Source organism: Neovison vison, chromosome 1 (assembly GCF_020171115.1).
Source record: "Neovison vison isolate M4711 chromosome 1, ASM_NN_V1, whole genome shotgun sequence".
Taxonomy (NCBI): domain Eukaryota; kingdom Metazoa; phylum Chordata; class Mammalia; order Carnivora; family Mustelidae; genus Neogale; species Neogale vison.
The window spans coordinates 274,443,311-274,508,309 of NC_058091.1; the positions used below are offsets into that span (position 1 = coordinate 274,443,311).

A 64,999-nucleotide genomic window follows, 5' to 3' on the forward strand; every position below is an offset into this window, starting at 1 on the left:
CTCTCCCAGTCCCCCGACTTGTGTTCCCCCTCTGTCTGTCAAATAAATAAAATCTTATAAAAAAGAAAAAAAAAGGAGCCTTCTGAAACTGAAATGTGCTGTTAAACCTTAAAGAAATGAGTCTGTTTATGGGATCCAAAAAACAGCAGTTCCTATCTTAGGTTAGGCACTGCTCAGTGACGGATCCTCCCTGGGTCCCAGGCACCACCTTTTTTGGGTGAGATGACAGTGCCTGTTCTGTTCACCTCAGTTGTAGAAAGATAATGCATGCAAACACGCTTCATGATTTATGAAATATATGTAAGCATTCTAAGTTTCAATGGTTTCTACCCTGTGCATGAGAGCGTGGATGGATCTCCTTGATATGGGGGGTAATTTGGAACTATCAGGAGCCTCAAAAAATATTGCTTACTCTTTTATCTAGAATTCAAGTTCTAGGAAACAATCTTGAAGCTGTGCTAAAAAATTCAGAGTCAACCTAAACGTCCAACAATGGATGATTAGATAAATAAATTATACTATTAACCCTAGGATGGAATTTGATATAGTTATTTTCAATGTTTTGGAGAACATTTAATCACATAAAATAGTGTACACAACAAGTTAAGGTGTATCAAAGATAAAGTAATATTTACAGTAAGTTCCGGGTTTTTGCAAATAAAAGTATACATACATGTGTGGCACATAAGCACTATAGCAGTGCTGTAATATAATCATTGCTGTTATTGTTATATAATAAAAGAATGATGTTAATAGTAGTGTTGCTGTAGGCTACCTTTGGATTATAGGATTATGGCTTTAAATTATTTTCATCCTTTGGGGTGCCTGGGTGGCTCAGTGGGTTAAGCCTCTGCCTTCCACTCAGGTCATGATCTCAGGGTTCTGGGATGGAGCCTTGCTCTCTTTTTCAGCAGAGAGCCTGCTTCTCCCACCCCCTGCTTGCCCCTATGCCTACTTGTGATCTCTGGATGTCAAATAAATAAATAAATCTTTAAAAAATTCTTTTCATCTTTTGATTACCATAGATAACCAATATTTTTACAATAAGAGAAACAAAAATCATTAGAAAAGTGGTTCTCTGATTTTTTAAGCCTATTTTTTGCTTGCATTCTGTCTCTCCATCTCTCCACCCTCCAAGTGACCTGCCTGCCCAAAACTAAGTGTCCTCACATCACTGAGATCCTATAGCTGAAAATTATCTGCTTCATGCCAAGCAGTTAGAAACTCCTTATATTCTTTCCCACAGAGAGGAGCAATCCCCAAGTCCTTTAGAGCAATGTCTCAGGCACTGAAACAGGACTTTCTTGTGGAAGAAGAGGGTCTTCCTGGTGGCCCTATGAACAGTCCCCCACCCCTTCTTTTTGTGAAAGTGAGAACAGGAATGCGCCATGCCAGGCCCGCTGTCCTGATGGAAGCCGGCAGAACTGGAATCTGCCAGCAGGTGGCAGTATCTGACCACTTGCAGCTTTCCCAGCAGGCAACCCACAGACCTCCAAAGTTTCTCCTATGAAATCAGAGAAACTGTGAGGAAAGAGTCTGGAATCCCAATCCATTGTTCTGCCCACATCTCCACACCACATTGCCTCTCTTACAAACACTTTAGAAGGGCCACTCTATGTAGGAAGGAGTTTGGAACAGCACCATAAAGATGAAGTCATCTTAGCGTGTTTCCGTCCCCCATTTGCCTCCTTCCAGGCTTTGTGTCCACCAGCCAGTGAGGTTATGTGACATATGCTTACTTGCTATTCCATGGCCCCTGGATGTTTGCGTTGTTTCCTTTCTGCAGTTAAAAATACATGCGGAACCTAAAAAGCTTTCTCTGTATTTCAAATTATTTTCTTAGGACTGATTCCCAGAAATGAGATGATCAGTCAAAGAAAATGAAAAGTCTATTAACCTCTTTTTCTGCAGCTCAGGGAATAAATAAGGCCCTGGGCTCAGCATTCAAGGGAACCAGGCTTGCAATCCTGTCTCAGTCACATGGGCTGACTGTGAGAGCAGACGCCATGTTTTCTCTGATCGTCTGTCATCTTACTGCAAAGAAGGATACTAACAGACCCTACACTCGTACATTAGGTCCCATTTTCTCTTCAAATATCGCTCCCCTCTCTCTTCCATTCCTTCACTCTACCTGGTCATTCCCATCAGCTCACAAATATGCTGTGATGTAACCAGTCCTAAGCAAATAAGCCAAAACCTTCCTCTTGATCCCCGCCCACAACCAGGGATGCCCCATTTTCTTTGCTGGCCTTTGCAGCAAAACTCTTAGAAATGAGTAGTTGGTACTTGTTATCCTAAGCCCATTCCTATAAGACCCTGTCCCCAACACTCCCCCCAAGCCTGCTCTTCACAGGAAACTTGAACTTCCTACAGCTAAACACAATGATGGATATGTGGGTCTTGTCTTACTGGACCTAAGAGCAGCATATGCACAACTAACCACTTCTTCCGCCTTCAAACACTTTTTCCCACTTGGTTTCCAAACCACCACATTCTCCTGGATTTCCTTGTACCTTACTGCAAACTCTTTCCCAGCCCCCTTTGCTGGGTTCTTCAACTCCTTCTGATTCTTTTTTCTTTTTTTAAGTTTTTTTTTTTTAATTTAAGTAATCTCTGCCCCCAACATGGGGTTCAAACTCATGACCCCAAGTTCAAGAGTTGCATGATCTTCCAACTGAATCAGCCAGGCACCCCTTTTCTCTCTGATTCTTTTTTCTTTCTTTCTTTTTTTCTTTTTTATGTACAATTCTTGCCCAGCACAGAACCCAATACAGGGCTTGAACTCATGACCCTGAGATCAAGACCTGAGCTGAGACCAAGAGTCAGATGCCTAACTAACTGAACCACACAGGTGCCTCCTTTCTGATTCTTAATGTAGGGGTGACCCTTGGTTCTCTTCTCCTTTGATGAGCTCATCGCTTTCTCTGGATTTGAACAGTAGTTCCATGTGTGTCACTTTCAAATCTATATCCCCAGCCCTAACCTCTTTCTTGAATGCCAGATTTGTTTATACAACTGCCTTTTTGACATCTCCTCTTGGATATCTAATAGAAATCTTAAGCAAACTGATCAAAAATGGAAGTCAATTTTTTTCCCACTTTCACTCCCCAAAATTCTCCTCCTACAATTTTGTTCCTCACAGTTCATAGTAACTCCATTCTTCTAGTGGGCCAGGCCAAGATCCTTGAAGTCAGTCTTGGTTCCCCTCTCTGTCTCTCACCTTATATCCAGTCCTTCTGGAAATCATGTTAATTTTACCTTGAAGTATATCCAGTCTCTAACCTCTTCTCACCGACTGCATTTATGCCACTCTGGCTGAGCCACCAGCATCTCTCCCCCAGATTATTCCAAAAGCCTCCTACTAGATCTCCAGCTCCTACTCTTGTGTCCTGTTAGTTATCATTATTCTTGACATAGAAACATATAAAGAGCAATATATAAAGAATATAAAAGCTCTTATAAAATATAAATATTTTACATAATGTACAATATATAAAGAGCTCTTACAACTCTTACAACAAAATATAATATACAATATATAAAGAGCTCTTACAACTCAACAACAAAAGGACGACTCAATTTAAAGATGGACAGAGGAAAAAATAAATAAAATAGGTAAAAGATTTGCATAACTTGAACAGGCAAAGGACATTTCTTCAGAGAAGATGTATGTATAAGTGGTCAATAAGCACATGAAAAGGTGTTCAACATCATTAGTCATTAAAGGAATGCAAATCAAAATGAGGAGATACCAAAAAAAAGAAAACACTCAGCTATACTACAGTCATAAAAACAGAACATAAAACCACAAGATACCATTTCACACTGACTAGGATGGCATTGAAAACAAAAACAAAACAAAACAAAAACAGAAAATAACAAGTGTTGGCAGGAACATGAAGAACCCTGTGGATTGCTGGTGGAAACAGCTCAGCAATTCCTCAAGCAGTTAAATACAGAATTACCAAATGGACTAGGAATTCCACTCTTAGTAAATACGGAAGAGAATTGGAAGACAAGTCCTCACACCAGCATTTGTACATAAATGTTGATAACAGCACCGTTCACAATGGCCAAAAAGAAGAAACAACCTAAGTGTCCATCAGCTGATGAGTGGATAAGCAAAAGGTGTTATATACACACAATAAAATATTATTCAACCGGGCACCTGGGTGGCTCAGTTGGTTAAGCAACTGCCTTCGGCTCAGGTCATGATCCTGGAGTCCCAGGATCAAGTCCCACATCAGGCCCTCTGCTCATCAGGGAGCCGGCTTCTCCCTCTGCCCCTTGCCCCTTTCATGCTCACACACTCTCTCTCTCTCTCTCTGTCAAATAAATAAAATCTTTTAAAAAAAATTATTCGACCATAAAAAGAATAAAGTACAGACACACTCAGCAACACGAAGGAACTTCAAGACCACTGTCATGATGGCTAATCTTGCATGTCGGGTTGCCTGGGCTAAGGGATGCCCAGAGAGCTGATAAAACATCCTTTCTGGGTGTGTCTGTGATGATTAGCATTTGATTCACTGAGAGATTAGGATTTGGCACAGTAGACTAAGGAGCTGCCCTCACCAGTATGGTCAGGCATCATGCAATCCATGGAGGGCCAAACGGAACAAATGTGAGAAAGGGTGAATTCAGCTTTCTCTCTTCTTGAGCCAGGATGTCTGTCTTTTCCTGCTCTCAGACCTACAGCCCCTTATTTGCAGGCCTGCAGATTCCAGCGGAATCACACCAGTGGCCCTCCTGGTTCTCCAGCTTGCAGACAGCAGATTAGAGGACTTCTCAGCCTCCATAAAACGCCTGAGCCAATTCCTATAACAAATCTCGTCCTACATCTATTTCTATATACCCTGTTGGTTCTGTTTCTCTGGAGAACCCTAATGTAATCACACTAAATGAAAGGAGCCAGACCTGAAAGGCCACACATTAGTATCATTTCATGTATATGGCCCATTCAGAATAGACAAACCCATAGAGGCAGAAAAGCAGATTGGTGGTTTCCAGGGGTTGGGTGCCAGGAGGATGCAGCGTACTTGTTTAATAGGTTCGAGGGGTTTTTTTAGGGAGATGAAACTGGTTTGGAACTATGCAGGGGGAGGTGGTTAGATAAGAATGTGAATGTACTAAATGTGGCTGAATCGTTCACTTTAAAATGGTTAATTTTATGTGATGTGAATTTTACCCCCAAAGAAAGAAAACAAATGGCGTGTCCCTCCTCTAACTCAGCACTCTGCAACAGCTTCCCAAATGCCTCAGAGTAAAAAACAAAGTTCTTACAAGGACCCACAAACCTCCTTCCCCACCCCCCATTTGATCTGGTCCCTCCTTATCTCTGTTTTCCGTGTACCCCCCTCCCTCTCACTCCACTCCAGCCACACTGGCCTCCTTGCAGCCCTGCTCCCCCCTCTGCCTTGCCTCCGAGCATTTGCTCCAGCTGTTTCCTCTGGTTGAGCCGCTCTTCCTACAGCTTGGCTGCCTTCCTTATTTCTTCCACATTGTTGTTCCAGTCTCCCCCTCTCTTAGAGCAAGGAGTCTTACCCTGCAGATGATCTCATCTTTCTTTGGAGGGCTCCAACGGCAGATTCTTTGGCACTGATTGAAAAATTCCTAATTGACCAGTTAAGACGACATTTCTGGGGGAGGCTGAAACAGATTAGGTATTAATCCCCAACCCACTGTTTATGAATTCAGTCTCAATGACACTATTTCGGGCCAGCGGTTTCTTTTTTTTTTTTTTTTTTTTCCAATTTATTTATTTTCAGAAAAACAGTATTCATTATTTTTTCACCACACCCAGTGCTCCATGCAAGCTGTGCCCTCTATAATACCCACCACCTGGTACCCCAACCTCCCACCCCCCCTGCCACTTCAAACCCCTCAGATTGTTTTTCAGAGTCCATAGTCTCTCATGGTTCATCTCCCCTTCCAATTTACCCAAAAGCACATACCCTCCCCAATGTCCATAACCCTACCCCCCTTCTCCCAACCCCCCCTCCCCCCAGCAACCCACAGTTTGTTTCGTGAGATTAAGAGTCACTTATGGTGGGTGCCTGGGTGGCTCAGTGGGTTAAGCCGCTGCCTTCGGCTCAGGTCATGATCTCAGGGTCCTGGGATCGAGTCCCGCATCGGGCTCTCTGCTCAGCGGGGAGCCTGCTTCCTCCTCTCTCTCTCTCTGCCTGCCTCTCTGCCTACTTGTGATCTCTCTCTGTCAAATAAATAAATAAAATCTTTAAAAAAAAAAAAAAAGAGTCACTTATGGCTTGTCTCCCTCCCTATCCCATCTTGTTTCATGGATTCTTCTCCTACCCACTTAAGCCCCCATGTTGCATCACCACTTCCTCATATCAGGGAGATCATATGATAGTTGTCTTTCTCCGCTTGACTTATTTCGCTAAGCATGATACGCTCTAGTTCCATCCATGTTGTCACAAATGGCAAGATTTCGTTTCTTTTCAGCGGTTTCTTTTTTAACAGATCTCATCATAAGGTAATTATGTTAACTTCTTCTTAGTCTCCTACTAGATTCCATTCATCTTTCTGGTTACAACTTAACATCACTCGCATTTGGATGGGCTGGGCTGGGTTCATCTGCTGTGAGCCAGCGTTGCACTTTATAGATTACGACTATCCAGACTGTATTGTAACAATGACCTAACCATCTGTCTTCTGTGAGAGTGAACATGAGACCCATTAACAGGAGAAAATCAAATTTAGTTTCATACTTAAGGGGATTCCATACAGACATGGAAATTCCGAAGACACTGAGGAACGTGACACTTCGGTGAGCTAGGGGGTAGGGTAGGGCTCTGAGGAAAACTATTAGCAAGAAGGTGAGAGATGTCTGGAAAATAAAATTTGCCATGTTATGAAGATAACTTTCTTTGCTAAATGGGAACATCTTGTTAAAAGTTCTCTTCTTGTTGGGATTGGGAGGGAGACAAACCATAAGAGACTCTTCATCTCATGAAACAAACTGAGGGTTGCTGGTGGGGGGCGGTAGGGAGAGGGTGGTTGGGTTATGGACGTTGGGGAGGTACGTGCTATGGTGAGTGCTGTGAAATGTGTAAGTTTGATGATTCACAGACCTGTACCTCTGGGGCAAATAATACATTATATGTTAATAAAAAAAAGTTATCTTCTTGGATGCCTGGGTGGTGGGTCCATTGAGCATCCAACTCTTTAAAACAAAAAATTTTATTCATTTATTTGACAGAGAGAGAGAGTACAAGCAGGGGAAGCGGCAAGGGAGAGGGAGAAGCAGGCTCCCCACTGAGCAGGCAGCCTGACCGACTGGGGACTCAATCCCAGGACCCTGGGATCATGACCTGAGCCGAAGGCAGAAGCTTAACTGACGGAGCCACTCAGGTGCCCCTGAGCATCCAACTCTTGATTTTGGCTTAGATCATCATCTTAGGGGTCCTGAGATTGGCCCCCTGTTGGTCTGCACATTCAGTGGAGAGTCTGCTTGAGGATTCTCTCCATCCCCCTCTGCTCTTCCCCCGACTTGTGCAAGCATGTGCTCTCGTGCCCTCTCTCAAATAAATAAATAAATCCTTAAAAAAAAAGAGAGAGAGAGAGTTCTCTTCTTGGTAGAGGCTCTTTCCACTGTACATTTAGGAGATAAAGAGCTTTTCCTGAATCTGGTTTTAATTCAAAATAATCTTCAGGCCAAAGTGGTCCATCTTGGAGCAGCCTGCCCTTAGCCCTTCCAAACAGATGAAAGGACATGCTTTCCAACCAGGTCTCCTTGCGGGAGGCTTAGAGGACTCTGAACTAGTGACAGACTGAGGACAGCCCTTGGACAAGGCTTTGATTGTCACCATCTCTTGGATGAGCAAATTTATAATCAAAGCAGTTAAGTGTCTTGCCCATGCGAACAGCACGTGAGTGGCAGTCCTGGGTTGCCATCAGTCTACCTTTTCACCAAAGCAGAGCTTCTACGGAGGTATAGGGGATGGGAGATACTACTGACCTTCGCTGCGGGGCCACCTCCCCCCAGGAAGTCTCAACAAATACTCTGGGGGACAACCATTCTGTTCCCTCTGGATTCCCAAATAGTTTACCATTTTCTGTGTTGTAGCATTTTCCACGCAGCCCTGACTTTAACCTCTGCCTTTCCTCTGAACTACGCACTTCCCAGAGCCACGCCGCAGTGAGCATCCCTGGAGAGTCACTAGGCCCAGGTTAGAATCCTAGCTCCCCAAATGACTAGTCGCGTCATATTGGTCAAATAACTGGACGTCTCTGGGCTCTCCCGCTCCCCAAAGTGGGTAAGTAATGTCACCAGCCTGGCGGGGCTATTGTGGAATGAAATCGATCAGGCAGATAAAGTGCTCGGCCTCAATTTTGTCGAGCGTCGATGTTTTGTTTCTCAAAGAAGCTTTGGCGACTGGTTGGAATTTGGGGGGGAAATGTCCAGATCAGGGAATTGGAAGCTCAGACTTCTGGCCCTGAGTGGCCGTGTGACCTTGGCCAAATCCCCCTACATTCTCTAGATCTCGGCCGGGGTCTGAGCACTACCCTAGGTTCTCCTGGCTAGGCCCTTCTTGGCCCATGACATTCTAAGTTCCAGGAGCGAATGAACTTGGGGGGTGGGGTTGGAGGAGGGAAGGCGGGGCGAGTCGGATTGGCCTCGGCGCGCCACGTGTCCCGCTGGGGAGCCGCCCGCTGTCCTCCCGGCCAGCCCCGCGCTGCGGCTGCTGCTACCGCTGGGCTAACGGGCTCTCACCCTGCGAGCTCCTCGTCGGCGCCCGCGTCTGCCGGTTTGCTACAGGAAGCCTCCGCCGCGCGGTGAGTGGGTTGAGGCGGGAGAGGGGACCGCATCAGGGGACCCTCCCCCCTCCTGGGGGCTGCAGGGAACGTGGGGACCAGCGATAAACGCCCAGTCATCGCCGACCTGTGCCTCCCGCGGGACTCCGGGGTGGGGCGCAGGCAGGTGGCCGGCGCGGGCAGGTGGGGGACAGCAGGGGCGGGAACCCGAGAAGGTCGCAGGCTGCACGTGTCTGGGGGAGCGCAGTGGAACCAGTCTAGGACCGCGGGAGCTGAAAGGAAGGCTGGGGGGATGGGAGGGGAACGGGGAAGGGGAGTGGAAAGGAGGGCAGGGGGGACGGGGCGGACTTTGGCGCGGGTGTGGTCCAGGGGCCGGGGGCATTCGGGCGGAGGCAGCGCTGGATGCTGGCCGCGCTTCGGCTGGGGTGGGAGGCTGGAGAGACTTCGAAGACCTGGGGTTGGGGGCAACCGGACTAGTGCGGGGGCGGGGGGAGTGGGGGCGGGTCTAAGGACCGCAGGGAAGGGTGTGGCTGAGGCCTAAGACTGAGGCATGCAGGAAGAGGCAGACCCTCCACAGCCGCTGGCGAAGTGGCTTGTGTGTGTTGGGAGGAGGGCTCTCGGAGTGCAGACACTTGGGGGACTGGCTTGTTCACACCCCAGGAGACCTCCTCTCCCCTTTGGACCACTGCGGGCCTGAAGGGGACTCGCAGCTGGGCGCTCAGGGCATATGCCCCACCCTTCTTCCCGCTCCCCGGAAGCCCAGTTTAGGCCTTCCCGAAGCTTAGGTCTTCAGATAACTCCCAAAATACCAGCAATGGACTGAAGTGCCCCGAATCCAATCCCAGCTCCTCCATCAACCTGCAGCTGTGACCTTGAATCAGTAGTTTTCCTTCTCCCTGTCTCAAGTCCGGAACTGATAAACCCAGCCCCTCTCCGTGGAAATGATGGCTGTCGTTAACACGGATTTACTTGTCAGCTGCAAGGAATGATAACAGATTTGGGATGTCTTCATTACAGACTTGCGAAGCCTGGGCTATGCTGGTAGGCCCTGTAAGGGGAGTGGAGGCGTCCTTTGGGAAGAGAATCCAGCCTCTGCTTCCATCCTAGCCCCTCCTTTTCTCTAAAGCCCCGCGGGTCTTCTCTGACTATTCCAAATTTGGACATATGGCTCCGGGGTTGGCCGAAGGACTCCTGTTTCCTCAGCCTGCAGTTTTTTTCACTCACTTCCCCCTCCTGCCGCACCCAAAGCACACCTGAAATTGCTGACCCCACTGACCCAGAAGGGATATCCTGCCCTGCTTTGCCCTTCCAGGTGAATGACCCTTTCAGCTACAGCTCCCACAGACTGTGCCCTTCTGGCTGGCAGGCCCTGTGCCATGCAAAAGGGCACTGGCCTGCGAGTCCTTGGAAAGCAGGGTTACCGTTCCCGGTGCTGGAGGGGTCCTGGGGCAAGGTTCTTCCCTGCCTGGGCCTTGGTTAACCATCTATATAGCAAAGGCTGCTGAACCGCCTGCCCCTTCCAGTGCTGGCACTCTAGGATTCAACTGTTCTAAGACTTAGGATTCTGGGAGTTGGGTGGGGCTGGGGAGGGAGGCCGAGGCCTGCATCCCCCTCTGCAGCTGTGACAGTCACTCATCCATCTTCCTCTGCCTTCCACCCTTTGTTCCCAAGGCACTGGCTGCTTGGATTCAGAAACTATTTGTGGTTTCTGGGTAAGGGCAATAGCTCTTGCTGGGGCAGAATGTGGATACCAGTGTGCAGAGGAGGGGGTTGTCCTGGGGAAGGGCAGGACCTCACCTGTGGGAGCAGACCCCAGGAAGGGGTGGGAGTGGCTCTGCAGAGTTGGGGAGCTGCCAGCGCCAGGAGCATCCGCACTGCAGCACCCAGCAGGAGCCTTGGGCCACCTGGCTCCAACCCCCCTGCCAGGCCCGGCGTGGGGGGGTGGGCACACTCACTCCCTCTAGGCCTTGGTTTCTTCCTCCCTAGAGGGGCAAGAGATGTGCCCAGGGCACAGCTGATAAAATGGGTTGGGGCTGCATGACTCCTCATGTTGCATTATTCTAGGACTTTCTGGGGAGGCCCAGGGGTATCGCTTAGCCTCACCCCACCCAGCTTCTCCAAGATACTTCCTGGGTGGGGACAAAGTGCAGGATGTGGTCTGTACCCTGATTTCTAAGCATGCAGGTCGGAGTCTTGTCTGCACTCCTGCCACCCCCACCATGGTGGAGAGGAAGTCGGGGGGGAGTCCTCTATGCTTGTAAACTTCTGGGCTTGGAATCCTGCCGCAGTGCATTTCCTTTCTGCCTGGGATTGAGAAGCTCCCACAGAGACTGGCTGGGGAGGAATGACTGTCTTTGGGTTCTTTGAGCCTCAGATAACCCGTCTGTAGAAAAGAGGATGAGGCTGGTCCCCACGTCCTGAGACTTTAAGACGACGGCAGATGTGAGAGTGCCTTGTGAACTGCAGAGTGCAGGGCCCCGAGAAGCAAGGGCTGCTCTTGTCCTCTCGGAAGGGTGTGGTGCTTGAGAAAGCAGGTGACCTGAGCCTCGGGTTCCTCATCTGTAAAATGGGTGTCCTGGGACCTCGTAAGTTATAATTAAATCGTAACGTCAGTTATTTACTGAACCTTGCAACTTGCCAGGCTGAACCCTTGATAGATTGGACGCTGCTGCCGTGTCTATTTTGCAGATGTGGAACGTCAGCCCTCTGAAGTTTAGGGGAGAAATACTACTAAATGCACGTGTGTTTCCCATGCGTCATGGCCAATTCCTCAGCTCTAGGTGTGTCTTTTCATCCTCACCTCTGAGACAGGCGCTATTTTTATCTTGTTTTACAAATGAGGCTCAGTACTTGCCCAAGGCCACACAGCTCCTGAAGAGCGGGTTGGGCTTCAGTCCCAGGAGGGGCGGTTCCAGCCCCTGTCCTGTTAGACACTATGCTTCTCTGTCTCTCACAAAAGTCACCGGAACAGGAACAGGGGATTCAAACCCCGGGCCCATCCACTTCCAAGCCTGGGGCAGCCTGATGATCTAACTGGGGCCTTGCCCAGCCCTGAGATCAATGGTTCTGGGTCAGGAGCAGGAAAGACATTGCTCTCTAAGAAACCCGAGTGTCTCGTGTCTCGAGCTGGAGGGGGTGTGCCCAGGCTCGGGGCCAGGAATGGCTTTTACCCTGGCTTCATCAGAGGCTAACTCCCCGGGGCCAGTGGGGCTGGTCCTGGTATCTTCCCGCAGGCTGGAGGAGGAGCCATCAGGAAAGGGGGAGGGAAGGATCCCCATCTTACAGGCCTGGGGCCTCTAAAGTCCAGTGCACATGTCCTGGGAGGGACTAAGATCATTTTCTGGGGTACAGGAAGAAATTATTAGGACGCTTTTTTTTTTTTTAAAGATTTTATTTATTTATTTGACACAGAGAGATCACAAGTAGACGGAGAGGCAGGCAGAGAGAGAGAGAGAGAGGGAAGCAGGCTCCCTGCCGAGCAGAGAGCCCGATGCGGGACTCGATCCCAGGACCCTGAGACCATGACCTGAGCAGAAGGCAGCGGCTTAACCCACTGAGCCACCCAGGCGCCCTTACTACATATGCTTTTAATCTCATGCTTATAAAATATATTTTTATCATGACGAATACTCACTATTTTTTCCTTGGTTACTGGTGGCACATAGGATCAAAAAGATGACAGATTACAGCAGCAGATTGCCAGCTTTGTGTGTGGGGGAGACTCAGCTGTCTCATTTTTTATTCTATCTCCATCTCCTACCAATGGACATGCTCAGTAAGGATTTTGTTGAAAATTGAGCTCCTGCTTAATCACTAATTTTCTTTACCACATTGGGTAAATTGTACTTAAACCTCAAGTCATTGCCTCTCCTGGCTATAGAATGAGGAATAAAGCACAGTTTGAAGACCCCTAGGCTGGATGTCCTTTTATTGTGTGATTTCCCCCCCCCCCGCAAGGGGTTCACTAATGGAGCATTAAAACAACTCAATGCATTTCACCCAACTATCCTTATGAGCCACACCCTGTAGTAAGGGGTGCAGCAAAGAAGCAGACACAGTAATCTTTAAGAAACAGTAAAGTTGGGGCACCTGGGTAGCTCAGTGGGTTAAAGCCTCTGCCTTCGGCTCAGGTCATGATCTCAGGGTCCTGGGATATCATCCGGCTCTCTGCTCAGCGGGGAGCCTGCTTACCCCTCTCTCTCTGCCTGCCTCTCTGCCTACTTGTGATCTCTGTCAAATAAATAAATAAAATCTTTTTTAAAAAAAAAAAGAAAGAAAGAAATAGTAAAGTCATGATTCAGAAGATAGAAAAGTGATCACATGCCAAAGATTTTATTCTAGTCACTGACTAATGACTGGACAGGCAGATGTTCTGACCAGCTTGAAAGAGGATCAGTGGACACTTTTATTAAAAGGAATGTACAAATGGAGGCAAACTTGTTTTTCTGGTGGAAGGGGAGGGAGATTAATTGGACCTTCACCAAATAGAACACTGAGCACGTCTGTAAGAATTATTTTGCATTACCATCATTTACCTACAAATTACTGAGCTGTAAAATTGCTCAGACTGAAATCATAACCTGGAGAGGTTGAAGTCGAGATTTTTTTCCTAGAATACTTTGGAGGCAGGCAGCCTCCATCTACTTAAGGGATGATTAAACCCACAATAGTTGAATCCAAGCCAGTCAAAAGTAGGTGGTTTCTGAGTGCTCTGGGGGTTCAAAGGAGAGAGAAATCCCTTTTGGCTTCCTGGAAGAGTTGAAAGAATCACCTAGGAAAATTTTTTAAAATTGCCAAAGTCGGGACGCCTGGGTGGCGCAGTTGGTTGGACGACTGCCTTCGGCTCAGGGTGTGATCCTGGAGTCCCGGGATCGAGTCCCGCATCAGGCTCCCAGCTCCATGGGGAGTCTGCTTCGCTCTCTGACCTTCTCCTCGCTCGTGCTCTCTCTCACTGTCTCTCTCTCTCTCAAATAAATAAATAAAATCTTTAAAAAAAAAAAATAAAATTGCCAAAGTCCAGGCCTCACCCCAGAACTGATGAATCAGAATCTCAGGGAGTTGACCTTATGCTTTGGTAAATTGGAAAAACTCCCCAGGTGGAATTCATGAAACCAGGATGGAAAGCTTGATGTTGGAAGGCTGCATAGGCAATGCTGGTAGAAGAGGTTCTTGGCTTGGTGGGGGAGGGAAGGGGTGAAAAGGAAAGAGGGGAAGGCAGATAAATCAGGAAGGATGTCGCAGGCCTTCAGTGCTGAGCAGCAAGGGCCTGCATTAAAGGGGGTCATGGGACACGTGGGCTAGCAGTGACGCAGCTCAAGTTAGAGTTCCCAGGGCTCCCCTGGGGTACAGAGGTCTGGGGGAGTTTTTGCGTGAACTTCCATGTATTTTTCTCAAGTTGCCTTCCTGCACAGTCTGGTTTCACCCCCTTATACCCAACCTCTCCTCCCACCCTAAAAGCATGCTCTTCCTCCAATGCATGCAAGATACCTTCGGAGGACAAAAATGCTTCTTCTTAGGCTGGTGTTTCTGTTCTGTCTGATATTCCCTCTCTCCTCCATCTTCTTCATTCTATGACATCCAGACTCTTGATTGTGCCCACCTATCGGCCTGAACCCCTAACATGTGTCATTAACTTGATACACGCATCACACATTCAATGGGAAAGGACAAGGTAAAAAAAAAAAAACATTTAGAAAGTTGTAATGTTTTTGTCCGGCACACCCATGTCTCATTGTGCCCAGAACCCCACTAATCACAAGTGACTGGGATGACAGAAGCCACCCCATATTAAACATTAAATGTGTTCCTGGACCAGCTGAGTATTTTACCTGCATTAGCCCATTGAATTTTCACAGAAAACCTTATGAGATTAGCATTTTCTAGATGAAGAAACTGAGTCGAGAGAAATGACAGAACTTGCCCTAGGTCACGAACTAGGAATTTTCTAATTCAGATTTGAACTCAGGCCAGGACTGTAAAGCCTGCATTCTTTATTATGATGCCATGCTGCCTCCCTTGTAAATGTTTGGGTTTATCATAATAAAAGCTACCATTTCCTGAGCCTTTACTTTATAATAGGCACTGGGCTTAGGGCTCTTCATCTGCTGTTTCATTTATTTCCGCAGTGTTTGGGGATAATATTTATGTGCATTTTGCAAGTGTAGGTACTGAGATTCAGTGAAGGTAATTTACCTAAATCACAAATGGGAGGGGGGTGATGCAGAGCTGTGACTCACAGTAAGGTTCAACCTCAAAGCCCATACCTCTGCCTGAATTAGCAAGATGCTTCCCCAGTCCAGTTCTCGGTTTCCCTAACTCTTCTTTTTCTTTTCTTTTCTTTTTTTTTTTAAAGACTAGGGAGTGGGGTTTTTTGTTTTTTTGTTTTTTTTTTAAAGATTTTATTTATTTATTTGACAGAGAGAGACAGTGAAAGGAGAAACAGAAGCAGGGGGAGTGAGAGGAGGAAGAAGCAGACCTCCCTCCAAGCAGGGAGCCCGATGTGGGACTCGATCCCAGGACCTTGGGATCACGGCCTAGGCTGAAGCACAGATACTGAACGACTGAGCTACCCAGGTGCCCGGTTTCCCCATATCTTGCACTTGGCCAGCGGAAAGCCACATGTCCTGCCAGCTCTGGTGTTTTCTCTCCCCCAGAGCTTTCCTCCTGGGATCAGTCTGGAGCTCCCAAAGGGGAAGGAAGGAAACATGATTGCTTGTGGGCTAAAGGGCTAAGGCAGGAGTAGGCCATGGTAGCATAAAGCTAGGAGACTCTACCCTATATTGGATTTCTGGAATGATCAGCCACGATGAGCCCTCCTGGATAGGCAGGTCAAAAGAGGTTTAGGGTTTCTTGGAGGAGAGAGGCACAGGTTTAGAGTGGCCATGCCTGCCAGTCTTGAGAAGCTATTTCAGCCAGGTTGATAAAACTTGCATATTGGATAGGGGGAAGGTTTGGGGAAGAACCTTCCTGGGACTGATATCCTGAGATTCTGCTGTGAAAATCCATGGTTGGAATCTATAAAAGCCTTTCTCATCCACTCTGGATTTGCCTGAAGAGATAGTGATATTATCCCCATTTTATAGATGAAGAAACTGAGGTCCAGAGAGAGAACCTGACTTGTCTGAGGTTACAGACAGATTGGGAACCACACCTAGGTCTTTTTCTTTGGCCTTTCCCTAATGTCCTTCCTGTTGCAGCCAATGTCCACAGTTGTGTGGGGGCTTTGGACCTGGGGCTTGGAGGCACAGATACTGGCCATGGTCTGGGCCTTGGCAAGTCACTTACCCTCCCTGAGATGTCTTTACCTCACCCAGAAAGTGAGGGGCCTGATGTAATAGTAGATGCTTAAGAAACCCTGGGATTCTGAAACATTGTACATTAAACTTTTATTCAGCCAATTTGAGAGGTAGGGTCTGGGTTGCTCTGGGAGAGAGCAGAGATCCTTGTTAAGCCAGGTAAACAGCACTGCTATGATTAGTTCCAGAGTTTTCCTGAGTCCACAGAGCCTACAGAGGTCCCCTTCCCTCCCCCCCCACACCCCTAAACTGCAGTCTCCACATCTAGTTCTGGAAGAAGCTTGCTTTCTGTGTATATACAAGACTGTACTTACATGAAGCACATATAAACCGCTCTCTGAGCTGAGAATATTTTCCCAAAGACTCAGAGGCCCTTCCTCCAAGCTCTCTCTCCTTGAAAAGGGGCTCTTGTCCAGACAGACCTGGGCTGCAGCCAGCAGCTGAAGTTTCCAGCAACAAGGCCAAAGGAAAACGCTTCCAGTGTGGAGGTGCAGGAGACAGGCCACAGCCCTCCCTGCCCATGGGACTTCCTGAGCCTCCTTTGGTCCTTGTTGCTGTGCTGGACTTGGGGGTCTCTCACAGCCTGCCCACACTGTGCCCCAGGCAGGGAAAGCCGGAGCTGGCTTCTGGCCAGATCCTGGGGTAGATGTGGTACCCCATCCCCTGCAGGGGGAGTTTCCACTTTCTGGTGAGAGTTGCACATTTGTACAGAGGGGCCCCTGGTTGTCAGGGAAATAGCAGTGTTTCCTCCAGCTCTGCTGGGGTTGCAGGCAGATCTCTGTCCTCTGCTGTTCCTCCTCAGCCCCACCTCCTGTCTGTCTGCTGACTGTGATATGGGGACTCACCATCAGGCACTGGAGCTACGGGCAAACACGACAAAGCCGGGTCAGAACTTCCCACCAATACAGTGAATGCCTAGTGTCCTGGGCTCTGCCCTTGGCATAAGTTAATGTCTCATCCTCCAACAGCCCTACAAGGCAGGAAAGGGCAAGCCCCAGTTTTGTCCATGAGGTGACCTTGAACTCAGAGATGAGCAATGTGTTCAAGGTCATGGAGCTAATAAGTAACAAAATGTATTTGAATCTAGTTCTGTCCATCTGACTCCAAAACCTGTCTTCTCCCTACTGTGTCACACCGTCCCCAGCAGAATTATGGGCTGAGGTCAGGAAGGGCCAAGTTCACCTAAGTTGTTTTTTTTTTTGTTTTGTTTTTTTGTTTTTTGGTAGTGGGATATGTGGGGAATGGAAAGCACTGAGCTGAAATGACACCCTGGTTTTCTTCTAGTTCAACTCCTTATAAGTCTTACTGAATAAGCCGGATAGAGTTCATTATTCTCACTTTTAAAAAGTAATACACAGACATGGTTTAAAAAGATCAAATGGTACAGTCCCGACTGAAATGGAAAGGACTGGCCTGTCTTTCTCCTCTTGTCTCGGGAGAATGGCTTCACTTGCACCTTTGCCTTCCTGCTGGGCATACTCACCTGTCTGGGCCCCTTTTCTTCCCATTTCCAAGCCAGTGACAGCCCTTTCTCCATTTCTTTTTAGGTGTAAGACACTTGTTTGTTTCTTACCTTTAGATCCTGTCTTCTACACCCCCCCCCTTTTTTTAAAGATTTTATTCATTTGACAGAGACAGCGAACGAGGAAACACAAGCAGGGAGACAAGGAGAGGGAAAGCAGGCTTCCCGCTGAGCAGGGAGCCCGAAGTGGGATCCCACTACCTGGGATCATTACCTGAGCTGAAAACAGATGCTTAATGACTGAGCCACCCAGGCGTCCCTCCAGCATCCCCTTTGAAAGCTCTTATCTCCTGTTTGTCCTCACAGGGAAGAATCCAAAGCCTTTACCATGGCCTCAGGCACTGGTCCCATGCCCCCATTCCCTGCTGCCCCACTAGCCATCCTGAGTCCCTTGACCAACCCCCCCTCCCACGCCCCGGTAGCCACGTGGTTCGTGATCCTCTGACCACTTGGCCTACGCTACTACTCCTTGTCACTCTCTTCTAACCAAGCGTTATCTTTTTCCCTTACTTTTTGCCATTTGTATTTGTTATTCTTCCCCATTATAGAGTAAGCTGCAGAAAAGCAGGGTTTTAAAAATCTCTTTTATTGATCGCTCTACCTCAGTGCCAGAGCAGTGCCTAATCAGAGCAGATGCTCAGGAAATGTGTACTGACTTACCCGGAACCGGAAGCTAGTCCTTCAGATATTTGCAGCAGGTGTCCCAGATCCCTTGGAGCATTCTCATCTGCAGAAAGTTAAGCCCAGGCTTCTGGAACCCTTCCTGGTGACTTAGCATAGAGCATGTGTGGTGCAGTTAGCTTGGACTCTGGAATCTGCACTTCGTTGAATTCAGTTTTAAGCTGTTTGACTTTGGGTAAATGCACAACCTCCCTGACTTCCCATCCTCCATTTCCTCCTCTAGGGAAAGGGGAAATCTGATGCTGGAAAGATCACCGTGAGGATTAAGTGGGACATGTGGGAAAGTGCCCTGCATGGCCTGGAAGAGTCATGTGCTCAGTGGCCATGCCCTGTCTCCCTCTCAGTTCCCAGTCCCTCTCCCATAGTGGTGTGAGTGTCTGGACCAGGCCAGTCTCTCCATTGTCTTCAGAAAAATGCATCTAGCCCCAAGGCAGGTCTGGGTGTAATTTAACCTAAAGGGCTGGGGGCCACTGGAAAGCAGCAGGGAGAGTATACCTTCCCTTGGGAGGTAAGAAGGGTGAGGAAATTGGGGGAAGTCATGGTGGGAACCAGATCTCATGGGTCTCTTTCTTCCCCACAGTGTTCCCTGCTGCAGAACCTGAGACCATGGCCAAACCAGCACAGGTAAGGAGCATCTCCCCTCCTGGAGGCTGTGGTCTGCCTTTCCCTAGGTCTGCTCTGCAAATCTCTGGTACCTTCCTCTAGAAAGGAGCGGGACAGGTTTTTAGGCTTTGCTTGCTCCCATTACAAATCACACCCTTTTCTGTTGCAAGTGCCCAGTGACCACACACAACATCCTAAGCAGAAGAGATGTGTACTGGCTTACATGACTGACAGTCCAGGGCTTCAGGTTTGGCTGGTTCCAGGGACCCAGTTGATATTATCAGGATTCTGCCTTTGTGAATTGAACTTACTCTGGGTGGCTTCCTTTGTGGGTGGTCCTTCCCTGATTTGGGACCCCAGCCACCAGCCACCATGGAGGAAACAATATAATTTATTCCCAGTGATTCCAGGGCAAATCCTAGGTTTGGTTCTCATTGGCTGGGCTGGTGGTGACCTGGATTCAGGCGGCAGAGTTGGTCCTACCCGAACTGCATGGCGTAGAAGTGGTTCCCCAGCATGAGAGGGTTCTCTCTGCTTCGGAGCTGGAGGTGTCCCTTGTCACATGCATCTGGAATTAAGTTTCCCTGCTTAGGACACCCCCGTCTTTCATGCTGCAGGACCACTTTGCAAGTCAGTAGAAATGGAGGTGTGACGGAGCTTTTACTTTTGGGTGTGGCCAGGATCAGGTTCTGTCCTTGCGCATAACTGGGTGTCCTTCTGTGCCAGGCTTCACCCAAGACTGACCCTGGTTGGCTTGCATTAGAAAAGGAGATCCGGCTGCTACAATGCTGGGATGGCCAAGGGAGAATGAAACCAAGGGACGCCTGACTAGGCCCCTTTTGCTCCTTGCTTCAGTCACAGAGCTACTGGCCATAGACATAATAGAAATACTGTGTGATCTTGGGAGAGTTCTTTACCCTCTCTGGGCCTCCGTTTTCATGACTCGTCACCCAGTGAACAAGGGCCTTAAGGATATCGATTCACAATTTTTGAAGAGCACGGTGTGTCACGTGACGCAGGATTGGTACTCAAGAGTCCCCGCTGGGGCCTCCCTATCACCCTCTGAGGAGCGTCCTTTGCACAAGTGGCCTCTCTGACCGGGAGGAGAAAGTGTTAGTGGTTACGGGCAAAGGTCCAAGCCATAGCTTGCTGTTCCCCATTTTCCGTATGTAGTCATACCACAGCTACTTCCTGGGAGGCCTTCAAAGTGCAGGGTTCTGCAAGACCTGAGTGGCCAGAGCAGATCCTGGGAGAGCAGAGGGGCCAGGACCCAGGGTGCGGGTCTTTGCAATCCTGCTCCAGTGCTCCCAGCCATACTCAGGCCTGGCTGACCCGTGGTTTCTTGTTGCCATGGACCAGGGGCCAGCAGACAGTTTGCAAGCAAGAGTCCCATGGTGGCAGGGCCTTGGGTTCCATCATCCCATGAGATGAGCTGGAATCCCCCACACACGGCTCTCGTGCCCTGGCGGAGGCTATAAGGGAGCTACGTGGGCATGTGGGTGGAGGAAACGGGGAAAGGGTCCTGGAGAGTTACTGGGGGAGAATAAGGAACTGATGTGCTCTGGGGGGAGGGGATGCTGGAACAGCTGGCTAGAGAGGAGATTGGTGGGGGTGGTGGGGGCGGGGGGGGGTAACAAAGGTAATTTGGCACGCTGGGAGTGCAAGGGTTTGGGCAAGAGAGGAGTTTGCAGAAACAAAGCCAGGGAGTCTGAGTAAGATCTTCCTTCCGTTCTTGAGCTGAAGTTGGTATCCATTGCTTCCAATTATGGACACCCCAGTTCTGTGTCTTGTGCGCCCCTTTCCCCACATGCCCCCATGCACACATGCACAGAATAAGGCACTCCCTCTTTTTTCTGCTCCAGATCACCCCCAGTTAGTTCTGCTGTGTTAATGGTGCTCTTCTCCCTGTCTTTCCTTCTAGAAGAAGGGAACTGGGGACCCACAGTTGTGACGAAATAGCGTGGGGTCAGAAAGGTCCCAGACACATGGCTCTGCGGCGTTCATGCCACAGGGATGGTCTGGGGTGGAACTTGCTGGGGACCGGGCAAAGGGCAAGCGCTGGTGCCCGGAACTCCAGCCGCTGCGGAGATGAGGGCCCAGTCAGGTGTGGTCACAGCAGCTCTGAGGAGGCGTCCTGGCCTGGCAGCCGGCTCTCAGGAGAGACCACAGGCTTCCACTCCTGCAACAGCTGGGATGAGTCCCAAGACCTCAGAGCCCTAGGGCCCCAGGGCCCAGGGCCCAGGGCCCAGGCCGCTCACCAGCTGGCAGCAGGACCTGCTGAATATTTCAGGGTGGAAAGTCCCTTCTGTGCTCTCCCATCCCCGGGGCCATGGTGTCTGAGGCCGGGATCCTGCTTTTGTGGGAGGAGCACAGGCCATCTAGGTGAGGGGGAGAAGTAGGGATGTAGACTTCATCGGGTTGGCGTGAGGATGACTGATCGTGGGAACTCAGGCTGGGTGATTTGAGGGCCTGTCTCTGTGCCTCTGAATGTGACCAGGGCTAAGCCCCCCCCCCCATGTCCGCCTCTTCTAGTGGCTGTGATCCCGAGGGCTCCTGGGAGAGTTGATTATCCTTATGCAAAGACACACCTGGGAACCTGGCCTCGCTCCTCACTAAACCGGTCTCGAAGGGAACATTTGGCTCCAGCTCCCTGTCAGTCATTCCTTTCCCCCTGGAGGACACGGCCTCATCTTTCAGTGGCAGCCCTGGCCCAGCTGCCCGCTGTGGAAGGAGGGGCCAGCTGAGGTTGTCGGGGCCGGGAGCTGGGGGGGAGCTTGGCTGGCTGCTGAGGCCTCGGCCCTTCCACCTTCTCCTCTTCTCGTTCCCTTCCTGGCAACTTGGAGTCCCACGGTCTTGGCGACCTGGGGTGTCTGCACCGAGCGCTGAAGAATCTGGGCGGCCTCCCCGATGTTCTCGCTTGCTCTTGCCTCCAGGGCTTGACTGTGCTGTTCCCGGCATGAAGCCTTCCCCCTCTCTGCTGTTCTGTCCACTGCCCCTCCTTCGGGGCCCCCCGCTGTCACTCGTCCTTTAGGACTCAGCGTAGACTTCCCAGCCAGGAAATCTAATTCATTCTGCTCAGAATATACTCGGTCATTCATCCATCCCTGTGCCTGTCCCTCCGGGAAACATATTCAGTGGGTGCTTGGTTGTGCCAGGCTTTGTGCCAGGAGCTGGGAGGCATCCGTGAGCAAGACAGACACTCCTAGGGCTTTCTAAAGGGACTGACTCTTTTCTGGTCTGGGTGTTTGGCCCGCGTTTCTCCTGTGTCCAAGGGTGCGATCGGGTTGCAGGGGACTCACGGATGGCGGGAAGAAGGCCGTGTCCTTTCTGGTCACCCGCCCTGTCAGAACTTTAAATAGCAACTCTGCACCCACGCATGCATACCTCAGAGCAGCAGCAGCTGCAGACAAACCAGGGAGCAGCCACACGTCTGGCCAGGTCCTTCAGTGTGCGCACCGGAAGACACAGGAGATGGTTGGAGGCTCATCTTTGCACTTGCTTCTTACCCCTTTAAGGTGCACTGTATGTGGGCCACCCTAGTCCTTGCCTGGAGCCTTTCCTGGCCCCCTCCCCTGTTTTGCCTCCACTGTTTTCCCAAATCACCCTGCCTCCGTCTTAGGGTATCAATGATGAGTTCTATGCTGATTTGTGTGCTTGTCTCTCTCCTCTGGGTTCAAAGCTCATGAAAGACAGGGGCAGGTGTTCTTTCTTCCTGAATCTTCTGCCCTTTGCATTGGGGCTGGCCCAGGCTGAGCACCCTTTCACTGTGCCATTTGTTCCGGCATCCCCAGCCCTCCGAGCTCTCAGCCCCTCTCCCAGCCCCTTGCTTCTCCGGGGCCATGTAGCTGACCCACATCTGACTTCTCTGTGAACCAGCCCATTGTGCATTCAGATTCAATGTCTGAGATACTCTGGCCCTGCTCTCCTCCCTTTCACCCTGAAGACCCAGCCAGCTTGTCCTCAGATGCCAGCTGCCAGCTCAGTTTACCGGGCCCAAGGGGCATTATCTTTTCTTGGCACTGATTCTGAGGGTGGCTCCGGGCTTCCCTTGGGCCATGACCTCACCCTCAGATGCCAGTGACTGGAAGGTTGCTGGAGCTGGAGAGCAGAGGGGACTGGGCCAGAGATCTGGGCTGTGTGGGGCCCTCAGCAAGACACTTTCCTTCTTTGGGCTCAGTTTCTGTGTTTTTGTGATACAGATAATATTAAGTGCTTCTGCAAGTTGGAATCCCAGTAAAGGAGGCAAAAGGGCTTTGTAGACTGTAAAGTGCCATAAAAATATGAGGAGCTCCTGTAACTCTTACAGGGATCATTCCTACCCCTTGCACTCAGCCTGGCTTTCTTCTCCCTCCTGGGTCCTGGGAAGCTTGTACTGTGCTGTGGGCTGGACGGAACCACCGTCCCACAGGGCAAGGGCGCAGTCTTCGGGATGGGCTGTGGCAGGAGGTCCAGGGAAAGCCGTCCCTACCCTTGCCTGGGCTTCCTGTAGTCAGGGCTTAATTTCCGTGGAAGGGAACTCAGCCTAGACTCTGCCTATGGCCAGGGCTGAGAGTGTGATCGGCGGGTTGGGGCTGGGAGCCCCATTTAAGGCCAAGGTCAGCGGCTTACCTTCTCCTTTTTCTCTCCCCAGGGTGCCAAGTACCGTGGCTCCATTCACGATTTCCCAGACTTTGACCCCGGGCAGGATGCCGAGGCCCTGTACACCGCCATGAAGGGCTTTGGTGGGTACTCGGTCACCAGCGTGGGGGCGTTCCCCCATGGGGGCGTTCCCCCATGGGGGCCCAGCCCAGAGCCCGTCTGGGGGCGAGGGTGGGGATAAGGTGTGGAGATGGGCTCACTCATTCTTTTGTCTCCCGTTTTTACTATTTTTCATCATTTTCTAATGAAACATTCCAGACCAACCCAAAGGTCTAAGGAATAATAGAAGCTTCCTCTACAGGCCTGCCACGCAACTTGACAACTAGCCCGTGCTTCTCATGGAGTTGAAAGCTCCTTGGGGGTCTCCTCCGGAAGTGTCAGCCCTGCCTTCCCCTTGGAGGGAACTGCTACCCCGAGCTTGGTGCTGATGATTCTCTTTTATTTTTCTTGTTGTTGAAAGAACCCTATCTTGGGTGTTAAGATGCCTGGGGTTTTCTAAGCCAAGTCTCACTGTGAAAGTTGGAGTGAGTCCTTGCTGCTCTCTGGGCCTCATTTTCCTAACAGGTCTGATGAGGGGCTGGATCACAGGCCCTCTGAGCCCAAATGCTGTGGGTGCTGTGATCCTTCTCAGTCGGGACTTGACAGGTCTCCGTAGATCCTCCGCCACCGATACCCCTGCCTGATGAACAGAGAGGGCTGGTGCTGAGGACGGCAGGGAGCAGTCCTGGTGGGCTTCCTGGAGGCTAGTTGGGGGAGGGTCACCAGTGCCCTCCTGTCTTCCAGGCAGTGACAAGGAGGCCATCCTGGAGCTCATCACTTCTCGGAGCAACAGACAGCGACAGGAGATCTGTCAGAGCTACAAGTCCCTCTATGGCAAGGTAACCATGGCGACCGGGGGGCAGGTGTGGCGGGGCTGTGCATTCATTCAGGGTCTCTCCTGCTGTCTCCTCGTTCGGCCTCCGTGCTAGCCAGGCCCCATTCAGCCACAGATACATCCATGGTACTTGCTGTGTGCTTGGGCACTGGCTGGGTGCTGGTGCCCACAGGTGAAGGGGACCTGCGAGGTGTGCACCCGTGGATTTCCAGATGGTGGGAGAGATACCCCATAAGCAAGGGAAAAAACAGTGCTGCGGGGGAGAGGCCCGGTGCCATGGGCTTGACTCCTGCACCCCCATCTGCTCATTACGTAGCTTTGGGCAATTTTCCTGACGTCTCTACGCCCATTAGGGTTGATGAGAGCCCATACCTCCCAGACTGACACTGCCATGGGCTTACATAGCCTGGTGCCTTACAGAGCAGGTGCTCTTTAAATGTAATTCTTATCCTAAGTGCTCCTCCTCTTCCTCCTTCATCTCCTTCTCCCTCCCCACCCCTGACCCCCGACCCAGGACCTCATTGCTGACTTGAAGTATGAGCTGACGGGAAAGTTTGAACGACTGATTGTGGGTCTCATGAGGCCACTTGCCTATTGTGATGCCAAGGAAATTAAAGACGCCATCTCGGTAAGGAAGCATGGGTCTGCGTGTGTGTTGAGTGGGGGTGTGATGTGTGGGGCAGATTCTGGTCTCTGCAGCAAGTACTTACAGCGCGCTGCTGTAAGAGGCTCAAACCCTGTCCCAGAGGAGTGCCACGGTCTCCTTCAGATGGCCAGATGTGGGACAGATGTTGGCGGGAGACAGACCTCAACGCAGCAGCTTCCAGCCCTGAGGAAGCAGGATATAGGGGCATAAAGACAAGTTGTGCCCAACACCCCAAGGCCAAGGGCATACTAAAGGAGGGCAGGAGGGCAGGTCTAGGGTGGCTTGAGAGGCGTCACAGAAGATGAGAGATCAAGTCACACCCAGAAGCCCCAGGGAGGATTTGGTTGATCAGAGTGGGAGGGTCCTTCCAGCTGGGTAAGAGGTCAGCAGAGGTGGTGGGAGTGTGTTCAGGTCAGGAAGCGTGGCTAGCTCTGGTTGAAGGAGAGGGTGGCTCCCTAGCAAGTGGGGAGAAAGCAAAGCCCTTCAGTGCTCCTGCACTTTATTGTCTGTAAAGTGCCTTGAGCTTTGTCCCAGATGACTGTTCAACATGAATTTACTTGCCATATTGGTAAGTTTAACAATATGAGAGATCGCCTTTTCAATCTCCTTCTGATTTTGGCAGAGCCACTGGCATCATTTCCATTTCACAGATGAGAAAACGGTGGCCCAGAAAGACTTTTTTTTTTTTTTAAAGATTGTATTTATTTATTTGAGAGAGAGTGAGTGAGGAGAAGGTCAGAGAGAGAAGCAGACTCCCCGTGGAGCTGAGAGCCCGATGCAGGACTCGATCCCGAAACTCCAGGATCATGACCCAAGTCGAAGGTAGTCATCCAATCAACTGAGCCACCCTGGCGTCCCCAGAAAGATGTTTCTTTTTTTTTTTTTTTTTAAAGATTTTATTTATTTACTTGACAGAGAGAGATCACAAGTAGGCAGAGAGAGAGAGGTGGAAGCAGGCTCCCTGCTGAGCAGAGAACCCGATGCGAGACTCGATCCCAGGACCCTAGGATCATGACCTGAGCTGAAGGCAGAGGCTTTAACCCACTGAGCCACCCAGGTGCCCCAGAAAGACGTTTCTTAATGAAAGGTCAAAGCAAGCTGCTGGCAGAGGCAGGACTAGAACCTATGTCTTCTGAGTCTTAGGGCAGCAGCTCCAGTCTGGTGCCCGAGAGCTGTGGTTAGGGGCACCCTGAGTGTTGGGAGTGTCATAGCTCTGGCCACTCTAGGAAGCCAACCCATGGTTGCTGGTGGCCTCCCATCCCAGCCCTGACTCCAATGTCCCTTCTGTTCTCTCAGGGTATCGGCACCGATGAGAAGTGTCTCATTGAGATCTTGGCTTCTCGGACCAATGAGCAGATCCACCAGCTGGTGGCAGCATACAAAGATGGTGAGATGGGCAGGAGGGGCCATTCAGGACTTAGCTGTGAAACGAGGGTAATTCCAAGAGTAGGGACGCTAAGGCTAACCATCCGCCATCTTTCCTCTTGCCCTCTGATCTAACTGTCGTTTCTCCTTGTCAGAAATAGCTGCTCTGTGCAATGTTCTAGGTTCTCAGAATATGGTGGTGGGCAGAAGCCATGTAGTCCCTGCCTCTTCGAATGTACAGATTATTGAGGTAACAAGGGATACAGACAATACGCAGGTCAACACGATGATAACACATTGTTACACAATGAAGTAACAAGAATCAGACTTTAATTCTGGAGGACCTTCTCCAGATAAGCGTGTTGGGAGGGAATGAGGAGTCGGTTGTGTAAGGAATAGGGAGAAGATCCTGGCAGGCAGAGGGAATGGCAAGCCCAAAGGCCCTGGGGCAGAAATGAGCCTAGTAGCTAGTGTGAGGCCAGAGTGGTAAAGGGCAAGGCAGGATCACACAGGTCCTTGCAGCCCAAGAGAAAGAGGCGATGCTTGATTCCAAGTGTAGCGGGAAGCAGGGGAGCCTGTGATTGGGGAGGGCTTTAAGAGTCACCCTTGTTGCTGTGGATTGGAGAGGGAGGGGGAACAGAAGCAGGGGAAATAGTTAGAAGGCTCTAGCCACTGTCCAGGTAGGTGACCACAGTACCTGGAGTAGGATGGCACAGGTGTGGATGGAGGAAGTAGACAGGTTCCATCTCAGTGTATCAGGTGTCTGTGCAGAAACCTGTGAGAGTACATGTTGGGTCTTTCCGTGACAGCCCGGAGCCTGGATACTGGGATCATACTGGGGACAACAGGGACCTTTATCCTGGATCCCTGAGGTCTCACAGGGATGGGACTAGAGCTTGTGTTCCTTCCCTGCAGCCTATGAGAGAGACCTGGAGGCTGACATCATTGGTGACACCTCTGGCCACTTCCAGAAGATGCTTGTGGTCCTGCTCCAGGTTGGTCCACATTGGGGTCCTCCCGGAAGTTCCCTACCAGAGTGCGGGCAGAGGGCCATGGATACCTTCTGCCTCTTGTCCCAGACAGGGTGGCCTGTGAGAGGTTCCTTGGTGGCTCCTCGGGTATAAAGTCCTCCTCAGCTGTGGCTACTCCCTAACTGCCCATTTATCCTTGAACTTGAGATGTTTTCTCTCTCTCACCTGGGTGTGGAATCCGAGCATGGAGGGGTTTGCTGTGTCGCCCCCTAGTTTGTGCAGGCAGGTGATCCACATATCCCTTTGCACACATCTCTGCTCTCTTGTGCCCAGGAAAATCTTCCCCTGTGACCTCCATCCTCTTTTCACACCCACCCCTCCCCCTCCTCTCCAGGCCTCCCTCCCACCATTGCTTCCCCAGCCACAGCTGCCACGGCTGCCACGGCTGCCACGGCTGGCACGTCCACAAGTCACCCGCAGGGATGTGACATTTCTGGGGCTGCCTGCACTGCGTCTCCCACAGCCAAGCCCTGCGGCTCCTCACTCCCATCCCCAGAGACATAAGAAGGACCATGAAGTCAGGGCTGCAGACTGGTTTCCATTTGCCAAGCTGGTTTTTTTTTTCTCCCTGGTTTTCCTACACAATGATTTTTTTAAATATTTGAATTAGTTACTAACATTTAAAAATGGGGAGTTTTTGCTCAAAAGCCAGATTTCTACATTCTTTAGAATAATGGAAAGTTCTGGCACCAGCAGGCCTGCATTTTGTATGGCTGCAGGGCGCTGGAAAACAAGACCCACCCTGCTGCTTCCCCTTCACCTGCCCGGCTCCCCGGAAATTCTCACACTGAGCAGTTTCAAGCCCAGGTCCAAGGACCACGCTTGTGGGAAGCTTTATATAGAAATTAAGCCACTTCTCTATTTCTTTCACTTCCTCTGCTCCCATACACAGTTGACCCCAGCTGCTCCCAGGTCCTTTTCTCCATTGCCATAGCAACCCATATCCCACAGTAAGCAGCTGGGGGATTACCGGAAACAGCAGGAATGGGCAAGTGTGACCTTTGCCCCCAAGTTCAAAGCCCTTTGTCTGGAGAGTTCCAGCTCCTTTTCAACATCTAACACCAGGCGGGCAGTGGCACAGCATGGACTGTGAATGTGTGGACTCTGTCTTCTGAAGTTGTGTCCCCAGGAGAGCCCGGGGCTTTGAGATCCTGAGATTCATAGTCCAGGGGAGGAGGAGAGAAGCGTAGGCCTGACCCGCACCCACAGAAGCACAATGCCCGCCTGGGCTGGCCCCATCCCTTGTTAGTTCTTTGTTGGATGGGGCACTGAGCCTGGGCGGAGCAGCAGAAACACCAATAGCATTGGGTGCCTTCACTGCTTGTGAGCTCGGATCTCAGGGCCCAAGTCTCAGATCCTCCCTGCTGAGTTTTCTGGGTCAAGGTCTGTGATCCCCCAGTGGAACGCCAGTGTGTCTTTTTAGCCCTGTAGTATCATTTTCCACGGGCATCGTGAGCCATACCAGGACCTGTATGGGGTCCTGTTCTCAGGACAGGCTCTGGCTGGCTCTGGGACGGGGCACCTAGAGGGACCTTGGTCATTCTCAGGACTCTCCCCTTTGTTCTCAACTCCGAGGATGAAGGGAAAAGCCAGCAAACCCCATGATTCCCCACAAAATAGATGCTTTGGTCTTGATGCAGTGGCAGCTGAAGTCACTGCTCCAAGACCCGCCTGGGCCTCCACACTTTCTCTACTGTCCTGTTCTCCCCTGATGTGCACGCCACTCCCATCTCCCTGGCCCTGGTATGTGAATCCCGTGTCCCTGTGTTTCTGCTCAGGGAACCAGGGAGGCGGATGATGTTGTGAGCGAGGACTTGGTACAGCAGGATGTCCAGGTAAACCAGCACTGACCAGGGCCTCTTGGGGCACAGCAGGGGAACCCCGAGAGCTAGTTGCTTGGGGATCCGGGGAAGGGCTGGGGGCCGAGTAATTTGCATCAAATACCAGAAATAACTGACTCATGGCCAGCGTTTTATACAGTGCTTCGTTGAAGAAAGGACTTAAATTGTCTTTCAAAGGTAAGCAACATATATAAAGTTGGTGAGATATATTTTGGAGCTTTTGTCATTTGTTCCTTTATTCACTCAGTTAACTAATATGTGTTGAATACCTACTATGTGCCGGGCACTCTGCCAAGCACTGGGGGATCACTACTGATTAAAATCACACAGTACCAGGAGAGAAAGGCATATATTAATCATACAAACACCGTCTCTAGGGATATAGCATTACGTTCAAGGTGTTTTGAACCCCACTGTGTGCATGCAACACTTCAAGGGTAGATACAGAGAATGCTAAGACATAGTCCCTGTCTTTGAGGAGCCCATGCCATAGTGGGAAGACGGGCTTATAAAGAAGTTGTTATAACATACAGTGGAGCAAAGCAATAGAGAAGTAGAAAACTATGGGAGCCTAGAAGAGGGAAGAAGGGGAAGAAAGAGAACTCCACCTTGGGGACATCAGGAAGTGCTTCAAGAACAAACGGGACATTTAATCTGGGCCTTGAAAGTTGAGTCAGAGTTTCCCCAGAAAGAAAGGAGGGTATACAGGTATATGCAGAGGTCCTGAGGCTACCAGTTACTCGTATGTTCAGGGATTCAGCAGCAGTTGATTCGCTTGGCCAGCAAGTTCTGCCTCCTTTCCATGAAGTCCTTCCTCTTCCCCTTCAGGACCTGTACGAGGCAGGGGAACTGAAATGGGGAACAGATGAAGCCCAGTTCATTTACATTTTGGGAAATCGCAGCAAGCAGCATCTTCGGTTGGGTAAGTTCCAGAGAACAAGAACCTACAGCTGCTCCCCTAGATTCCCCTTGGAATCCCTGCCAAGGATTCCATTCTTTTTTTCCTTTGCTACTAATAGAGCAGGATAGTTACTTCACCTACAATGCAAGTACTAGTCCTGATTTTATTGGATGGTGGTTTGTGTAGTCCCTCAGGAAAGTCATTGACAGGATGCTCAACCTTCCCAGCTGAGTACCTGCTCCCTGTTGGAGTGTGAGGTACACATAAGTCCCTCACGTCATACACGGCCTAGCTGCACAGTGGCTGGTGGTGTGCTTGACCTCCCTGCTGGCCAGCTCCTCAAAGACCAGCCCTGACTTCTGGTCCTGGCCTCCCCTTGTGAAGTCCTGGCTTCTCCTGCCTTCTGGGGCACTCTCAACACACCCCTGTCTCTCTGACTCAGTGTTTGATGAGTATCTGAAGACCACTGGGAAACCAATCGAAGCCAGCATCCGAGGAGAGCTGTCTGGGGACTTCGAGAAGCTGATGCTGGCTGTGGGTATGTCCTGACCTTGCATTCCCAGGGGCTTTGGGGGATTCTGGGATTCTGGCCCAGGAACAAGAGGTCAAGAATGGGAAAGAGGGATTACATGATCTGGAGGCAGGAAGGAGAAAATCGGGCGGGCAGTTAAGTTCTGCGGGTTGGTCAAGGCCACATGAAGTCAGAGAGGCAGGGAGTGGAGCCTTGGGGGGCTGACTTCCTGCCACTCCCTCCCATGAGATAGAGTGGGTGGGGCGAGATAGAGCGGTGAGCCTGGGGCCCAGAGGAAGAACCAGCAGGAGAGCAGACTTGTGTGGGGCCCATACCATGTGCTGGCTGCTATGTGGAGTGTTTAATCTTGAAAAAAGACCCAGGAGAGGGGCATGATCTCCATTTCACAGATAAGGAGACTGTATCTCACAGAGGCTATGTCACTTGCCAAGGGGTGGTTCAGTCATGACTTGGGGTATCATAGGCACAGGGCACACCAGGATCTGACTAGTCGGTTGGTCGACCCAAGATTCCAACCCAGGACTTCTCCCAAATCTGCTCTTGACTTGGGACAAGTCTCCTGTCCTCTCTGGGCTTCAGTTCCCTCATCTGATAAATGGGGGTGGGGGTGAGGCCCTGCCTGACCCAGAGGCCCTCGGAAGCTCGACATGGCAAGAGGCAGTCTGTCCGAGTCTGGGGAGGGTTGTGTGCGTGTTTCCTGGGGGAGAGCTCTAGCCGCAGCCTCATCCTCCTGCCCGGAGCTGTCCCTAACCCACTCTGCTTTAGGCAGTCAGGTTCTGGCCTGCTCTCCTAGCAGGATCCAAAGTGACGTAGCTGCCGATACCCTTGTGGCTGCAGCAGGACGTACAGAAACACCCCTCCCAGCTCCACCGCAGGTGCTGCCCCCCACCTGGGCCTGCTCCCTGCCAGCCCCCCAGCGGACTAGAAAGACGAAGTGGGTCTTTAAGAGGCACAGCCCACATTTCACAGGCCCAGTTCCTGATTTCTCGAAGTTCTGGGTTTGTGTTAAAGGGGGTGGCACCTTGGGTTATCAGGAGCCTGGATCCATCCTGGGTTTGCCCTTCGTGGTCCCCAAGGGGTAGGAATAAAGAAGGGGTCAGGCCACCCCAACCCATTCCGAGACAGCTGGAGTAACTTCTGCCTCTCCTTCCCTCTTCCCAGTGAAATGCATCCGGAGCACTCCAGAATATTTTGCGGAAAGGCTCTTCAAAGCCATGAAGGTATGTGTGTGTGTGTGTGTGTGTGTGTGGGATCAGTGGGAAAGAGCTTGTGGAGGGGGTCTCTGCCCATCCCCATGGGACTGTAGAGACAGTCTGACAAGTCTGTAGGGCCCACTGGCCAAAGAGAGCCCTCAGGGGATTGACTACAGAAGAGAGTGACGGCCCTTTTTCCAGGCGAGCTCCTGAGCTTGGGTCGCTGTCCGGGCGCACGCCTGCCCACCCAGATACCTGCTCCCGCCTCCGGATTGGTAACAGGGTGTTATGACAGCTCACACTGGACCCATCCAGCCAGAGGAGCTAGAAACCCACACGTTTCAAAAATATTAATTGACCAGAACGTTTCTGTACAGTGGATGTAGATTAGACCACTTTGGAAGATACTTGTCGTTGTCGGCTAAGACTCGCAATGTTTACCCCTGTGACCCAGCGATTCTACCCTAAGCATGTACTTGAGAACAGTGATTCCCACTGTTTTGCCCACAGGACACACAGAAACTGATGATAGTTCTGTAGCACAACAGGACACATGAATGCAGAAGCCACAGACCCAAGGCCCAGGAGCTCAGGCCTTCGTGGTGTCAGTAGGCCATCCCAAGGGCAAGGGAAATATGGCCCATTCTCTTTCAGAGGGAGGTCGGGCAACTCAGCCGGGGAGAGAAGGTTCCTGTGTGCATGCATTCCAAAGAATGTGGCAGTTTCTTCTAATTTAGAAACAACCCAGTGTCCATCAGGCGTAGCAAAAGAAATAAATGCAAAGTGGTTTGTTTACAGTGTTCCAAGATATCTAACCATAAACAATCTGTACTTAGAGTTATACAGTTATGGTAAAATTGTAAAGGAAACCAAGGATGGACCTGACGTATGAAAGGAGGAAGGAAATTAAAGCAAGAGGGACACATAGGGAGCTTCAGGGGAAAGGCAATGTTTTGTTTCTTTTGTTCTTAATTTTAATGTTTTAGTACAAAAATTGTATTTTTCAACCAGCTGGGGGCTGTCAGCCGTCTGGCCTCCTCTCAGGTTCCTGTCCCCCAAACCCACTTGTCTTCCAGGGCCTGGGGACTCGGGACAACACCCTGATCCGCATCATGGTCACCCGCAGTGAACTGGACATGCTTGACATTCGGGAGATATTCCGGACCAAGTATGAGAAGTCCCTGTATAGCATGATCAAGGTGAGCGGAGCCAACAGGGTACGGAGAGGAGCGGAGGGCTTGGGAACCACTCCTAGGAGGAAAGAACGGTCCTGAGGAGCTGGGAGTCTCTTGGGAACCCCAGGAGCCCTTACCTCATGGCACGTTCAGGGCACGTGAGACAACTCAACAGAGAAGCAAATGTCTGGTGGTGCTTATGAGTCGAGAAGCTCAAAAGGAAGGCGGACCTGGGTCAGGAAGGGCACGCGGGCGGAGTTAAGGATGAGGACTCCATCCCAAGGGCAGTGAGCTCAGGCTGCAGAAGTCAGGGTAGAACTCTTGGCCCCGGGCCACGTGATCTGTGATGACTGCGGTGTCCCGCCTCTGACACTTGGCCAAGAGACACATAGAGGGTTGGGTATTTTTCTTTTTGGGGGTGGTGAGTGAGATAAAGCTTTCTGAGTTCAAGCTATGTTCCCCGAGTGTTACAGATATTAAATGCAACAATGGTTCATGGGAAGTGTTTGGAAAAAGCTAGTGAAAGTAAAGGCAAGGCAGCCTGTTGCCTTCAGAACTTCTCACAGCCTTTAATTGGTTAAATCCATCATGAAGCTCTGAGAGAGGCATAAAATACGCTACATCCATTGGTCTGAGTTTGGCGTTTCCCGGTGTTTTGGTTCATGGAACCCTATTTCCATGGACTATTTCACATGGGCGTGCTGGGCTGTGGATGGTCAGAGAGTAGACGTGTGCTGGGGCCGGCTCCCATGGGCTCCACGGTCAGTGAAATCCTATGGGTAGCTTGAAAGTATCCCTGTTGGACGTGTTTACGCCACGGAAATTGGCAGATATTAGAAATTAGGGCTTTTTAACCTTCTCCCCTCCCCGAGAGCTGGTTGTTCAGGACATGCCAGCACACCACTGCTTGGTGGTCTCTGCCACCCCAGACCAGAGGAGAGTCAGGATTGCCACAAATAAGTGTTCGGCCTTCCCCTATTTTGGGCTCTGCGCAACCTCCCTTCCTTATCCGAGGGGAGCCCAAGGGTGAGAGGTCACCTTTCTCTGTCTCACTTTCTCCCCAGAATGACACATCCGGTGATTACAAGAAGGCTCTGCTGAAACTCTGTGGGGGTGATGATGAGTAAGTGGCTCCTGGACCCCGGGCTGGAGGGGGTGGCCCGAGTCAGGGGAGCGGTGGCAGGCCGGGCTCCCCTGGCCCTCATCCTGATGGATGCATGGACTGGATGAGCTTGGGGATTCCTCAGTGCCTGTTGAAAGTCTGTGAGTGTGTGTGATGGGAATGGGCTCTCCCAGACTGGGGGAGGGGTGGGGGTGTCTGCTCCCAGGGGTTGTGGACTGGGAATCAGAATGGGGGGGGGTCCAAGCCCCGCTACCTCATAACCGCTTCCCATTTCATCATCTGTTCGATGGAAAAAATACAGGTGCCTGGTCTGCCTGCTCCTTTATTCAGCATGTTCGTGCCCAGTATGTTCTGGGACAGGCCTCTTGGCAGGGAAGCCCTGGTGAAGCCCCCAGCCCGGTGAGGCATCCGGACCAGGGCCTACATGTGGGGTCCTCCCGGGATAGGGAGAATCTCTGTGTCTGGGAACGCACAGATCGGGGCACTCTCCCAGACTGCGGGTAGAGAAGCAGAGGCCTGAGGGAGACCGTAAGGAGGAGGAGGTGAAGAGAGGCTCTGAAGGACAGTGGGCGGAGGAAGGACCTAGAGATGACCACGTTCAGCCTGGTTCATTTCTGTACCTGACGCCGCACTTTTGCGGGGGCCGGGAAGAGGAGAGGCTGAGAGGTGGGCAGGGCCTGGGGGCCTCCTGCTGGCAGAAGAACCTCTCCTGGGGTAGTAGGAGCCGTGGGAGAGACGACACTGGGCGTGACTTGACCAGATTGGTGGACTAGGAGGGGAGCCATGGGTCCTCTGACTTCCTCTCCCAGAGCTTATAAGGATCCGGTGAAGTAAGGGATACGAGAACCTTCTGTTAACCCTTGACAAGTGCCTTGGGGGGCTGATTTCAGTTCCGCAGACATTTACTCAGCATCTTGTAAGCCCAGGTGGTTTGCAGGAGGAGAAAGCGAGGGGACATGGCCGTAAGCTGGTAACTGAGCTTGTTTGAGAGGGGAGAGTTGGGTAGAAATCACTCAAATCACGAGGGAGAAAGGGGAGGACAGAGTATTCAAGAAATCCTCTCCTGCTAGGAACTTGGAGCCTAGAAGGCTGCTGGGCAGACCGAGCGTTGCAGGGGGTCTCAGGAGAAGGTAGAAGGTTTCTAAAAATGGAGGAGAGGCTCTGAATGGATGAGGCTTGATAGGAGGTAAAGCAAGATGGATTCACTTCAAGTGTGTGGCTGTATGTGTGTGTGTGTGTGTCCGTGTGCATACATGGCTGTTGCTACGTGTGTGGTCTTGCCCACGATGACCTTCCCTTCTATCCTCTCCCCAAACCCCTCCATTCCAGTGCTGCTGGCCAGTTCTTCCCGGAGGCAGCGCAGGTGGCCTATCAGATGTGGGAGCTTAGTGCAGTGGCCCGAGTAGAGGTCAGACCCTCCCCACCTCCTGCTTGACCTCTTGACCACAAGCTTCCAGTCTTCTGCTCGCACCTTCCCGCTGCTCCGGTTGGCACCCAGCTGCCCCCTGGCGGCCAACCTGAGACATCGGTTCTCACATCTGAAGCTTCCTTGTCTTCCAGGAGTGATGAGTGTGGTGGGCGGGCACTCTGCTGTGGGCCTCTGATTCCCGCCCTAACTTCTAACACGCAGGGGAGCGTTGGGGGCCTGCTGAGTACTAACAGGGCTTGCTGAACGGAGACATGTCTGGTTCTGTGGATGGCCTGTGTCATCCTGGGTCAGACAGTTGGCCTCTGGAGGCTTCCAGATGATCTGTCACCCCTCAGGGCACTGGGTGACTCGAGGTTGTTCTGACCATCCTGAGACCCAGGGTCGGCGGACGTACTCGGGACTAACCATTCCAGGGACTAGTAGCCCTTGGTCCACGTGAAAATATTTGGCACGTTGCATTCTCTCTGTTACTCATGGAGCCATTTTTGGCAGGTCCCTACCTCTCCCGGCTTCTGTCTCCATCTTTCGAGCGAGGTGTTAGACACGGCAAACTTAGTGCCTTCCAAGGGCTCTTGAGCGCTGATGTTCTAGAACAGCATTTCCCAAATTGCAAGCCAAGAAGTGTCATTGCAGGTGACTTTAAATTACTTAAGAAATGAATTCTTTCGAGTGAGGGGAGCCTTGGGGGCATTTGGTAGCACCAAACCTCACATAGTGAGAGAGCGACTTTTCAGTCCCAACCTCCTTCCTCATTCTGTCAAAGGGAGAGTCTGGCTTCTTGCCACCCTCACTGGCTTTCCTTTTTCACAAACTGAGCTGAGAGAGCTAGCTTCACGTTCACAGCTTTTGACAAGCAACGGCATCTGGTTAAATTCGGTGATATTTGACAAGACAGTGTTTTCTCTTTATTACACTTATTTTCGTGGGTTATCATCCGTCGATGGCACTTAAGACCAATTTTCTCTTTATGATAGTGATTCAAAATTCTTTTCATTCATTAATCCACATAGCAAATATTTTTTGAATGCTTACTTCTGTTGTAGGCCCTCGGGATCCATCCAAGAACGAAATGAACAAAACTCATTGCCCTTCAGGAGTATTTAAATACACTTAAAAGTGAATGCATTTAAGTAAAACAGAAAAGAGGTTGAATTCAGTAGAAATATTGAGAAATAGAACAGGGTATATGCAAATAAAGAAACACTGAGAACCCCACTTAGGAGTGACTGAATTTGGGAGATTCTGTTCTGGTATTTCAGACATTTTGGTTGCCTTTTCAGGGGATGGGGATCTTAAAGAGGCAGGAGGGCCTTGGGGACAGGGCAGGATTCCGACAGGGACTGGGGAGGCCCCAGTGCAGCTAGGGCAGGGCTGACTCCTGGGGCAGGAAGCTGGCTTGACCAGCATTTGCCCTGCTCCCAGGCCTGGGTCTGTCTCTCGCCCCCTCTCCCTTTCTCAGCTCTAGGGCAGGGGTCTGTCTGCTGTGCCTTCACCCCTGCCTCTTTCCCCCGAAGCTGCTTGGTTTGGAGCTCATGGGGAAAGCTTCCCCTCTCTTGCATGCTCCTCTCTTGGCCTGGCCCCTGGGGGGGCCTCCAGACACCTGCTGAGGCTCTTTCTGCTTCTCGCAGCTGAAGGGAACTGTGTGTCCAGTCGACAACTTCAACCCTGACGCTGACGCCAAAGCGCTGCGGAAGGCCATGAAGGGACTCGGTAAGGGGACCAGGAAGGGGTGGGTGGACTTCTGGGGCAGCAGGTGTGGCAGGCTGGGCAGTGGGCTGGGCAGGAATGAGGGCAGAGGCCTAAACTAAGGTCCACAGAACGAGGAGGGTCCTGGCGCCATGAGTCTAGGCAGGAGTGAGGGGGCTTGTGAGGATCTGGGCATGAACCCTTCCTAGAGGACCAAGGTGTCCCTCAGCCTGTCAGGAGCAGTGTCCTGGAGTAGAAGGAAGTACTAAGTCTTAAGGCCTGGGTTCTCCCCCTGGCTTTGCTTTCGACTCACTGTGACTTTGTGCAGGTCCTTCAATGCCTCAAAGGATCCATTTCCCCCACTATAAAGTAAGAGCTGCAGACCCAGTTCTGGGATGGGAGTGCCCCCTACTGGTTCCCCCTTCAGAGCCCGTGTTTGGGACTAGTGGGAAGAACTACTCTGTGGGTGGATGGCCTGTTCTCAGAAAGGCCATCCAGGACAGGATCCGGGTTTGGCCTCCATCACTTTACTGACCCCTGACCCTGCCCATCTAACAGCACCTCCCAGAGGCCTTGGCTTAAATCCTCCCCCTCTGGGCCTCCTCTCCATTTGTCTCTTGGGAATGATAATAGCCCCCGAGCATGTCTAGGACTGAGGTGACAGGTGCAAGAGTCCTTCTGAGAGGTGGAGTCCTGTGCAGAGTCCGAGGTTGAAGGCGTTCATCCAGGAGTTCAAAGGTGGTATCCTGATGTTCTCAGAGTCGACCTGCACTGGTTACAAGGACTTGGGCTCCAGCTCCTGGGAGCTGAAGAGAAAGGACACGGGGTCCCCATGGGATTTAGATGGGCAGGTTGGAAGGATCCTTTAGTAGCTACTCGGCCTCTTTGTGGCGTAGAGGGGACGGGGGAAGTGGGCTGTGGGTCTTCCTCTGAACCATGCAGCTCTGACGATTCAGGAACTGACGAGGACACCATCATCGACATCATCACGCACCGCAGCAACGCCCAGCGCCAGCAGATCCGCCAGACCTTCAAGTCCCACTTCGGCCGGGTGAGGCCTCAGCCGGGCCCCGGGGCTTGGCTGTCACAGCCAGCGCCCGAGTGTGGGCGGTCCTGGGGCCCCTGTGGTCATGTGTTCTTGGAGTGTCTCCCTCATTGGTTTTGGGTTGCCTGCAACACATTCTGGCTGTCTCCCAGTTCCCCAGGATCAGCACCCGTGGGGATGACTCAGTGTGGGGCTGAGATGAGTTGCTTTTACACAGCGTTTTCTGGATCTCGAGTTCCAGAGGCTTCAAGGCCCCAAGGCTGAATGACTGAGATTATTGTGCCTTTGCAGCTGGCGAGCTTCCCCCACGGTGGGAATGATATCCTTCGGCCCTCCCCCACTTTCCTGTCCCACCGCCTCGCCTCCAAGGAGAGCCGGTCTTCACTCTGCTTGGGGTTTTTGCCATCCTTTAAATAGTAAACCTCAGCAGAGACAGGTGTTGATTCCCACTATTGCTATCCCCAGCATTCACATGGAGCCCCCATTTCCTCATTCCATATCTCCTCCCTGTCCTGGGTCACTCGGGAACACGTGGTAATGCCTGTGTGACCTAGGCCCCCGTCCTTCATAGGACTTGATGGCAGATCTGAAGTCTGAGATCTCCGGAGACCTGGCGAGGCTGATTCTAGGGCTCATGATGCCACCGGCCCATTATGATGCCAAGCAGTTGAAGAAGGCCATGGAGGTATGGTGGGGGCACCAAAGGGATGTCCAGTATGCGGGTGTTGGGGGGACACAGGGGCTCCCCACAAGCCCAGGTGTGGGTTGGCCATAGCTCCTTGGCAGAGCCCTTCCCACACCCAGTTCCAACTCGTGTGAACTACAAAGGGGATAACAGAGGTATAGGACTCCATCTGGTTTTAGACATGGCTGAATCCAGGGACTCAAATAATGTTACATGGACTCTTGTCTCTCCCTTACCTTGGTTGTCTATCTTCTGTGGTGGCTTTGCTCTCAGAAAGCCTTTCTCCTCCTCATGGTAGGATGGCTTGTGCATGTATGTCCTTCTTCCCAGAAGTTCCACCAAAGTCTTGGCTTCTGCTCTGGCTGAAGTGAGGGCACATGCCCAGTAATCAGTGGTGTCAGGGGAATCTCAAGGAGCAGCTAGAGGAAGCGGGATGGATCTGGAAGGGAAACAACAGCAGTCAGAGCCTGTATTCGAACTCACGGTGATGGTGGGCCCCTTACACTTTCTAAACCTCCATGCCTTCGGCTGTGAAACAGGAGCGATCATCCCTGCCCTTCAAGCGTTGGAGTGGGCCAGGCAAGGTCATGGGTGTGAAGGACACTGTTAACTCTGAAGACCTGCCCTTGCGGTTGATTAGCAAGAAAGGATGGGATGTCCCAGCCCAGCTGTTGCTAGAGCTGCTTGGTTTCCCAAGGGATAGCTGTACAGGGCTCCTCTCTGTCCTCAGAGCATTTAGCGACCCATCCTGGGTTCAGCTCCTTGTCTCCCCAACCCACAAGGCAAGGCTATTGTCTTATCCCCATTTTACAGATGGGAAAGTCTGGCTCTGAGCCTCAGTCCCTTGATCAAAGTCACAGCGTTACAAGGTAACGCTGGGATTCAGACCAAGTCTTTCTGACTCTGGAGCCTGAGACCACGAGGACTTTGGGCCCCTGGAGGATTCAGAGAAGATCAGACATTCCCTGGGCAAAGCAAATTGAGGTTCTCGTCCTTTTAAAATGCCTAGACAAGAAAAGCAAAGGATTTGCAAACGCGGAGTTTAGAGGTTGAAGGGAGCAGTGAGCTAACCTGACCCGACCCTTCCCATTCCCACAATGGGAAACCGAGGGAGGCTGAGCACACCCAGCTAGCGGTCCGGCTAGTGGACCCTGCCCTAGGGAAGGGGCTAGACCCTGGGTCCTAGGATGCTCTGGGAATCAGGCTGTCCTCCCCCACATGCCTGCTTTGAATAAAGCACCTGTGAAGATCTCCGTCAGCCTCAGTCTCCTTCAGGTCAGGGCCCCGACGGACTGGCCACTCCACGGGAAGTGACCTCTAAGGGCAGTGAACGTGCCTTTCCTGTTTTTTACAGTTGTGGCTGCAGCGGCTTGTGCGGCGACTGGCACGTTGCAGGTGTTTAACAGATACTTGAATCTATCGATCTGTCCATCTCCTTTGCCTCCCTCCCCTCCCCCAGCGTGAGGACCTTTAAGCAGCTGTTTCAGTCCAAAGGACCTAACGGGTCTGTCCCTAGATCACTCCTCAAAGGCAAATATCAACAAATCCAGCATGTTTTTCCCTTAAGGCACAGAACCTTTTTTTTTTTTTTTTAAGATTTTATTTATTTATTAGACAGAGAGAGAGATCACAACTAGGCAGAGAGGCAGGCAGAGAGAGAGAATGGGGGAAGCAGGCTCCCCGCTGAGCAGAGAGCCCGATGCGGGACTCGATCCCAGGAGCCCGATGCGGGACTCGATCCCAGGACTCTGAGATCATGACCTGAGCCGAAGGCAGCGGCTTAACCCACTGAGCCACTCAGGCGCCCCGAACCTTTTTTCTTCGGACAAAATAGTATGTGAGACAATCTACCCAGAGGAAAAAAAAAAGAAATGAGAAATCGCCTGTGATCCTTCACCCATCCAGAGACCACAGTCACAGTTATACTGTGAAGCATGAGCTCTGTTGTTTTTATACATTTACACATAAATATGTGCAGAGACATATGTGTGTGTGTCTTTTTATATACACGTGCCTATAGGCCATATTCTTTGCTTTTTAATTTTTGGTCCAATGCAGTTCTCATGGGAGGTTCTGGAAATCTTGACAAGTCGGCCTGTTCTTCCCTGATTGTGCTGTCTCTGGTCTGGGGGTGAAGAGAAAATCCAGGAAGGCCCGGTGATCCGAGCATTTGCCTCCTGGGTGGTTTCTTGAACAGGGGCCTTCTTGGCCAGGGCCCCTCGAGTCTCTAGCATGGGGATCTGGGCTGTGGTTAAGTCTTTTTTGGTCTTGACCTTGTAGGGAGCTGGCACAGATGAAAAGGCTCTCATAGAAATCCTCGCTACTCGGACCAATGCAGAAATCCGGGCCATCTGTGAGGCCTATAAGGAAGGTGAGTGTGGGAGGCCTTGGGGCCAGCACCGCTGGGAGGCAGTGGGAGAAGCACCACCTCACCCCGCAGCTCTGCTGTTCTCCCCCTCTCGGCCACGAGGCTCTGCTAAGCCCATGGGTATGCCCAGCCCTGTGTCTGAGGAAAGGGCACCACAGGCAGAGAGTCCCAGCTGGAGGCGGGGAGTGAGAGGAGAACGTGTCCAGGCTGCTGGGGAGCAGGCAGGCAGCCTCCTGGATGGGCAGAAGGTCAGAACGTTATTGTGAAGAACCTTCAGTATTAGTCAGAAATGTTTCAACTTTTCCCCTTGTCAGCAGCTCTAAAGTGGTTGAAATTTTGAGCGGGGGACTGACAGGGCTAGAGCTGTGGCCAGAGCGGGCGGGTCCAGCCCCTGTCCTATGGGTGGGAAGGTAAGAGAGGGAACGTAGAATGACCATGAAGCAGGAGACGCAGGGTTCCAAGAGCCCTCAGCTGGGATGGGGGCGGAGGCGACGGACTCGGGCGTCAGTGTGTCGCGACCCATAGTGGCCTGGCCGAATGCTGCCAAGAGCCAACCGCAAACGCCTTCATCCCCACCACCCCGGCCAACATGCTCTGGCTCAAGTCTTGAGCTTCTAGAAGCACCCCCATCCTTAGCCAGCAGCTGCCCACAACTCCATTTCTCTGTTTCAGACTATCACAAGTCCCTAGAGGATGCTCTGAGCTCAGACACATCTGGCCACTTCAAGAGGATCCTTATCTCTCTGGCCACGGTGAGTGAGTTCATGGCCCCAGGTCCCACCTGGTCCCCCAGGGGCCCTGAAGGGGGGGCAGGGAGCTAGGAGCCCACCCCTGATGAAGAAAGGGTGTCCTCTCTACTTGCCTTCTCCGTCCCACTGCTGAGGTCTCCCGCTGTTTACTTTTCAAAGCTGGCTTGGGGCCACCTTCTCCAGGCAGCCCTCCCTGGTGGCCCTCAGCCTGGCTTTCTGGGTTCCCAGTTGACAGGACGAGGCCATGTGGGCAACCCACGTTACCTGCAAGTATCCTTCACCATTGCTCGCATTCCCGCAGCCCAGACACCAAGGCCTGACGCATGGTCTTGAAGCTGCCTGTGTCTGAGTCGCCTTGGGCTGAGTGCCTTCAAATGTAATGTTCACCACAGCCTTCCCTCTGAGGGCAGGATCCCTGTCCCCGTGTTATAGCTCAGGAAGAGGGTTCTGAGAGGCGGAGAGGCTGAGCCAAGGGTCCTGTGGCTGCTGAGGGCCAAAGAGGGTGGATGTTTGGCAACTGATCTTTCTCACGGGTCCTGTTGCAGGGGAACCGTGAGGAGGCAGGAGAAGACCGGGACCAGGCCCGGGAAGATGCCCAGGTGAGAACCGTCACCTCCCCCTCCAAGTGTCTCCAGCTGATGTCCGTCTTGCCAGGCCTTGACTGTCCGGGAGTGGGGAAGGCTGTTTTAATTGGTGGATCCTTAGACTCAGGGACCCCTTGCCCCTTTCTACCCTTAGAAGTGAGGCTTTGAGTATTTCCACAACTTTCGGAAGGATTCTCTTGAGTGTGATGCTGGTCTTATGACATTCTGTGTGAAGAGTAGGCTGAGAGACCCCAGACCTTCAGAGCTAGAAGGGACTTACAGATCAGCCAGGTCAAACTCCTTATGTTACAGTGGGGGAAAATGGAGGCCCAGAGAGGGGGGAGTAACTTCTGGAAGTCACACAGCAAATCAGTGGCCTAGGTAGAATTGAGCTGGAGGGAGCAGGTCTGGGGGCCTGCTGGAAGGGGACCTGGGTGCTAAAGGTCTCAGTTTCTTACCTATGAAATGGGACCAAGGTTGAGGGACATGTTCTGAGAGAGCCTAGAAAGTGAGTTCATCAAGGGCTGGGATCTTTGTTTTGTTCCCTGATGTATCAAGTGGTCACATGATCAGAACTCAGCCAATATTTGTTATTAAATGAATAGGGAGTCAGGGGTTCTCTTGGGTCACTTGGCTACTCTGTTTCTGCCATACCCCTTAGGCTGGGGAGCTTGAGGTCTGGAGATGGTTTCTCCTGGAGGGTAGACAAGCCCAAATCCCCTAAGGGTCATTATGGTTGGGCAGTCCCTCCTAAGGCCATATGCACTGTGTCCCCTCTCATCTGTGCCTTGCTCTATCCAAGGGTATGGTTTCTAGGTGACTGGGGTGTGATTTGAACCCAAGCCCACCAAAGCCTATGTTAATACAAGTTGATACCTTCCCAGACCCAGTACGGCAATTTCCCCGCAGCCTCCAGACCAGGGGGCTGCTGCTTTCCAGTTGTACAGCCCCCAGTTCAGAATGCAGCTGTCCGAAGCTATAGGGCTGCACTTAAGTATGGTTTTCCAGCTGCATATGGGTGTGTTTACAAGGACTAGCCCTGTAGGGAGGCCTGTTGAGGCCACGTTTCATTCGCTTATTCAACATGTATGTATTAAGTACTACTACAGACTGTCTCATTGCACCCTTGAGGGCCTTTGAACCTGAGTTCCTCCTTAGAGCTCACCCCAAATCCATCCTCTACCCTGAAATTCATCCTCTAGGGAACGCTTCCACCTGGGGCCTACCTATGGGGCTGTGCTTCCAGTTGTTGCCAGCAGAGGGCAGTGGTGGGCTGCATCCACACCTTGCAGGCGCGAAGGGGTGAGAGAGAACCTGGGGAGCAGAAACAAGGGAACCCTGCCCAACTCAGCTGCCCATCCTGATTCACAGGTGCTGGACCCGGATTAGTCTTAGTGTGGACTCATTTTCTCAGAGTCAGAATATTCGGTTTCTAAAGTAAGACCTATCCTTTGTAGAAACTCTAGAAAACAGAGATAAGCCTAAACAAATACATACACACATACATAAATTCATAGCCTACTAGTGACAGCCCTTGTTAATATTTTGGAAAAGACAACTCTAGTTGTCTTTTCCAGTTGTCTTTTCCTATGTACATATAAAAGTGGATCCCTGATTTAGAACAGTTAGAAATTAATATTCCGCGAATACCATTCATATTATTTTTAAAAACCAGCGTCACTTAATGGCCATGTCCTATTCCACTTAAGAAGCTACTACCAAGCTTTATTTGGGCAGTGCTCTTCCCAGTCACCAACTCTCCCCTCATACGCAAGAGCGTTTTCCTTAGCTAGGTTTCTAGAGGTGAAATGCGGATGCCTGAGAATGTGCACAGAAATGGAAGGCGTTTGATCTGCAGAACACAGGGGGACCTGGTCCTTTCTGTGTCGTGCCTCCTCCTTCCCACACGCTCCCCTAGGCATCTAGCATACCCCGAGCTCTTGGAGGTCCGGGTCTGCGACCACTGTGCGAACGAGCGTGCCAAGTTCACCTGCCATCCCATGGGGATCGCTGACTGCTTCCCTTCCACCCTCCGCGTTCCAGACAATAACACAGACAATCTAAACCAGAGGGAAGTGAAGACTTGTGGCCAGTTTGGGATGATTCGATCCCCGGGCTGATATTTTTGAATATACAGTTTTGTTGAACTAGAACCCAGACACCATGCTTTCGGCCCATTGAAAGCCTCCACCTTAGTGGCTCATGGCATCATCACGGACGTGCACAACCATCACCAGTCCAATTTAAACCATCGCATCACCCCCAAAGGGACCCTGAACACGTTCCTCGTTTCCTCCCTGCCCTCCAGCCCTGCGTAACCACTAACCTACTTCCTCTCTCTGTAGGCTCACCTATTTCAAATAAATTGCGTCATACGATACATGGCCCTTCATGACTGGTTTCCTTCCCTTAGTGTATCCAACATTCGTATTTAGCCTATATCCATACTTCATCCCTTCCCGCTGCCAAATAATACCTCATTGCATGGTCGCATCACCTTTTTTTTGTCCATGCATCAGCTACTTGACATTGGACTACTTCTCAAGAACAGCGCTGCTTGCTGTCAACACGCGTGTCCGTGTTCTGCGTGTACGTATATTTTCATGTCTCTCGGGTAGATAGGAGTGGAATTGCCGGGTCACAGGATGACTATGTGTTTAGATTTTGGAGGAACCTCCCAGGTTACTTTTTGTGTGAAGTAGCTAGGCTAATAGGGAAAAGCCTTTGTGTTATTTGGAAAATTGTTTTAATAGCCTACTGCATTTATCATATTGCACATATCATTACAGAGGCTCTGACAAAATAGATATGTCTGGGGTCCTCTGACCCAAATAAATGACGGATGGCACATTAGATTCCTTTTTATTTGCCTTTTTTTTTTTTTTTTTAAGAGAGAGGGAAGGTGGAGAGGGGCAGAGAGAATCTTAAGCTGACTCCACGCCCAGTGTAGAACCCTACGCAGGGCTCCATCTCATGACCCTGAGATCATGACCTGAGCCGAAATCAGGAGTCAGACACTTCACTGACTCAGCCACCCAAGTGTCCCTTTTGTTTGATTTTCAAAATATCTCCCTCAGGGCGCCTGGGTGGCTCAGTGGGTTAAAGCCTCTGCCTTCGGCTCAGGTCATGATCCCAGGGTCCTGGGATCGAGCCCCGCATCGGGCTCTCTGCTCAGCAGGGAGCCTGCTTCCTCCTCTCTCTCTGCCTGCCTCTCTGCCTACTTGTGATCTGTCAAATAAATAATAAATCTTAAAAAAATAAATAAAAATAGAAAAATAACATATCTCCCTCTCTTTAAAAAACAAACAAACAAAAAACAGGTATTTTTTAGCATCGCTTTTTAAAAATGGTGGTAAAATGCACATAATGCATAATAAGGCATGACACATCGTGAAATGTGCCATCTCCACCGTTTTCAAGTGTACAGTTGAGTGACGTCAAGCATGTCCCCCTTGCTGTGCAACCATCACCACCATCCGTCTCCAGAACTCATTTTCTCTTGTAAAACTAAAACTGTGTCCTCATTAAACAGTAACTGCCCCTCCCCTTCCCCCAGCCCCTGACAACAACCAACCCCTTCTACCTTGTCTCTCTGAATCTGACTATAGGGGCCGTGTGTAATTGCAGTCCTGCAGTATCTACCCATTTATAACTGGCTTATTTCACGGACCATAACGTCCTCAAGTTTCAGCTAGGTTTTTAATACAGAAAGGGATGAAAAAAGTCCAGAAGAATCCCGTGATCCCCATGCCCCCGATAACTTCTATTGAACATTAAAATAAAACATCGAAAGGACACATTTGCTTGTTGAGAAAATGGAAACATAGAATTTCAGGAAAAATCAAATGCAGTAGCTTTCCCAGTCCTTCTCAAAGGTAACCACCGCCCGTGGTACCTTGACCGTGCCTATAGCATGACTTCCCAGCAAATACGTTAAGAGCGAGGGTGCCTTTACCTTTTCTTATCCAGATAAAAGGAACACTATTGCAAACAATGTGCTCTGCTTTTGTTTGGCTTAATTTAAGGGGAAACTCTCCTTCTCAGTACTGTAGACTCATTCTTTTGAATAGCTTTGTGGATTTCCATTATTGGATAACCCTAGTTTGTTTAACAAATCATCTATTGGTAGTTTCCAGTTTTTCCTCTATTACAAAGAATGCTGCAGTGAACACCCTTTCCTGCTATCTTGAAAGGCTTTGGCCCATGTGTCAGTAAAGGCACATTCCTAGTGATGTCATTGCTTGATCAGATGTCATGTGCATTTAAAATTTTGAAAGACGTTGCCAACGTATATAATGAGAAGAGCTTTCTAAAGCGTAAGGCTATTGTGAAGTTTATAAGGAGGATGGTTGGGGTCGGCCCAATAGAATCAAGGGCTCAGCAGAGTTTCAGGGAGACAGGCAAGAGCAAAACCCAGTCTGGGGCCCCCAGGGCGGGCTGTATTTTTTTCCCAGACACTCCAAGGCACTACTGCTTGCCTAACAACGTCATATTCTAAGGACTCAGCATAACGCAGTGACCGAGTCACCCTTGTGAGACGACTGGACCGCTGTCCTTTCCCCCACCTGGTTTTGGCTGTGCCCCCCACCGGTCTCCTCCCCTCCCAGCCTCAGCTTCCCTGTCTCTCCTGCTTGTAACACGAGGGGGTAAAATGATGAGTCTCAGACCCCTGGTGGTAAAGGATGTGGGGGATTTAGTGCTTCTCTTCTCACTTCTGGGCCGCTCTGCAGAGACAAGCAGGCTGAGGGCTGGAGTCACCCTCGGTGGCCGGGAGTGACAGTTAGAGTGCCCTATTCTGGGTCTTCCCCGGCCCCTCAGGCAAACACTTTAAAATTAATTCCCAGGCCTGTCCCCATTTGGGGCTCCAGCCCAAAGATCAAGGAAAGGTATTTTCCCTCTTCCTTGTCCCCCCCTCCATCCCCAGGCCCCCAGAGCCACCTCTCCCGGCCTCTTCTGACTCAATCCTTCCCTCTCTCCCTCCTCTCTCTCCTCCCTGCTCTCAGGTGGCTGCTGAGATCTTGGTGAGTGACCTGTTCTTCACGGGGATGTTCGTGGCTTCTCTGAGTGAGGGCTGAGTGGCTGTGTCTCTGGGTGGGCTGAGCGACCAGTCAGGCAGTGGTTGGGGACCTGCCCGTAGGTTCTCTCTCTCCCTTTCACAGCCTCTTAAGAGCCCCACTGGGTAAAAAATGGGACAGGCAAGTGTTTCCCAAATTTCAGCCACTTAACCTCCCACATGATTCGTGCTACATACCACCAGCTTTTGAGTATTTTTCTTTAAATGGACCCTTTTTAATCTGAAATGAATTCTTTTAATGTCAATTAAAATTTAATGTCAATATAAACGGGACTAGTGGTTGGCTGGAAGATCCTTGTGGAAACATATATATGCAGTGTGTTATATGTTTGCTTGTCTAGACTCTTGGGGAAACACTTGACTAGGCCATTTTCCTTGCAATGGACAAACCCACTTCCCCAGAGGGCCTTTCTGGAGGGCTTGAGAACAGAAGGACTCTGGGTCCCCATTCCCAGTGCCTGTTTGCACTCCCTTGGGCCCCAGTCTCAAGGCCCTGAGGCCAAAGCAGAAGTACCCGGTGCAGAGCACCCTCGTGTCAGTCCAGAAGGCTCCTGAGAACTGGACAAAGGGATGGAGGGTTAGGGAGGAAGGGGCCAATGTCAGCCTCCTTAGTTGGGATGACCCAGTTTCTGACCACCCTCACCCCAGGCAAAGACATGAAAGTGAATAATAACCAAGGCTTTCTGGTGTCTTCCCTCCCAAATCCTTCTCCCAACCTGGGATCCGCAGGAAATAGCAGACAGACCCAGTGGAGACAAGACTTCCCTGGAGACCCGTTTCATGACGATCCTGTGCACACGGAGCTATCCGCACCTCCGGAGAGGTGAGGTCTCAACCCCTCCCCGATGCTGCAGGAAGGTCCCCAAATCCGATGGGAGCCTCTCAGCTCTCTGTGGCGAGAAGAGCCAGGTGTCCACACACCCATTTCTTACCCAGCAGCGGAATGTTGTGGCTGGTAGGGAGTCTGGCCCTAGCTCTGCTCCTGACCCTCAGCCTCGGGCCAGCACCCTTTACCTCCTTAGGGAAGCAGGTGGGATGCCTGGGATACAGGATGGCTGGTGCCTGTCAACCCCAAGGCCACTCCAGTAGACTGGTGGTGGCTGCCTCCAGAGGTTCAGGGTCATGACCCTTTGGCAATGTCTGCCAGGAATAAGGCCACAAGGCGTGCTGGTGACACCAGGACTAGCCACACGTCTCGGAGCCCCAGGCGGCCACATGCACAGGGCGCACCTGCCATTAGTTCATGAAATGCCCTGGCCACTAGGACATTTATGGCTTAACATGGATTTGCCTGGCACTTTTCAGTAAAATACATAAGGTACATTAACATAGTGGCTGGAAGAATGGACTTGGGAGCTTGATTGCCTTGATTTGAATCTCCCCCTTTTCAGCTGTGTGACCTTGGGCAAGTTAGTGAATATCTGGGCCCTCACTCCCTTATCTGCCAATTGGGATTTTAGTTCTACCTCACATGATTGTTAATAAAGATACAGAAAATATAATGCATGAAAAGCACTTAGCATAATGCCTGGCACGTGGTGACTTCCTCCATGTTTTCATTATGATTACTTACATTAATCTGGATCCCAGTTTGACACAGGAGGAAGGGGAGGCCCAGAAGGGGGTAGGGGTTCTCCCAAGGTCATTCAGTGGGAGGCAGAGCCTTTACCAGGACCCCAGCTCCTTTTGCTACCCCAGCCCACATTCCTAGAACTTGTCCATTCCTAGAACAGCGTCTGATCTGACACAGATTTGGCTCTGAGCCCAAGGCAGCCTCGAGGTCAGAATTTCCCTTCCACCACGATCATGCCCAGTGTACTTGGGCCTGGGCTGCAGCCGTACCTGCTGTCCCTTTCCCCTTTCCTGGGACATGGCCTGGGAGGGGAGCTGGGTGGGCGGGGCAGGGGTGATCTCCCCCAGCCCTCTGAATTGAAGCTCACCCCCGACCTGTGGGGCTTCTCTTGGGGCCAGTCTTCCAGGAGTTTGTCAAGATGACCAACTATGACGTGGAGCACATCATCAAGAAAGAGATGTCCGGGGACGTCAGGGACGTGTTTGTGGCCATCGGTAACTGATGGATGTCCCGGGAAAGGGCTGGGGGCGCTGGGAACTTGGCCAGATTCCCTGGACAGGGGTGGCCTTGGCGGCTTCCAGAGCTCCTCGTACTGGAGAGTAAACCCCAGCATTGTGGGGGTCCTGCCAGCATGTGGTAGGGGGTGTTAGTGTGAAGACTTGTTCCAGGCTGCAGGGCAGGATGATGGAACAAGCTCTCCCAGGGGAGGTCATGGGGAGGGCAAGGAGGGGCCCTGTGTTCTGCAGGACCAGGGTGTGCACAGCCACGCACGCATGTGCACTTACACACACATGTGCATACCATACCTGGAGAGTTAGGAAGGTTGGTGTGTGGCTTCCTGAGCCAGTACATGACACACCCCAGGTGACTGTGCCCTTGGGGTATGCATCTCCAGCCCCTTGCCCCCTGCCCTCCTCACAGACACACTTTTATATCCAGAGTCATTCTGGATTTCAGATACTGGTATCTGACTCCGCTCCTTAAGCTGCCTGAGACACCCCTGGGTAGGCACTGGAGCCTTGAAATCCAGCAGCTGCTGAGGGCTAGAGCCCCCCAGGCCTTGGGAAGGGGCTGGGACTGGTACAGCCAGGCAGCGTTATGTGGGGGGTGGGGGTGGTGCATGGGGCTCAGGGCTGCCAGTGCAAGCTGGAGTGGGCAGGCTCTGGAGCAACACAGCCCTGGGGTGGGCACAGTGCCTTAAATCACACCAACATCCGCGGGCCTGGTCTTCCTGTCCATCAGTTGCTCTCCAACATGAGGCTACCCCAGAGTAGGCAGACCCAACCATGCTGGTTTGTACTAAAACCAGGAGCATCCCTGGCGGAGTGGGACAGGTTGGTCACCTCCCTTCAGAGTTGCAGTCTGAGCGCATCTGGTATGGGCTATTCGAGTTTGCATTTCTACCAAGTTCCCAGATGCTGCTGCTAGAGCCGTCCAGGAACCACGCTTTGCGAGCCAGTGCACAAAATATTTCTGGGGTCTGAATCTGGGGGGTGGCACCTAAAACCCAAGTTTTCAGCAGGTTCTCCAGTGATTCTTAGGCCCTTTGAAGTTTGAGGCCCTGTGCCTTGGGTTTCTTCCCTTTGAGTCCTGACTGATCTTGGTTAGCTGCAAGCCCTGTAGCAAGAAGGGAGTTGTAACCCAGTGAGAGCCAAGCTGAGGGATGGGCCAGAGGAGGAGGAATCGGGAAGGGGGAGTGAAGGTATCAGGCCTTGGGTAAGACCCTGGGATTGGCTGTGACCTTCCCAGTCCCAGGCTGGAGGGGGAGGGGGTGGGAGAGGACAGCTCAGCCCATGGTCTAGGCACACCGCCTCTGACCAAGTTCCCTGCATCTCTCTCATCCTACCAGTTCAAAGTGTCAAGAACAAGCCTCTCTTCTTTGCTGACAAACTTTACAAGTCCATGAAGGTAAACAAACTTGCTTGTTTGTTCCCTTCCCTTCAGGTCCTTCTGCCCATCCACAAACACAGCTGTGTGCGGTCCCCCCAGCCCCGGCCAGGACCTCTGGCCACTGTTTCTGCCCCCTTGATGCTTAGCAGCATCTGCCCCGTGTCTGACTCTAGTGATTTTGTCCCCTGGGGAACCTTTGGCCATGTTCAGATGCATTTTGGTCACCACCACTTGGGGAGTGTCACTGCTGGCATTTGGTGGGACGAGAGTGGGGGGCAGGGGGGATGCTATTAAACATGCTACGATGTTCAGGATGGGTCCCACAGCAAAGAGTGACCTGGCCCCAAAGGCCCAGGCTGAGAAACTCACTCTGGGGACACTGGGCTGAGTCAGACCCAGTCTCTGCCCTCATGGAGCGCACATTCGAGCAGGTGATAGTGTCTCCTGTGACCGATGATTAATTACAGAGGCAGCCAGTGCTGGGCGCTGGGACTAGCCCTGGCTTCCTGAAAACCCAGGCTGCTGTGGCCACCTTCTCAGCCCAGCGAGGGGTGTCTCAGCTGCTAACAGAACCTGGGCAGGCTGTTCGGTAGCCTGAAACCCTCCTCCACCTACAGCCTCAGACATGATGGTCATGTATTGAACACCCACCAAGCTGGTGTCCCGGAGCTCCCTCGGGCTGAAGTGGGCCCTGACTGCCCACACATTCCATGTCCTGCACCTGATCCATGGGCCCCCTCTTCGTTTCCCTTTAACTGCTTTATCAAATTACCACAGACTGAGTTATTTTCTCATGGTTCAAGAGGCCAGACATCCAAATTGAAGGCATTAGGTTCCTCCTGGAGGCTCTGAGGGGGGAAACTCCCATGGGTCTCTCCTAGCTCCTGGTGGTTGCCAGGAATCCTGGTGTTTCCTGGCTTGTGGGCACATCCATCAGGCTTTGCCTTTATCCTCACTCAGCCTTCTCTGTGTGTGTCCCCATGTGTCCCCTTCTTACAAGGACACGAGTTGTTGAATTTGGGGCCCACCCTAATCCAGTGTGCCCTCAACTCATTACATGTGTGAAGACCCTATTTCCAAATTAGGCCCTGTGGTAAGGTTCCAGTTGGATGTGAATTTTGGGGGCATGCCATTCAACTCTAACAGCTTGCTTTTGCCGGTCTAGCCAGTCCCTGGGGGAATCTGGGTCAGCACTACTTGGGGAAGACTGAGGCAGAATGCCCCACAGGGTTTGGGAGGGAAAAGGAAGAGAACCTAGGAGTTCTTGCCTAACCTGACCCTGTTTTTCCTCCTGCCCTCTGTCTCCCTCTCCCCTGGTTCCACCAGGGTGCTGGCACAGATGAGAAGACCCTCACCAGGATCATGATCTCCCGGAGTGAGATCGACCTGCTCAACATCCGACGGGAGTTCATTGAGAAATATGACAAGTCTCTCCACCAAGCCATTGAAGTAAGGGGGAGGGGCTGGACATCAGTAGGGGAGGGTGGGAGGAGCATCACATCCCTGAGCGTGGGATTACAAATCCCTCCTATTCCCAGTCTTTTTCTGAGTTCTCTCTGACAGCAGAGATTACTGATTCATGAAAGACCTGCTTCACTGTGTATACAAAAATAAATTCCAGGTGGCTCAAAGGGTTATAATAAAGGACTTCTAAATAAAACAGCCCATCTTGGGGGGCAGCTTTCTTTTTTTTTTTTTTTTTTTTTTTTTTTTTTAAGATTTTATTTTATTTATTTGAGAGAGAGAGACAGTGAGAGAGAGCATGAGCGAGGAGAAGGTCAGAGGGAGAAGCAGACTCCCCATGGAGCTGGGAGCCCGATGTGGGACTCGATCCCGGGACTCCAGGATCACGCCCTGAGCCGGAGGCAGTCGTTTAACCAACTGCGCCACCCAGGCGTCCCGGGGGGCAGCTTTCTAAAGACAATTTTGTTGGGACGCCTGGGTGGTGCCATCGGTTAAGCATCTGCCTTCAGCTCAAGTCATGATCCCAGGGTCCTGGGATGGAGTCCCACATCGGGCTCCCTGCTCGGTGGGGAGCCTGCTTCTCCCTCTGCCTGCTGCTCTCCCTGTTTGTGTGCACTCTTTCTCTCTCTCACACAAGTAAAATGAAAAAAAAAAAATTTTTTTTTTTTTTAAAGATTTATTTATTTATTTATTTATTTGACAGAGAGAGAGGGGGGCGGGACACAAGCAGGGGGAGTGGAAGAGGGAGAAGCAGGCACCCCACTAAGTAGGCAGCCCGATGCGGGGCTCGATCCCAGGACTCTGGGATCATGACCTGAGCTGAAGGCCGATGCTTAATGACTGAGCCACCCAGGCGCCCCTAAAATGAAAAAAATCTTTAAAAAAGTAAAGATAACTTTATTGACCCATAACTTATATACCATAGAGTGCACTTATTTTAAGGTGCATTTAATATTTTTTAGGAAATTGAAGGAGTCGTGCATCATCTCCACAATGCAGTTCTGAAACATTTCCAGTGCCCCTTTAAGATACAACACCCCTTATACCCACTTACTTATCTCCACCCCTGCTGTAGGCACCCATCGGGTGACTTTCTATCTCTATAGATTTGCCTTTTCTGGGTATTTCATAGAAATAGAGTCACGTGGTATGTGATCTTTGGTATCTGACTTCTCTCACTTACACAGCCTTTTTTTTTTTTTTTTTTTTTTTTCTTCGATGTTGGCCAAGATCTTAAAGTTTGATACTGGCCTTGGCTGACAGCCTGTGGGAAATGTTATAGCAGCTTCACCCAGACTTGGTGGGGATATACACTGCTAGCACATTTTTGAAGGGTAGTTGGGCAGTTTTCAGAATTTTAAACACATACACTTTGAACTTGGTGATTCTGCGTGTGGGAATTGATCCTACAGACAGAGCTACACGTGTTCCCAACGATGTGGAGGAGAGTGTTTATGCCAGCATTGTTCACAGGAACAAAAGACTAGAAGCCTTCCGGACAGAACTGGTTAGAGAAAGTGTGATACATCCATAAGATAGGATATAATACAACCATGAAAAAGCATGAGCAGCTCCATCTGCTGATTTGGGATCTTCTCTAAGTCAGAAGGGTATGAATGCTGTGTGTCCATGTGCGTAGAAAAGGGATGTTCTTTACCTATACTTGTTAGCACATGCACAGACTGTTGCTAGAAACCCAGACACCAGTCACCGTGCCTCTCTCTTGATTTGGGGAAAAAGGTGTCAGGTGTGGGAAATTTTTTATTGTGAGATCTTTCCTTTAACTTACCTTGTTTATAATAGTGATTTTTGAAATAAAAAATTATAAAAGAAAAGAAAAACAATATGTATCATAAAAATGACAGGAGACAATAACAGGAGGGAGAGTCTGGGCTCCCAGCACTCTGCTGTAGGCCTGACATTATGACGCATCCTAAAAGCAACGATGTTCCCGTAAATTCCTACAAGGGCCTGGTGCTAAGTAAGGGCTCCATAGTGTTGGTTCAAATGAGATGTCTCGTTCACACGTGTCAATGGATGTGGGAGGAGGAAGGCAAGAATCAAGGGCAGGAACACTTCATAGAGGAGGAGGCATCCAAGGGCAGGCAGGATTTGGGGGTGGTGCAAAGGGCCGGCTGGTCAGAGAAATGATAGATATTAACGTAGGAAAATGAACCAGGGTGCCCCCACAAGGGAGGGTGGAGGTGAAGCCAGCCCACAAAAGGCCTTGAAGCCAAGCTGAGAGCTTGGACCCTTTTCTGAGGGTAGTGAGGACCCGTAGAAGGGATATAGTCATATTTATGTGTTCGGGAGACATTAGGCTGATAGTCACTGCAAGGACGGGGCGTTGAGGCCATCAGGACTGCTTTCTCTCACTGCTTTTCCTCTGCTCCTGCCAGGGTGACACCTCTGGAGACTTCCTGAAGGCCTTGCTCGCTGTCTGTGGAGGCGAGGACTAGAGCCACCGGCTTTGGCCAGCACCTCTGCCGAGAAACGGTCAGCAGCACCAGCCGCCATGACCAAGCCTGATTGCTCCAGCTCCCGGGATGAAGGAAGGGACAGGGGTGGGGGGAGGGGGTCATGGGTGGGCTCTTGTCTTCAGCCGGGGTTTAGGGAAGACTCCCACTCCCACGGGCCACTGAAGGCCCAGCACGGTCACTCCTGCTCCTGTGTGAGCAGCTGAAGATCCGTAGCCACAAATCCCGTTCATCTCCACTCCCCATCTTCCTCCTCAGCCTTTCCCGGCTTCTGTCCCTCACTGCGGCCACTGCCCTGGTTTGGGCTTTGTCAAATCCAAAAACATACTGAGCCTCTGCCTGTGAAATGAGTGGAGTGTGTGCTTTGAGCCATGGGGTATGGTGGCCGGTGCCAGCTGAGTGTTCCAGGGGAGGGGACAGACAGTTAATGTCTTCCTGCCCATTGCCAGACCTCCCACTGTTTCACCACCCGCCCTCATTCAGGTTTTTGTGCGAAAGATGGAACCAGGCGTCTGGATACCTTCAAATTTGTGTCACCACACATGTGCTTTCTAGCTTCTGGCCCATTTCTTTCCCTCCCCGAGTCTCTACTTTCTTATCTACAAAGTGAGAGAGTTGGACAAAAGAATGTTGACTTTCTCTTCTAACATTGACATTGTAGGATGTGCCCCCAAATCATTCCCTTTCCACTGGCCTCTTTAAATAAAAATAGACCTATAGACACATAAACACATTTCATTTGGGGGATCTGTGTTTTTGTCCTAGCCCTGCAGTCTGAGGTAGGCACCTGCCCAGGAATAAGTCCTAACCTCATCCTCTTGCCTGGGAATCCCAGGTGAGAGTGAGCCAACAACCCGCCTGGGCAGGCCGGCCCCACACCCTCCAGCTCTTGGCTCCCCTTTCCTCCCTCTGCTGCCTGCACGTAGCTCTGTGCGTTCTTCATCCATTACAGCCAAAGCCAGACTTCCTCCTTAGAGCTGTTCAAGGGCACCAGATGCAATCGTGATCTGGGGAGGCCTGTGGAAAGTTTCTACTTTGTGCAGATCACTGATAAGCAGCAGGCTCAGCTGCAGCTTCTCTGTCTCCCTCCCGAGAGCTGGGTTTCTGCTCTGAGACTTGGGTGTGAAGCGGTCCCTCGAGTGCCATGAGGGCCCTGCTCCCTGTCCCGACTGGCCTGACCTATTTTGGCACTTCAGAGCCTGTTTGCTACAGTAGGTGTGCAGGGATCACAGGGTTTGGGCCAGCCACTGCCCTCACCGGGCATCTCTAGTGAGAGGATGGACCCCCCAGTTGTAAAGAGCCCCATCTTCATCTCTGCCATAATGATGCTGAAAGCAAGACTGTACCTCCACTTCCTTCCCTCCACCCGGCTGTGAACCCAAACAATAGGAGGGTCCGCTGAGAGCTTTTTGGGGGGATTTGCCCGACTTCACGCAACTGTTACCAAAAGATAAATTAACAAGCAATTAAGAGCTGTGGAGTCAGACCTTTGCTGCTAACCAACTGTGAGCCTTTGAGGAGGAAATGAGGTGACACCTGTGAGCGCTCAGCAGGGGCGGGCCCTGCCTGGGGTCAGCTGTCAGCACCACCAGCTCAGAGGCAGGCCCCACTGTAGGAGATGATGAGTGGACCCCGAGGTTTTCTGAGCAGCAGCAGATCACAGAGGCATCCAAAGACAAACAGGAAAGTGCCTTAAAAATGTGTGCTAAGGGGAAAAAAGCTCTGGAGTCGAAAGAGTGAAGGAATCCCAGGGAATAGAAGCAGGAGCCTCCCAGAGGCCAGGGGAACACACAAGCAGAGAGACCAGGAATTTCTAGACTCCCCAGAAACCAGGAATGAGGAGAGCTCACGGAGCGCTTACAGTGTACGAGACCCTTCTAATTCCTCACCGTGCAGCTTTCACTTACTTTTCAGTGTAAGTGGGCTGTAGTCTGGGGCTGGTCTCTCGTAGGAGGAAGACCCTCAGGGTTTGGGGGGGCAAGACTGATGAGATTAGAAATGGGAGTTTACATCCAATGACCGAGGCCATCAGCGTTTTCTCTTACAAGGTTGGCGGGGGAGAGGTCCTTTGGAGGGAGGCTAACCTCAAGCTTGAGAGCACTTCAGAAAAACCTGTGAAGGAGGGGTGGCCGGATGGGAGGCTGTTGAGTGATCCCACTTAAGACCCAGGTGCCTGCAGAACAAACCGCATTTTCCCTTGGAGCTGTGGCAGAGGAGGGAGTGGCCGCTGTCCGCTATTATCCGCTATCCGAATCCCAGCACCTCCCTCCGTCATTCACCGTCATTCACTGGAGCAGCCTCAACTTACTGAAGGCCTCCCCTGGGCCCTGATGCTAAAGCTACAACACAGAAAACTGTGGAGTCCTGATCCCTAAGAGCTGACCTGAGTGTCCCTCCCACCCAGCCTTCTCCAAAGCACGGTGTTGAGGGACACCGGAGGTCGTTTCCCTGGCCAGAGTTTAAAGGACACAAGTGGCAGGAACTAAATTAAAACTAAAAGGAAAGAGAAAGCAGAAGCCCAAACCACTGCTGTCTCAAAGCGGGAGAAAAGGAGGATGGTGGTGATGTATTCGGTGTGGAAGGGGCCCTCGGAAAGTCTCACCTCCCTCTCCCACTTACAGACAACTGTCACTTCCACAGAGGAAGCGACTGGCCCCAGGGCACTTGGCACTTCAGCGGAGGACCGAGGTGGAGCCTCCCAGTCCTGCCAGGCCCCAACCTTCTGGCACTGACCTTCCTCTTGCCCTGGACCCTAGCCACTCCCTCCCGCGGCCACGCCCCCGCCCCCGCCCCGCCTCTAGCTCCTTGCTCCGCCTCCTGCCTCCACGCCTGCATTTTCCCCTCCGAGGGAACACTTCTCAGAACCCCTAAACCGGGGTGCTCCAACCTCAGTCTTTGGGGCCACAAGGAACTGTCTCAAGTGACCGGCGGGGAGGGGGTTTCCGGGCACCGCTGGGGCCACACTTCGGCTGTCGGAGAGCCGCGTGAGGACAGCTGGCTGTTGGAAGCTCCCTGAAGAGTTCCCCCGTTGGGGCCCCTGGGTGGCTCAGTGGGTTAAGCCGCTGCCTTCGGCTCAGGTCATGATCTCGGGGTCCTGGGATCGAGTCCCGCATCGGGCTCTCTGCTCAGCGGGGAGCCTGCTTCCCTCTCTGCCTGCCTCTCCATCTACTTGTGATTTCTCTCTGTCAAGTAAATACATAAAATCTTAAAAAAAAAAGAGATCCCCCGCTTTGCGGAGCCACCAGTCACCTCCTCCGCAGCCCAGACTTCCTTTGAGGTAGTGCTCGGGATCACCCCTATTCTCCTAATGAGGAAACTGAGGGACCAAGCGGTGAAGCAAACTGGCCAAAGGTACAGGCGACACACCATGGACTGAGCGGGAAGTGGGCTGAGAGCTCATCCAAACCAATGCTCCTGTTTCACGAGTTTGAAAATCAAGGCCCAGTGACCATGGTATTGCTGGGGGACGGCACTTGGGTCTCCTGATTCCTGCTCTGCTCACTATAGACATGCGGTTGTCCTCCTCCTCTTGATTAATGGAAGCCAAACTTCGCTGAGAATGGGAGGGAGAAGTGTCAAGTTGCCCAACTCGAATTTCAGAACCCCAAAGCAGCAAATCGGTGTTTCTAACAGACCTGGGAGACCTCAGGTTTCCCCAGGCAGAATTCCCCACTTTACAGCTGAGTTAGGCAAGGAAATTACAGTTCCTAACTGAGCCCTCTGCTCTGCAGTTAATCTATGAAAGCAGGCAGGCCGGCTAGATTGGAAACCCAGCCAACCACTTAGAAGTAGCTAAGTCACTTGGCCTTTCTATGCCTTGGTTTCCTTACCTGTAGAGTGGGAATCACAAAAATTTCTACTGCACCAGATTTTGTGTGAAGATTAAATAAGGCAACGCACGGATACCTCTGAGCACACTATCTGGGACATAATAAGGGCCCCATATTGGGTCTTTGGTATTAATACATAGGCTGGATTCCATTTCCTAGAGAAGGACTTGGAGGAGGAATCTCTTTCAACAACCTCTGATGAGTCCCTGCACTGTGCCTGCTTCTTACCCCTGAAGAGCTCAATGGAGAAAAGAAGAGAAAATACAACCAAGACAGAGCAAGAAGTACCTCGTGCAGAGGCCACAGATAACCACAGAAGGACGGATACAGGATCCTTAGAAAAGGGGCATGTGAGAGGCACCTCAAAAGATGAGGAGAGATGTCTTCAACAATAAAAGATATCTAAGATGAAAGGGAATTCCAGGCCCAGGCAACAGTAGGAGCAAAGGCCCAGAGGTGGGAAGTGGAGACCATGGAAAGTGGCCTTGGGTGTCTTGGATCGCATATCCAGTGTGTGAAGACATCATCTGGGAGGGTCACAGAGAGTCCAGGACACAGTGTGGACCTTGCCCTCCAGGCCCTGGCCAGCCCCCAAAGGTACCAGGGACAGGGGTAGTGTGAGTAGAGATATCCTTTAGAAAGAGGACTCTGCGGCCAGCGTGGAGAAGGAAACTGGCTGGGAGACCATCAGACAGGCTTGCAGTGTTTCCAAGAAATGGAGGGATGGGGACATGAGCCAGGGCAGAAGAAGCTGACATGGAGAAAAGAGAAGAAAGATGTGGTGGTGCGGGAAACCAAGGAACCTGCTGTGGAGAATCAGAGACAGAGGCAGATAGATACACAAAGCCAGATGTCACTATCTGGGAACCCAGAGGCAGGAAGTGCTTCTGTTTATTTATTTATTTATTTATTTATTTATTAAAGATTTTGTTTATTATTTATTTGACAGACAGAGATCACAAGTAGGCAGAGAGGCAGGCAGGGAGAGAGGGGGAAGCAGGCTCCCCGCTGAGCAGAGAGCCCGATTCGGGGCTCGATCCCAGGACACTGGGATCATGACCCGAGCCGAAAGCAGAGGTTTTAACCCACTGAGACACCCAGGTGCCCCAGGAAATGCTTTTAAAAGCAGGATGTGGGGGCATCTGGGTGGCTCAGTGGGATAAAGCCTCTGCCTTCAGCTCAGGGTCCTGGGATTGAGCCCCACATCGGGATCTCTGCTTGGCGGGGAGCCTGCTTCTTCCTCTCTCTCTGCCTGCCTCTCTGTCTACTTGTGATCTCTGTCTGTCAAATAAATAAATAAATAAAATCTTTAAAATAAATAAATGATAAAAGCAGAATGTGAGGCCAGAGTCTTCTTGTACCCACCGCTCAGATAAGGAAGACCTAAACCAGAGCCATCTGGGAATGAGCCCTGCCCATGAGCCCAGCTGTTGTAGCAGTTTCCAGAACATGTATTTCCTTCTGTGGGATGGTCTCACCCCTCCCAGTTACCACCATCTGCCTATTGTTCTGTCAACTGAAATCAGAATGACCTAGTGTCCCCCCACACTGGGATGGCCATGGACCTTGACCTGGAGATAGCCATAGGCGGGAACAGGATGGCCTGATAGGCAAGCCAGGAGGGCGGGGAGTGGACCTAGAGATCCCATGCCTATGCTGGGCCGGTAATTACTGTTCTCCCACACAGCTGTTGTCCTCTCAAAGTCCATAAATACTATTTATCACACACCCAGAATTCCAAATCACTGCCTGTCATACTCACAGGGACACACTATGTATAATCCAGAATCAGAAAGAAGCCCACGGCTGTTAATACATGCACAGAAACACACTGCAGACCACGTGGGGGAAAACCAAATGATTGGGCCCCAAATACACTGCTTAGAAGTACAGATATTGTCATCTCTACATGAACTACTGGCCATACAGGAAACTCTTTGCACAAGTACCCAGACTTGCCTTTCACACACACTCCCTAGGGCGTGTAGGCACTCGTAGTTTGCTTGGCACACAGTCTTAGTGTGTAGCACACAACTCCAGAAATCAGTGACCTGCCTGCTCTCATGTACGTTCTTTCACAGGACAACAAACCACAAAACCACCGGAATCTACGGAGGGCAGACTTTGCACCCAACTGCTCTGACTTGAGCCTGCTCCTACTGGCATCCCTGCTCAGAGGAAGCAGCTCCTCGGAGAACCAGGCTATAAGTGGGATCAGCCTTCTGGAAAGAACAAAATCCCTGCGGAGGTCTTCCTGGGGTAGTGAGGCTCAATGTGAGTGAGATGTAAAGAGGCAAGAGGGAGAGATTTCCCTTCAGAAACCCCCACCCCATTCTGTTCCCTTCTCTAAGAGTGTTCTAGAAGCTAGCAGTGGAAGGGTTAACAGTGCCCAGGCCACACACACCCCACCTTTGGGCTTTGGAAAACCTGAGTGCAGGGATTTGCCCAAGGGAAGTCAGGGTCACTACCTCGCTATCTGCCTTTTAGCTGTCCCCAGGATAAAACTCCCCAGGTGAGTGAGATGGAAACCCAAAATGAAACTTCACTGGAGTTCTCTGACTCTAGCCTTGTTGCTGTCACTCTCGCCAGCAGCAACAAGCAGCTCCAAATCCACCCCCATCACGGCTCTCCCAGGCCTGCTCTCCTCTCGGGATGGTGCTGCGTTCTCTTGAGCAAATGTACCTTCCCCTCACTGGGCCTCAGGCTCCTAGCTCTCCTAGGGAGGAGGCTGTTGCAGGGACCAAAGGAGATACAGCATACAAGGGGCCTGGCACAGGGCTCTATTGTCAGGCTCTGTCCCTTGCCTTCCCAATTCCCCTGTCTCCCGGTCCTCTCTCCCCAGACCCCTCTCCCATCCTGGGGTCCAGGTTCATTGGCATGCATTATTTGCATAGACATGAGACCTCACCCCCTGGGGAAATTCCCCCTGGTGACCAGGCTTCCTTTCTGAGGTCAGGCCACATCATCAGACGCAGCACCTTCCTCTCCAGCTTGCTCCAGCCTCCCGCTGGTGTGGGCCCCTGTTATCTGGCAGGTGGAGACCCAGCTTCACAGATTTAGTCCATTGTGTGATCTGGGGATCTGGGGTGCTGTCCAAGAATGTGAGCGTAGAGGGTGGGCTGGGGGCCTGGGGCAAAGCCAGAAATGACAGACACCGGAGGACTAGAGAAAAGTCAGCAGGCAGGAGGTGGTTGAGAAGACTAGTACTACTAGCTCTGTCAGCAACTCCCTGCCTGACCTTAGGCACATGCCTTCCCTTCCCCGGGCCTTAGTTTCCCTTTCTGCCCAGCCAAGGGAGTGGTCAAGTAATCTCTAAGTTCTGTTCCAGATCGAATGAGCTAAAAAAAAAAACCACTTCCTTTAGCAGCACAGTCTTGCAACATTTGTCCTTGGATCTTCTTCCTTTGAAAAGAACCTTGCAACATACTGCCCTGAGTCCATTTCCTTTCCTTTCCTTGGAAAGCACAATTTTGCAAAATGCATTCCTGAATCCCATTTTTTTCAGATGCTCCAGAATGACATGTACCTCCTCTCCGTGCAGTGACTTGGTTTGAGGTTGAATATTGCCTTTCTTATCCACTGTGTATAATGCCCAGTGACCCACAGTGCATGGACTCGAGCTCTCTTCTCTCCAGATTCTAAAATCTGTTGTCTTCTTGGTCTCTGATGCTGCTACTGAGAAGGCACTTTTCCTGGAACAAAAAGGGGAGCAGTGAAGTCCCAGGACCACCCGTATCAGAACCAAAGATTTGAAAGGCAGCTTTGAGAGCAGGAGTCCCAACTTCGAATCACCTGGGGGAGCCTTTTTTTTTTTTTTTTAAGATTTTATTTATTATTTCACAGAGATCACAAGTAGCCAGAGAGGCAGGCAGAAAGAGAGAGAGAGAGGAGGAAGCAGGCTTCCTGCTGAGCAGAGAGCCTGATGTGGGGCTCGATCCCAGGACCCTGGGATCCTGAACCGAGCCAAAGGCAGAGGCTTCAACCCACTGAGCCACCCAGGGGCCCCGTGGGGGAGCCTTTCAATGCCAATCCCAGGCCACATCCTCCACCCCGCAAGATCTTGATATAATTAGTCTGCGGCGAGGCCTGCACATCTGTATTTTTACAAAGCTCCTCCGGTGATTCTAACCCGCAGTCAGGATTGAGAACCACTGACCTGAGATCAGCCTAACCCAGACACAGGGATCAGATGATGCTGGCAGACGCTCAAATGGATGACCCCCTGACCTTTGATATTCCTAATGAAATGACCTCAGTGGGCACTTTTTCTGCGCACACAGGTATTCCCAGGATTATAGATGGGCGAAGAGCATTGACCCCCTTTCCCAGATGAGGAAGGTGAGGGACAGAGAAGGGAATGGCTGCTCACATCACACAGAGAGTTAGTAACAGCAGTGGGACTTGCCCCTAGTGGAAGCTGGTAGACCCAAAGCATTTTTGCAAAAGTCATGGATTTGATGCATGGGTGACCCAGAGGAGTACTAGCACGCTAGGTACTGCCCACTAGTCCATGACACTGAGTTCTTGGCTGCCTTTATAGGAGAAGATGATGCTCATTTTGGAGCTGGAAGATCCAGTTAGGGAGCTTGGGCCTCTCAAACTACTAAGTACTAAGATAACCGCGGGAGCTTACTGAAAATGCCGCCTCTCAGGCCCTAACCCCCAGAGAGTATGATTTCTTAGGTCTATGATGGGATCCAGAAATCTGCCCAGAGTCCTGGACTAGGTCCCCATGGCATGAGGAATTCCCATCCTTGGGAAACATCGGGCAGACTTGGTGAATCAGGAAACCCATGGCGTCAAGTCCATTCATTTGTTAAATAAATGTTGATCGACTAGGATGAGACTGGCCCAGTGCTGTTCCCCAAAACGTCAACGAGACCAGAGATGTCAGGACAGGAGAGGTGGGCCTGAGCAATTAGGTGTCAGAGGGGTGGGCCAGTGAGAGGTTCCCCGTGTGCATCCAAATTCAGGTCCGGCATGGATCTTGATGAGCTCTGTAGACATGACCTGAGTTTGAACTCCCCTGTGCTACTCATTAGGTGTTGGCTTAAGCCCCGTCATCTGCAAAGCAGGGGTACCAATCTCCAAGAGTTCTGATGAGGAATCCACGAGTATCATGCCCAGTACATGTTAATCTTAAATATTAGCTATTAGTGGGGGCCTGGGTGGTTCCGTTGGTTAAGTGTCTGCCTTCGGCTCAGGTCATGATTCCAGGATCCTGGGATCCAGTCCTGCACTGGCTCCCTCCTCAGTGGGGAGTCTGCTTCTCCATCTCCATCTGCCTCTCCTCCCTGCTCTCCCTCTCTTTCTCTCTCAGATAAATAGATACAATCTTTTTAAAACATTAGCTATTAGTGTTATTATTTCCTGATCATCTTGGCCTGCCCTGATTTCTCCTTTTTCTGAACTTCTGGACTTCCTTACAGTATCAGAATGGAAGGTCCCTTAGTGATCATCCAGTCTGATTCCTTCACATTACAGAAAGGGAAGCTGAGGACCAGAGAGGCGAAGGGACTTGCCCCAGGCCACACAGCAGAGCCAGGACTCAAGCTCAGCTCCTCTGATGTGCAGTCCAAGGGTCCCTTCCTCCTTGACATCCATCCCACAGCCTGAACAAGGAAGGCAATTTCAGGGAATCCATGGCTGGATGAAGAAGAGGTGTGAGAGAAGGTGGGAGAAGCTAGTTGTGCTCAGCACTCCAGCAGGGAGAGCCCAGAGCCAGTTGTCCCCCAGGATCTGCAAGCCAAGTGCTCCTGCCTGGAGATTCTGGTTCATGTGGGGCCAGCTCCTTGAGCCTCCATAGCCCTTCAAGGTCCTTCCATCATCTAAGATGCCCTGAGCAGGAACCAGTCCAAGCAAGGCTTTGTGAAGTCACAGATGATCTATGATCACCGAGGCCTGCGGAAAGATGTCAGGTTTAAAGGAAACACTGTAATCCAAGCACATC

The 64,999-nt window shown here is 51.2% G+C and overlaps 1 protein-coding gene across 3 annotated transcripts; it reads left to right on the top strand.

Annotated features, from left to right (window-relative positions):
• Positions 1–8,679: 8,679 nt before the first annotated feature.
• On the top strand, positions 8,680–55,952 carry ANXA6 (annexin A6). 3 transcript variants are annotated; one of them, XM_044231139.1, is made up of 26 exons: positions 8,683–8,796; positions 18,854–18,897; positions 23,507–23,597; positions 24,298–24,392; positions 24,903–25,016; positions 26,331–26,421; positions 27,315–27,394; positions 29,209–29,265; positions 30,100–30,193; positions 30,615–30,710; positions 31,866–31,924; positions 32,974–33,096; positions 34,137–34,195; positions 35,525–35,603; positions 37,253–37,334; positions 38,267–38,361; positions 38,927–39,040; positions 41,321–41,411; positions 42,081–42,160; positions 42,703–42,756; positions 47,745–47,762; positions 48,545–48,638; positions 49,787–49,882; positions 51,238–51,296; positions 52,605–52,727; positions 55,142–55,952. In XM_044231139.1, the coding sequence occupies exons 2-26, from the start codon at positions 18,880–18,882 to the stop codon at positions 55,199–55,201; spliced, it is 2,022 nt and encodes a 673-aa protein (XP_044087074.1). In that variant the 5' UTR covers positions 8,683–8,796; positions 18,854–18,879; the 3' UTR covers positions 55,202–55,952. The 3 variants fall into 3 exon arrangements, with proteins under 3 accessions (XP_044087088.1, XP_044087074.1, XP_044087081.1); XM_044231146.1 differs by lacking the exon at positions 47,745–47,762; XM_044231153.1 differs by lacking the exons at positions 47,745–47,762; positions 48,545–48,638; positions 49,787–49,882; ... (1 more) ...; positions 52,605–52,727; positions 55,142–55,952 and adding an exon at positions 43,663–43,896 and having other exon boundaries at positions 8,680–8,796.
• Positions 55,953–64,999: the final 9,047 nt, after the last annotated feature.

Excerpts from the sequence above, each read along its gene's own strand:
- ANXA6 (XM_044231139.1), top strand. Across the intron at positions 37,335-38,266 it reads GAAGGCCATGAAGGGACTCG|GAACTGACGAGGACACCATC; the intron begins GTAAGGGGACCA and ends CTGACGATTCAG. Across the intron at positions 49,883-51,237 it reads GGACGTGTTTGTGGCCATCG|TTCAAAGTGTCAAGAACAAG; the intron begins GTAACTGATGGA and ends TCATCCTACCAG.